Source organism: Nicotiana sylvestris, chromosome 9, assembly GCF_000393655.2.
Source record: "Nicotiana sylvestris chromosome 9, ASM39365v2, whole genome shotgun sequence".
Lineage (NCBI taxonomy): Eukaryota > Viridiplantae > Streptophyta > Magnoliopsida > Solanales > Solanaceae > Nicotiana > Nicotiana sylvestris.
The window spans coordinates 76,398,567-76,470,655 of record NC_091065.1 but is presented as its reverse complement, the minus strand read 5'-3'; the positions used below and the strand labels follow the sequence as shown (position 1 = coordinate 76,470,655).

General features: G+C 36.4%; 1 protein-coding gene and 1 non-coding gene across 3 annotated transcripts; both read left to right on the top strand.

Moving 5' to 3' along the window:
* Positions 1-32,977: 32,977 nt before the first annotated feature.
* On the top strand, positions 32,978-37,190 carry LOC104244864 (putative E3 ubiquitin-protein ligase RF298). Of its 2 annotated transcripts, none has more exons than XM_009800372.2 (4): positions 32,978-33,224; positions 33,506-33,543; positions 34,078-36,110; positions 36,441-37,190. In XM_009800372.2, exons 3-4 carry the CDS (start codon positions 34,155-34,157, stop codon positions 36,927-36,929), a joined length of 2,445 nt encoding a protein of 814 aa, XP_009798674.1. In that variant the 5' UTR covers positions 32,978-33,224; positions 33,506-33,543; positions 34,078-34,154; the 3' UTR covers positions 36,930-37,190. The 2 variants fall into 2 exon arrangements, with proteins under 2 accessions (XP_009798674.1, XP_009798672.1); XM_009800370.2 differs by having other exon boundaries at positions 33,503-33,543.
* Positions 37,191-42,166: 4,976 nt separating this feature from the next.
* Positions 42,167-42,248, top strand: TRNAS-UGA (transfer RNA serine (anticodon UGA)). The gene has a single exon. It is a non-coding gene; the product is annotated as a tRNA-Ser (tRNA).
* Positions 42,249-72,089: the final 29,841 nt, after the last annotated feature.

Below are 72,089 nucleotides of genomic sequence, written 5' to 3'. Positions count from 1 at the left end.
TATGGGACCCGTGTTTTAAAAGGTTTTCTTGAAACTCGCTCGAAGGCGGAGCACTATCAAAACGCCTTGAGGCTCACGTGGTGGGCCTAGCTCTATGGGGCTTAAGTCCCCGCCCGACTGTGTGCCTAAAACATGCCTAACGCTCAATGCTTGAGGTTCGCCTAAAAATTCCTTACGTAAAATCGTACGTCGAATTCTCTAATTAGCACTATTGACCCTCAAAATTCTATAGAAAATAAATTATTAAAGTTCTAATTTTCTCTATAGAAATATGAAGGTTGAGAATAACTCAAAATAATGAGCTATATTAGTCCATATTTACTAATTGAGAATATTACTTCTGAATAGATATCCAAAAATTTATATTTTCACTTACTATAGTCTTCATATCTTAGTTTTATATCTATTAAAGTTGTTAAGTTTTTATTATTTTGCTATCTAAAAGTAATTTTACAATAAGGAATAATATTTGAATTACAGTACTGATAAAATTTATTAATTATTAACTCTTAGAGAGATAAAATGTAATCCGAAAATATTTTTTAAGAAATTATAATTTTCTAATTGTTTGATAGATAAAAAGTTATAGTTAATTTTTATCTCATAGTAACTTTTCTATTATTGCATTATTTATATTTATAAAAGAGATGTTAGATATTTATTTTCTATAGTTTTTAAAATCTTTTTTAATTTTCTTAACCTTTTAATGTACCTCATATATTTTTATGTTATTATGCTATTTTATTAATTCATAAATTAAAAAAAAATAAAGATCTATGGGGCTTACGTCCCATGTCTCGGGCTTACGCCTCGCCCCACGTTAAGTAAAACACTTCGTCTTATGCCCCATCTTTTAAAACACAAGCTATATGGGACAAAGAAAACTCTTATCTTAATTGTACTATTTTCTTAATACTTTTAATTCATAAAATACTAGACCATCAATATCAAATTGATTATTATGTTTTGAGGAACATTCAAGATTAAAGCAATATATTTTTCAAATTTCCAACATCTAGTGATCTTAGTTTTTACTGTCAAATAGAAAACCAAAAATATTTTCATATATTTCAAATTGTCCAAATCTATTGTGAAATGAAAAAATAACTTTGTCTACTATGTATAAAAGTAATCAACTCTAAAGAACTTTTAGAAAGATTTTGAGATTTCATTATCAACATTCGCATCAAATTGTTGTTATATATCACACGTTTCTTACGAAATTCGGGTTCGATATTCATTTCAAGTGCAATTTTCTTGGTAAAAATCATAGCAATTGCAAATCCTTCTTCTCTGTATTTGTTTAAGAAAGAAATCAAAGTTTTTCACTTTACATAAAAAAATTTTAAACTTACACATAGTCTATTAGGTGTAACAAAAAAATGAGGCTCCCACAAATATAGGGCCTAAATGGGTTGCTTTACTTTCTTTATGGAAGGACCGCCCCTGCATTACTACTATATAGAGATAGATTTGTGATTTCTATTTGTTGTGTTTTTGTTAATGATAGTATATAGATATTCTTCGGTGAATTAAAGAAAAATATGGGTAGGTGTCCTCATAAATATTGACTAACATATAATTATTGCTTTAAAAGACATTTTTTGGACGAGCATCGAGGCGAGCCTCGGGCAGGACATAGAAAAAATACACGGGCGCGAAAGTATCACAATGCATAAGTCCCAAAATAGGCTTGGGCGTGGGCAAATTTTTATTTTTGGGGGTAAGCCCAAAAAAACTTTCAAATTATAATTAAAATTACTAACAATTCATTAATATAATACCAAAAACACAAAAATCAACTTGTTATTATATTCTAAAACGTTAAAAAACTTAAAAGTCAAAAGATTTTTTACTCTTCCCTTTATTTTTTTTCTCTTCATCTTCTACCATGTAACGGAAAAATAATCAATTTGTAAATCACAAAGTAAAAACGCGTTATTTTTTATGATTTGCTTTGCTTCGACACTTCTAATCGTATGTTCCTTCTTTACTTTTCTTTTTTTTCAAGTTAGTTTGCTCTTTAAGCTAGTTTATAAATTTCTAATAATTTATTTTTCAAAGTTGATTTTTATTATGAAGCAGTTTTAGGCTTTTAGTCAATTGTTGAAGTATTTTAGACGATTATTGATGTTGTATATATTTTCACGTACTTGTATGTTTTCTTGAAATTCTTATAATTTCTATATAATTTTACCTGATGCTAATAATTATTTTTATTATGAATCATCATGCTATACTCACGGGAAAGAAAAAACGAGCAGTTTACGCTTTAGTTATTGCATCGTTTCACTGGCTCTGATATTCACAGGCTTTCAAGGAATGGAATATTATCAAGCACAAAATCCAGAGCTACTTAAAAACAAAGTTTAGAAAGAGAAACTCTTCCCTCTCTCGAAGAATACCTATATGGACACAACCATTACACTGCCACTTATACCATCAGACAAAAATTGCTAAATGGACGTAGAAAAAACAACAACACACTCCTACAAAGAAATGTTACTCGACAAGCTGGCAGTAAGCCAAACAGAGTACTACGATGAGGATTCCCCCCAAATCATCAAAGATGATAAAGGAAAAAATATTGAAGGCTCGATTGCCCTCTCACAAGAAGACAAGAAATGCATATACCAACCATGGCGCTTCTCAGTAATCATAAAGGTTTTTGGTCGAAGAATGCCTCACTATTTTCAATCTAAACTGAGTGGCCTATGAAAATCATCCGAACATTTAATCTTGATTGATTTAGGATGGGACTTCTTCATTGTCAAATTTAGTCTAGAGGAAAATATGGCTAAGGCACTACACCTAGGGCCATGGAGCGTCACTGGGCATATCCTATCAGTGTGTAAATTGGAACCAAAATTCGTTCCACAAGAAGTTACACTATCTTCCATAGCCATATGGATTCGCCTACCCAAACTACTGACAGAATTCTAAGACAAAGAAATATTGAAAAAAGTTGGTAGAAAACTTGGCAAACTACTCAAAATCGACTTATGTACATCTTCCACACTGAGAGGAAGGTATGCACACATCTGTATCCAAGTACCACTCGAAACCCCAGTGGAAACATCAGTAATCATTGGTGACCATATGCAAGCAGTAATTTATGAAGGTGAAGGTACATTATATACAACATGTGAAAGAATTGACCACATAATAAAAATTACAAATTCAAAAAAATTCCAACCATCGCTGTCACAAGAAGCCCCTGAAAATTTTGGAATACATACCAAAGAGGGGAGGACGATGGATGGAAAACAGTCACTTTCCCTAGATGAAAGAAAACAAGCTAACAACCGATGAAGGGAAGGAACAACGAAAACGAAAATGATCAGCATCATACACAAAAATCATAAAAGATCTAGGTAAAAATGTTCGATACAAACTCTGGTAAGTTTCTAGAAACCAAAACTTTTCAATATAAATCTAAGTCTAATAATATGCAGTCCAAAAATTACAATAGACCTAGTGGCCCTGTGAATAAAAAAAACTATCCCCCACTCCCCAGCAGCCCAACACAAGAGGCCCCAACCCAAGTACATCACTAAACGTAAGGCAGGAACGGGGCCCGATAGAGCTAATATCGAGAAATCAATTGGACCCGTTAACGATGCCTATCAGGAGGCCCCTACCAATAGCCCAACCCCAGACCTATACCCAGTTAGAGATGTGGCCTTGGGCCACAATATCCAATCAACTATTGGGGTCCTTACCCAATTGGAGCTACTCAACCCAAATAATTATCCCTACCCAAACACTTATGTGGCCTGATAAGTGGAAATTTTGACTGCTTATAATATTAGCGCATTTTAGCTTTTGTTTTAGTCTAAAAGTATTGAATTGTGTTTCCAAAACTAATTAAATTATGCTAAATTGCAGGAACCCTGGAAGTTGGTCTCCCCAGATGAAATCCGACTAACAAAGGAGTAGTCCGAAGCACAAGGCAATAAAGGCCGCCAGAAGCACAAATGTGCGGTCCACAGAAAGAATTTTGCGGCCACACGAAAAAATTGCAGCAGAATTCCACCTGCGGCCGCAAACAAAAAGGAAAAATTTAGTAAACATCTGCGCAAAGTGCAGACCGCACATGAATTGTGCGGCCACAAAACTGGGCTAAGAGTCAAAGATCAGAGAGTATGCAAAAAGACCAAATCTAGGAGCTTCTATGAATTGCGGACCGCACAAGATTTGTGCAGCCGCAGAAGAGTGCCTTGCGGCCGCAGTCTCAATTGTGAGAACCACAGAAGTGTTGCCTTGCGGCTGTAGTTCAGAAATGCGCGGCCGTAGAACTCCAGTTCCTCCCGAATGAAGAAATCTGCGGACCACACATGGAATTGTGCGGCCTCAGAACCTCCCGAGGGATATTTTTGTCCGAAATTTTTAGCCTTGTATAAATAGACGAGTTTCACAAAATTAGGTCAAGTTTTGAACATCTGAAGTTGTTGTAGCCGTTTTTCTTTACTACTTTAGGAAGTTTTATATTATTTTGGTATTTTAACATCAGATTTCTTTATTTTAATCTTCCATTATGAGTTTAATTAGATTTTTGCCTCTATTTTCTGTAAATTCTATTATGAGTAGCTAAACTTCTTACTAGGCTTGTGACCCAAACCTAGTGTATAAATTGTATGGATGATTAATTTAGTGCTTGTTTATGATTGAGTGTTAATTATTTAGCTTAGTTTATGCTTGAATTGTAGAATTAACGGTAGCAAATATTGATTCATCCCTATTTGACGTAGTCTCTACTTGAAAAAGAGGGACCTAGTCTAGGATAACTTAGCGAACAAGGAATTGGGTCAATTGAGAGATTGATTAACCCAATTAAAGGATTCAACCTAGAGATAGTAATAACCCAACTTGAGCTCTTATCAACTATTTTGGGTGATATCCATTTGGTCTTGAGAAAGCCAAATTGGGCAAAGCCACTCTCTGACCGAGATGTATTGAGTGAGTAATTTAGAGTTGAGAGTTATAATACACCCCAATCAACAAAATAATAATTAAATTCTTTATCCCATTAGACAAACACCTAGGTCATGGTCACAAACCTAGGCTTTTTATCCATTTGGAAAAACCTTAAAATAATTATCTCTAGTCTTTGTTCTTTATTTTTCAATCATTAGAGTAACATTAGAAATAGAAAACATCCTTATTGTGGAAGTGCAATCTGGATAATCCAATTGCTCATTTGAAATATATACCCCTAACTCCCATCTTAGCTCCTTGCGGATTCAACCCCGGCTCTTAGTTGGGTTTCTATTATTGCATACGACAGTTTCATATCTCTTTTGAGGTGTGCTTTGGATGTGATCATGGCCCCTACTCCCCTCCCAACAGAGTACTCTAATGGATAAACCTCACCACACTCCATGAACACTCAAGTGTCTCACTTGAGAACCCACCCAATCTCAGGTGACATGACACCTCTCGTCCACTCTAACAGATATCACATTAGTTCCAAATTCAATTCTCCAGATGCAATAATCGATGACCATTCCACTGATATAGATTTAAAACCAAATGAAGCTATTATGAGCCGACTCGTTAACATAACCCCCACACTGACCCATATAGGTAAAACAAAAAAACACAAAAATAGGAAAAACCCATCCGCCATCCACCATTGTGACGTCGCTTCCACTACCATTGGACCACTCACTAGCATCGTGGCTGGAAGTGGCACTTCAAGGACAAGGCCTAGCCTACAATTTCACCCTTGAAAATTAACCACTAACCCTGATTGTCCAAAACCCTACGCATCTGGTGAGGGTAACGATGGAGGCCCTAAACAGGGCCTTGGCAGCCTTTTGCCCACGCCTATGGCAAGCGATGACAAGCAATGGCAACATGAAACCCAGTCTGTACCCACCAATGATCAACACCCTCATCTCCCAAGTGTTCCATTCAATCCCCTTCTTCTTAGACCCAACAATGGAGGACCCAGCAGCGTCTCCAGTGTTTGTGACTATCGAGCCCCAATCCTATCAAACTCTATCACCTTCTGCTCCAGTAGAGAAGAACCAGTCCCCCACCACTCGAAAATATTACAAGGGAGATCAACAAAGCCCTAGAGATTTTAAAAAGAAAAAGCCCACTGGAAATAGAAGGAACAACCTATGGCCCTATACGTACAATCTCTCTTCTACTAGACTCAGTCAGAGCAACCGAGTTCAGTGGGGAGAACAATAAGGTTCTTGTGCTGCTGTGTCCCAAAGCCCTGACCAAGTGTGTTCTGAGCTTAGTCTCTCACCACAGCCAGAGTATGATCAAAACATTCCTCAATCTGACCCCAGTTCTATACATGAAGAACATGAACCAAAAGAAACCATTGAAGTCTCCTAAGGGAATGGAGAAGTCTCACAGAGACCAGTCCCCCAACCGCCAATCGCCAACCACCCCTAATAAACTACATCATATGGAATGTTAGGGGTGGAAACAACATGGAGTTCATGAGACACTGCCTCGACATGGTTCAACTTCACAAGCCAGCACTGTTGGTTCTATTAGAAACTAAGATGGCTGACCATAAAAAGCTGACTGAGGAGTAATACTTTGATATGCTTATCTAGTCTCCGACAGTAGGTTATCTGGTGGGATTGTTATGATGTGGAGGGAGGATTGTATCACTGTTGATGAGGTATATACTACTCCTCAGGGCATCCATGCCATGATGAAGGTACTCCCATCCCATACTCCTTGGTTATTTTGATCCATTTATACTAGCAACATATTAGCTGATAGGAGATTGTTATGGTAAAGTCTTGTTACTATCTCTAAAAGAAATACTGGGAACTGCTTTGTAGGTGTAGACTTCAATGAAGTCTTAAAAGCTAGAGATAAGTTTGGGGGTAACCCCATTAACTCAAGTCGTAGCAACCTCTTTTGGAAATGCCTCAATGAATACAAACTAGTTGACTTGGGTTACAAATGCAATAAATACGCCTAGACTAACTAAAGATACAAAAATAGGAGTAGTCTAATCTTAGAACGGATAAATAGGTGCTTTGTTAACGACTGCTGGATTTCTCAGTACCATGAGGTTAGTGTTAACCATCTCTCTAGGACCCACTCAGGTTACTGCCCTGTTCAAATAATGCTAAAGGGGAATTCTTTCAATAATTCTAACAGGCCGTTCAGGTTTGTATCAATGTGGACTAGCCACACTTCCTTCTCTAGTATCATCAATGAGGACTTTACCAATAACTCCCCCTAATCTAATCAACTAACACCTTCAAAAGCCTTGTGACCCAGTGGAACAGACACACCTTTGGTGACATCTTCCACAAAAAGAGAAGGATCTTGGCCAGAATTGCTGGGATCCAAAAATTACCTAATTACTGGTTCAACAATTACCTGCTGAATATGGAAAGTAACCTGACCAGAGAGCTTGACTCCATCCTCAAGAATGAGGAAGACTTCTGGAAACTCAAGTCAATGGTCAATTGGCGCTAATTGAAGATGATGCCAACACTAGATTTTTTTCACACTTCCATCCTATATAGGAGAAGAAGGAACAAGATATAATGCACTTTTTTAGGGTCCTCTACACTTCTTCCCACACCCAAGCACCCATTTCCACTACCAATGATCTGGACATGACCCATATCCTCTCAGACTATCAAAGAGACAACTTGGACAGGCCCCTTGAGGATAAAGAAGTCAAAATGGCCATCTTTTCCTTTAAACTTTTCAAGGCACCAGGCACTGATGGGCTTCACCCATTTTTTTTACCAAAGGTACTGGAGCATTTTAGGAAATTTAGTAATTGACTTCTGCAAGTTATGTTTGACACACACTCTATGGATAAGATCATAAACCAAACTCTCTTTTGTCTCATCTCCATGTGTTCCCAACCCACTATGCTCAAAAACTTTAGATCAATAGGGATTTATAAAACCATCTACAAGACCATTACTAAGATCATTGTCAATAGGTCAATCCCCTTCTCCCTGTTATGATTGGCCCTAGCCAGGCCAGTTTCCTATTTAATAGAAGGGACTTAGATAATGTTGTTAATACCCAATTTTTCCCTCATATATTTTAAAATGTGCATACACACTTTAAAAATATTGTACATATATTTACAAACATACACACGTGTTTTACAATTTTTCTATAATTTTTAAAGACCTTAAATCAATTTATTTCTGTAATTTTTATTATATAAATATGCAATAATAATCCCATATATTAATTTACAATGATGTAGTCATCTAAATTCATCATTTATGCTCATATAAGTGTTCAACTATTTTAATTGTATTTTTACAATTACATTTGTATTTTTAAGACTATAATTGCGTATTTTGCAAAAATAGCCCCTACATATACATAACTACATTATCTATACAAAAATGACTTTTTATATTTTTATCATGTTAAGTAATTGTTTTAAAATATCTTCATGCATAAAAATCATTTTTATCATTAATTAGCTATTTTTACAAATTATTTTATTAACTAATTGGGTATTTAACAAATAACCATTTTATTAAGTTTAAATTTGGACCCCCCCCCAAATCCCAATTCAAATTTGGACCCTGGAAGTTGATCTCCCCAGAAGAAATCCGACTAACAAAGGATTAGTCCGAAGCACAAGGCAATAAAGGCCGCCAGAAGCACAAATGTGCGGTCCACAGAAGGAATTTTGCGGCCACACGAAAAAATTGCAGCAGAATTCCACCTGCGGCCGCAAACAAAGAGGAAAAATTTAGTAAACATCTGCGCAAAGTGTAGACCGCATATGAATTGTGCGGCCACAAAGCTGGGCTAAGAGTCAAAGATCAGAGAGTATGCAAAAAGACCAAATCTAGGAGCTTCTATGAATTGCGGACCGCACAAGATTTGTGCAGCCGCAGAAGAGTGCCTTGCGGCCGCAGTCTCAATTGTGCGAACCACAGAAGTGTTGCCTTGCGGCTGTAATTCAGAAATGCGCGGCCGTAGAATTCCAGTTCCTCCCAGATGAAGAAATCTGCGGACCACACATGGAATTGTGTGGCCTCAGAACCTCCCGAGGGATATTTTTGTCCGAAATTTTTAGCCTTGTATAAATAGACGAGTTTCACAAAATTAGGTCAAGTTTTGAACATCTGAAGTTGTTGTAGCCGTTTTTCTTTACTACTTTAGGAAGTTTTATATTATTTTGGTATTTTAACATCTGATTTCTTTATTTTAATCTTCCATTATGAGTTTAATTAGATTTTTGCCTCTATTTTCTGTAAATTCTATATGAGTAGCTAAACTTCTTACTAGGCTTGTGACCCAACCCTAGTGTACAAAATGGTATGGATGATTAATTTAGTGATTGTTTATGATTGGATGTTAATTATTTAGCTTAGTTTATGCTTGAATTGTAGAATTAACGGTAGCAAATATTGATTCATGCCTATTTGACGTAGTCTCTACTTGAAAAAGAGGGACCTAGTCTAGGATAACTTAGCGAACAAGGAATTGGGTCAATTGAGAGATTGATTAACCCAATTAAAGGATTCAACATAGTAATAACCCGACTTGAGCTCTTATCAACTATTTTGGGTGATATCCATTTGGTCTTGAGAAAGCCAAATTGGGCAAAGCCACTCTCTGACCCAGATGTATTGAGTGAGTAATTTAGAGTTGAGAGTTATAATACACCCCAATCAACAAAATAATAATTAAATTCTTTATCCCATTAGGCAAACACCTAGGTCATGGTCACAACCCTAGGCTTTTTATCCATTTGGAAAAACCTTAAAATAATTATCTCTAGCCTTTGTTCTTTATTTTTCAATCATTAGAGTAACATTAGAAATAGAAAACATCCTTATTGTGGAAGTGCAATCTGGATAATCCAATTGCTCATTTGAAATATATACCCCTAACTCCCATCTTAGCTCCCTGTGGATTCAACCCCGGCTCTTAGTTGGGTTTCTATTATTGCATACGACAGTTTCATATCTCTTTTGAGGTGTGCTTTGGATGTGATCATGGCCCCTACTCCCCTCCCAACAGAGTACTCTAATGGATAAACCTCACCACACTCCATGAACACTCAAGTGTCTCACTTGAGAACCCACCCAATCTCAGGTGACATGACACCTCCCGTCCACTCTAACATATATCACATTAGTTCCAAATTCAATTCTCCATATGCAATAATCGATGACCGTTCCACTGATATAGATTTAAAACCAAATGAAGCTATTATGAGCCGACTCGTTAACATAACCCCCACACTGACCCATAGAGGTAAAACAAAAAAACACAAAAATAGGAAAAACCCATCCGCCATCCACCATTGTGATGTCGCTTCCACTACCATTGGACCACTCACTAGCATCGTGAATGGAAGTGGCACTTCAAGGACAAGGCCTAGCCTACAATTTCACCCTTGAAAATTAACCACTAACCCTGATTGTCCAAAACCCTACGCATCTGGCGAGGGTAACGATGGAGGCCCTAAACAGGGCCTTGGCAGCCTTTTGCCCACGCCTGTGGCAAGCGATGACAAGCAATGGCAACATGCAACCCAGTATGTACCCACCAATGATCAACACCCTCATCTCCCAAGTGTTCCATTCAATCCCCTTCTTCTTAGACCCGACAATGGAGGACCCAGCAGCGTCTCCAGTGTTGTGACTATCTAGCCCCAATCCAATCAAACTCCATCACCTTCTGCTCCAGTAGAGAAGAACCAGTCCCCCACCACTCGAAAATATTACAAGGGAGATCAACAAAGCCCTAGAGATTTTGAAAATAAAAAGCCCACTGGAAATAGAAGGAACAACCTATGGCCCTATACGTATAATCTCTCTTCTACTAGACTCAGTCAGAGCAACCCAATTCAGTGTGGAGAACAATGAGGTTCTTGTGCTGCTGTGTCCCAAAGCCCTGACCAAGTGTGTTCTGAGCTTGGTCTCTCACCACAGCCAGAGTATGATCAAAATATTCCTTAATCTGACCCCAATTATATACATGAAGAACATGAACCAAAAGAAACCATTGAAGTCTCCTAAGGGAATGGAGAAGTCTCACATAGACCAGTCCCCCAACCACCAACCGCCAACCACCCCTAATAAACTACATCATATGGAATGTTAGGGGTGGAAACAACGCGGAGTTCATAAGACACTGCCTCGACATGGTTCAACTTCACAAGCCAGCACTGTTGGTTCTATTAGAAACTAAGATGGCTGACCATAAAAAGCTGACCGAGGAGCAATACTTTGATATGCTTATCTAGTCTCCGACAGTAGGGTTATCTGGTGGGATTGTTATGATGTGGAAGGAGGATTGTGTCACTGTTGATGAGGTATATACTACTCCTCAGGGCATACATTCCATGATGAAGGTACTCCCATCCCATACTCATTGGTTATTTTGATCCATTTATACTAGCAACATATTAGCTGATAGGAGATTGTTATGGTAAAGTCTTGTTACTATCTCTAAAAGAAATACTGGGAACTGCTTTGTAGGTGGAGACTTCAATGAAGTCTTAAAAGCTAGAGATAAGTATGGGGGTAACCCCATTAACTCAAGTCGTAGCAACCTCTTTTGGAAATGCCTCAATCAATACAAACTAGTTGACTTGGGTTACAAATGCAATAAATACGCCTGGACTAACTAAAGATACAAAAATAGGAGTAGTCTAATCTTAGAACGGATAAATAGGTGCTTTGTTAACGACTGTTGGATTTCTCAGTACCCTGAGGTTAGTGTTAACCATCTCTCTAGGACCCACTCAGGTTACTGCCCTATTCAAATAATGCTAAAGGGGAATTCTTTCAATAATTCTAACAGGTCGTTCAGGTTTGTATCAATGTGGACTAGCCACACTTCCTTCTCTAGTATCATCAATGAGGACTTTACCAATAACTCCCCCTAATCTAATCAACTAACACCTTCAAAAGCCTTGTGACCCAGTGGAACAGACACACCTTTGGTGACATCTTCCACAAAAAGAGAAGGATCTTGGCCAGAATTGCTGGGATCAAAAAATTACCTAATTACTGGTTCAACAATTACCTGCTGAATATGGAAAGTAACCTAATCAGAGATCTTGACTCCATCCTCAAGAATGAGGAAGACTTCTGGAAACTCAAGTCAATGGTCATATTTGGCGCTAATTGAAGGTGATGCCAACACTAGATTTTTTTCACACTTCCATCCTATATAGGAGAAGAAGGAACAAGATATAATGCACTTTTTTAGGGTCCTCTACACTTCTTCCCACACCCAAGCACCCATTTCCACTACCAATGATCTGGACATGACCCATATCCTCTCAGACTATCAAAGAGACAACTTGGACAGGCCCCTTGAGGATAGAGAAGTCAAAATGGCCATCTTTTCCTTTAAACTTTTCAAGGCACCAGGCACTGATGGGCTTCACCCATTTTTTTTACCAAAGGTACTGGAGCATTTTAAGAAATTTAGTAATTTACTTCTGCAAGTTATGTTTGACACACACTCTATGGATGAGATCATAAACCAAACTCTCTTTTGTCTCATCCCCATGTGTCCCCAACCCACTATGCTCAAAAACTTTAGATCAATAGGGCTTTATAAAACCATCTACAATACCATCACTAAGATCATTGTCAATAGGTCAATCCCCTTCTCCCTGTTATGATTGGCCCTAGCCAGGCCAGTTTCCTATTTAATAGAAGGGTCTTAGATAATGCTGTTGATACCCAATTTTTCCCTCATATATTTTAAATTGTGCATACACACTTTCAAAATATTGTACATATATTTACAAACATACACACGTGTTTTACAATTTTTCTATAATTTTTAAAGACCTTAAATCAATTTATTTCTGCATTATTTATTATATAAATATTCAATAATTATCCCATATATTAATTTACAATGATGTAGTCATCTAAATTCATCATTTATGCTCATATAAGTGTTCAACTATTTAATTGCATTTTTACAATTACATTTGTATTTTTAAGACTATAATTGCGTATTTTGCAAAAATAGCCCCTACATATACATAAATACATTATCTATACAAAAATGACTTTTTATATTTTTATCATGTTAAGTAATTGTTTTAAAAGATCATCATGCATAAAAATTATTTTTATCATTAATTAGCTATTTTTACAAATTATTTTATTAACTAATTGGGTATTTAACAAATAACCATTTTATTAAGTTTAAATTTGGACCCCCTTCCCAAATTAAAACCCCCAACCTAATTAACTGTCCCATACCCATTTCTTTAAAATCCACTGACCCGGATCAAATCCTGGCTGTTGATCTCAGAGACAACGGTCCAGGATGATATTTCCTTTTTTAATTATCCCTAACCCCCCCCCAAACCCTAATCATTTTTCTACACCTGTCGCCCTCGAATCCCTCTTCTTGTTCAGTTGTCTCTGAAACTATCCCTAACCCTAGTGCCGTCACCCCTTAAATCTCCTAAACCCCTTCAATTTCGACTAGATACGGAGTTATTTGGTGCTTTGCTACCCTATCTAACCTCTTACCTCTACTGGTCGTTCGAATCTTGCAGTTCTCTGAAGGAACCTCGAAGAGGTTCAACTCAGAGTCGACTTGGGTTTTCGTTTCTTATGAACTCGCCTGTTGTTCATCAATGTTTGTGAGTTTTGTTGTCTTTATGGATATGGTTGGATTTTCCCTTTACCCCACCCATTTTCTAAAAACCTTCATCTTTTCAACATGAATCTTTTTAGATCATTGTAGATCTGGAGTGATTTTGAGTTTATCCAGTAGTTTTCTTTTAGAAACTCTTGTTCTCTTTATTGTTAATCGATTTTAGTATCCCTCTATATTAGGGTTTCGCTTCCATGTTATTTGCTGTTCAAATCTCTTTGGATCATAAAAGATTTCGAGTTCCTATAGCATTTTTCTTTAAAGATCTTCTATTTTCCTTGTTGTTAATTGATCCTAATGTTTCTCTAAAACTAGGGTTTCACTTCTTCTTGTTTCTGCAAAACTTTTCTAAAGTTTCTATGTGTTTGAATCTGATTATCTTTACTAGTTCTACTGACTCTTTCATGCATGTGTTCTAGTCCTTTGTTTGTTCAATTGTCTCACTGTCCGCTTCAATTGTTTCCCGTTATTATTTATCTCTTTCAATCAAAATACATTGACTGATTTTACTTAGGATTCGAATTATATTTTCCTGTTAAAATTAGTACTTCCCTGTGATTTTACCTATTTTTCTTATTTATGACTTTTAATTGGTACTACTTCCTTATTTAGATTAATTAGTCTAATCTATGGTCTTTAGACTTATTGCTTATCTTATTTAACTTCAATCCTGCCTGCTAACTGATTTCGTATGAGATTCTCCCTAATTTAAGTGATATTTCCCGGATTTTATCTTATTAATTGATTAGGTTTATCCCTAATTGATTGGTTAATTGATTTGGATATTTTATTTATGTGTCATTAATTTTTCTTGCCTTATTTGTTTACTCTGCTGAATGCTATATAAACCTTCCACCATTCTGATTTTAAGAGACAGAAAAACATCTACACAAACTCACTTACACTACACGCACACAGACATAGAAAGACACACAAAGTTCTTGCTCTCTTCCTTACCACAATCTTCCACTCTTTGTTTGTTGCGCTGTTTAGCCGGCTGGAAGCCAAGGCTAGACCTTTGGACCCTGTTTGCTTCACTCTTCTATTGTTATCTCTTAACTGGTATGCCTCCACTACTGCTATTCAATTAAACCTATTTGTTTCCTTATAATCAGCATGTCTTTTCTTCTGTGTTTCCCTAATCAACATGTTTATTGCTATTCAATTAAACTATGTGTTTCCTGTTATCAGCATGTCTACTTTTATTAGATCCATGTGCTTTATGTTTATTGCTCATAATCAGCATGTTTCCTACTATTCAATTAAACCTATGTGTTTCCTTGTAGTCAGCATGTCTACTCTTGTTTAACCTATGTGTTTCCTGCAATCAGCCTATCCACTTCTGTTTAACTAAACCTATGTGTGTCCTGGTTTCAGCCTTTTTACTTCTATTTTAACTAGATCTATGTGCTTCTGCTTTCAGCATGTCTGCATGCTTGCTCATATCTAAATTAGACCTATGTTTGTTTACTTCTCAACTAGCATGTTCTTCCTATCCTGTTTTAAGTGCTCACCTCTCACAGACTTCTGACTAACATTGCTCCCAATCCCTGCTACCTCTTTGTATATGACTTTCTGATTGATCCCAGCATGCCATGTCTTTGTTTAGTGTCTGTCCATATACTCACCTAGTAACAACTAGTGAACTAAGATGAAACTTTGCTTGAAGTGATCATGTTTCTGTCTACTGTTGGATTACTGGAATTTTCTAAGTGTTGAATGACTCTGTTTTCTCCTTACCTCCTGAAAATCCAAAAACTATTTTCTCAAAACTATCTCCTATTCTCAACTTCTACTCTTAGAACATCTAGGGTCCTACCCCTCCAATGTGAGCATTGCCTAGGAGTCCATGAGACTCCTCTAAACTTTGACACACTGGGGCTGGCTCTCCAAAACTTGCTCACAAAAGGTTTCTGTAAAAGTTTTCTAGTATGAGTATTGCCTGGGGTCCCTGAGGCCCTTGGGAACTTTGACACACCAAGATACCATTGGGTGTACTATGCGAATATTGGCATTTTCATACTTGGTTGAAGGCCTGGCTTTTCAGGTTTACTTTTTGGACCTATCCATGCTCCCTATAGTTTAACAATCTCATTTCTATAATTCATTCATTCATTTTGGTCTATAATAACAATTCTTGTAAAACAGATATTGGGATATTAGTAAAATAGGAGGGACTTTTTATATATATTTTGTGGGGGAAATCGAGTAGAAATCATGCTCTTAGGACTGTTATGATTATCTACTTGTATTAGAATCCATGCCTAGTTGTTGTGTGCATGAGAAAACATGCCTATAGGTTTATCATGTATTTGCTCTAAATTTCTATTTATGCATATTCACATCCGCGCTAGAAATCATGTCTCTAGGTTGTTGTTAACTCAGCCTTAACAGACATGTTCATAAATTCTCCTATGTTCATTAGAAACCATATTTTAGGACTTTGGTATCATACCTGCAGTCAAATCATATAAACTCAGTTTCTTCAGTAGCAATCATGCCTATAGGAAATAAGTATAAAAGCAATCCCAACACCTAGATATCAGATTTATATATAAAAAATTAGTTCTGTAACTTTTGTGATTATTTTCAGCACCTAGACAGCATGCCTATAGGACCTAATGAACTAAACTTCCTGCTTAAAATTGTTTACTAGTTTATTGTGGTTCTGATTAACGATTAGATATCATGTTCATAGGACATCTCTGATCCATGCCTAGGCAAGCTTGTAGGGCGATTAAAATATGGAAATTATAAAACTATGCTTTATTTAACTGTTCGTAAATTGCCCAGATTCAGCTAGTCCTAAAATCAGTAGGTAATTGATTAAGTACCTTCTGCCTCGCTTTAATAAAACACTACATATGTTCTGTTTTGTGCTCACCTAGATATCCTACTATAGGACTTCTAAAGAATCTGAAATACTGTTGTTTGAGACGCGCAATTTGCGTGCTTATTTGTCGAGGTAAAATGTGAGCCTTTAATTGTTCCTTTATCTGACAGTCCTATTTGTTTTGCTTGTTGCTTAGATTTTTTCCTTCTAAACATTATAGGAGAGTCTAGATCCACCTTAACTAGAAGTCCTAAACATCTCCAGGACCATAAGTAAGGGACGTGTAATGCACGCATAGAGTACGTTTAGTTAGAATCGCTTATATAACCACTAAGGGGAGGGTAATCGGGTAGTAAAGGATATGATGACATATGCGCTAATGCTATGTGTAGCACCCCAACTTGGGGACGATTACCAAGTATTGCACAAAAGTGATTCTATAGGCTAAAAAACCTAGGACCCCCTTTACCCCTTGTTTAATCTATTTGTCTAAATTGCTTTGTTTGCTTATAAGACTAATTCACCTAATTCAAGTTTGGCCGGGACCCACTGTTGTGGACCTCGAGGAGTGCCTAACACATTTTCCTCAAGGTTATTTCGAGCTCTTACCCAATCTTTAGTAATGCAAACTGGTTTTATGAGTTATTTGTTTTAGGTGCCCTAACGCACCTTAAATCAGTTAGGTGACGACTCTTCAAATTCCATACCTAATTCCCAAAAGAAAATGAGTTGTCCCAAAGAGATGTCGAAATCGGACTCCGCGAGGAAAAAGGAGGTGCGACAAGTGTCATCATTGTCCAAGAATACATCACCTATTTTGAAAAATGAAAGGGAACCAGGCTCATATGATTCTCAAAATTGACTTAGAGAAAGCCTTTGATAGGCTAGAGTGGTCCTTCATTAGGGACACACTATATGCCTTCAACTTCTCTCATGGGCTAACTAAGTTAATCCTACCCTGCATTATCTCATCAAATATCTCCATCCTAGTGAATTGGGGCAAAACAGATGCTTTCAAGCCTTTTAGGGGTATTAGACAAGGGGACCCAATCTCCCCCTACCTGTTCATTCTCTGTACGGAGAGGCTCTCCAGGTCGATTGTTAAAATTGTCCAAGATAAACAATAGCTCCCTATCAGTATCACGTCTAGCCCAAAAATTTCTCATCTCTTCTTTGCTGATGACCTTACTCTTTTTTGCAAAAGCAAACATTAGGAATTGCAACACAATGTACTCTATCCTGCAGTCCTTCAATGAGGATTCGGGGCAAAAAATCAATCTCACCAAGTCCAGTGTTCTCTTTTCCTCTAACACAAAGCCTGACACAATGGAATGCCTCACAAATACCCTGTCAATCCAAGCTACTACATCCTTTGGGAAATACCTAGAATTCCCTATGTTCCATAGGAGACCCAACAATAGTGACTTCCAATTCATACTAGATAATATGCAATCCAAACTAGCTGGCTAGAAAACAAATTGTCTAAATATAACTGAAAGAATCATCCTTGCCAAATCCTCCCTCAGCAACATCCCAAGCCATGTTAGCTAGGACACCAAAACTGCAAACCAAATTGATAGAATTGAGAGGAATTTTATCTGGGGCACAACTCCAAACAAGAAAATAAATACATATGTTTAGTTGGGACAAAGTCACTAGGCAGAAGTCTCATGGTAGGTTGGGTTTGCAGAAAGCTGAGTATAAAAATAAAGCCTCCCATGCTGGCCTGGCTTGGAGGATCTACTATAACACCTCCAGCTTATGGGCTGGAGTCTTGATCTCAAAATACTGTAACTGAAACCATAACCCCAAGAAGCCAAAATCTCCAATATGGCAATGTATACTAGAAGGCCAGTAGATGGGTTCTCCACAAGGGAAATAGGGTGAGCTCCATCAATGATACCTGGATCCCGAACCAACCAGCAATTAGGGACATGATTGAAGTCCCTTTAACCCCTAATGACATAGCTACCAAAGTGGTTACTGTCTACATTTCTGGAAAGTGGGATATCTTATCCATCTCTATAGATATCCCTAAGAACATTACTAACTTGATCAAATCAATGTTCATCCTTGCTAACTCTGCCAAGGAAGACAGGCTAATATGGGAGTTGACTCCAAACGAGTCTTTCACCACCAAATCAGCCTATACCTTCCTTAGCAATAATAAAGAGATTATGTTGAAATATGAGGAAGGTAACTTCAATCTGATATGGAAGTTAAAAGCTCCTAACAAAATCAAAAACTTTATCTGGCTACTTGTCCAAGATAGGCTACCCACTGGAGCCTTCCTGCACAAAATTGGGGTTAATTGCAACTCTCATTGCTGTTTTTGCTCAACAATGCCTCAAATTAATGACTACATATTCTTTGAATGTCCCAATGCTAACACATTTCTGGCATGAAATACTAGCCAAGGGAACTACTAAAAGTCAACAATTGAATCCCATATTCTCAACATAGATTTGGCCAATAACCTAGAACAAGCTAAAGAAACTATCATTTAACCATATTATCCCCTTGGAAAACATACTTCCTCTTTGCTTCTAGCACATCTGGCTAGCAAGAAACCACAACCTTTTTAATAATAAAATAGATTACATCTCAGCAAATAACATCATCTACAAATCAATAGAGTACTATATGTTGGCACAAAAAGGTGTTATCAGGAAGTCATTCCATATAAGAGTTAAATGGGAGCCCCCATGAGGGGGCACTATAAACTCAACACAGATTGGCAGCCCAGACACTGGGGGAAATGGTGGGGTATTTTGGAATCATAATGGGGATTGAATTATGAGGTATATGAAAAATATAACACATACCATCAACACCCGTGGCAGAACTAAAATCACTGCCAAAAGGCTTCCAAATAGCAGAACAAAATGAATGGGTTCCTTTAGACATAACTACATATTCGGCTGAAGTAATAAAAATATTACTCACATACAATACAACTTATGATCCTATGATTTGTGAATGTAGGTTATTGATGCAAATAATGGACAAGGTGGTGGTGAGACACACTTACAAGGAGCAGAATAGGGTGGCTGATGCACTGACAAAGGAGGCAGCAAATTCAAACTTTTTGGGTAGAACTACCATGCTAGCAGTTCCTCCGATGTTTGCAAATGATGTATTTTAGACAGACATTCTAGTAACTGAAGTAGTTAGAAATTTTTTTGGCATGTAACATTAATATAATTGAACAAAATATGGCCGTTTTAGGGGAACTGTAGTACCCTAATTTAGACAGTAATCTGTAATGTAATACCTAGTTTATATATATATATATATATATATATATATATATATATATCCCTTTTAAAAAAAAAAGAGGGAATATTATGAAGAACCCTTCACTATTTAAGGATAGTATTTATGATTCTATATTTTTCTAGCAACTGGCCAGTACTAAAGTGAGACAAGTAAACCTTGCCTTAGTTGAAGTCTCCTCATGTTCACGACCGGTTGAGGTCACGACAATGCCCTCTTGGTCACTTGCTTGCTAAATGAACCACAGATGACGAAGTTCCCCATACCCGTATTAAGGGGTAAGGTATGGAAGCATTCTGATTATTTTCACATGAGTTGACTTAAGTCTTTCTCCCTCGTACAGTCTTGGCTCCTCCTGTTATCTCCTTCTACGATATGTTGTTGTCGTCCCCATATTCCATATGTCACTTAGTCATCTCTGCCTCGCTACGGATCATCACCTTCGAAATGTTAATCTTAAAAAATAAAATTAAAGATTCATAGGATTTATGTCAGTGCCTCAAGGTTTACGCCTAGCCCCATATAAGGCAAAAAACACTCGCTTCAGGCCCCTGCTTTTTAAAATACTGCATATATTTATACGTCAAAAAATTAAAATGGATATTGTATAGATTTATCTCCTGCTATTCAGCATATTGTTATAATGATGATGTGTGTTAGTCGAGATCAAGTCAATATAAAAAATTTATGCAGTTAAAAAAGTTAATGATACTAGAGTCGAAATCTCTCTACTAATGTGAAGTATACATAAAGATTATTGTACATTGTGCAACAATACCAATAATAAGTTATATTTTATTTTGATACTATCTTCATAGTTTAGTTTTAAAAATGATCAATAATCAATTAAGACTAATAAGATTTTACAAATTGGATGTACATAATCTTCGTCTGATTTAATATGCCAAACATTATTCCACTGCCCTTTCATTCAAGTGATTAATAATATTCAAGTGAGTTAAATAAAATTAAAGTGTCTGTGAGATTCAATTTGATATCGTGAATATGCGGATTAGACAAATGCCATTTGAAGAGTCTAATAAGATTTTCTTTGACAATATTTTTTAAATATTTTTTTAAATTATTTTGAATATTTTAGCTATTGTAACATATAGCATTTTTTACGTTCCCTTTAAATATATATATGTTAATTTAGTTAGAAAAAAATTAAAAATTTTATGTTAGAATTCACACAGAAAAATTAGTCAGTAGCCTTCGCACTTTAAACTATGTCCCATAAAGTAGAACAAAGGAGATAGTATAAAATGTGAATAGCTTTCCCTATCGAGAAAGTATTGTCACTAAATTTATTAATTTAGCATGTTTAGACCAGGGCGCCTCAATGATGATTTAGTCATCGTAGTCCGAAGGAAAAATCTAGTAAGAAGGGGAAGGGGTCAAACAAGCAAAACCAAGTGCGACAAAGACAATGTCTTAGCCAATTTATCATCATTTTATATAACCTAGATTTCATCACCATTTTTTTATTTATTATGGCAAGTTCTTCCGAATTTAGTATGTTTAGGCCAGGATGCCTTAACGATGATGTAGTTGTTGATTGTCAAAAGTCCCACATCGGTGGGTGACAATTTGGGGTTGGGAATTTTTTCCTATAAAAGGAGGCCTAATGTTTAGGATTTAAACACACCTCTCATTTGCCTTCTTATCTTCTTAAGGCATTTGTATCTTCTCTCTTTAGTATTATTTCACTTGTATTTTTGGAGTGAAATAAAATATTGGTTGTGTCCGAGGAAGTAGGCAATATTGGCCGAACCTCGTAAATTCTGGTGTTCTTTTATTGTTGTCTTATTGTCTTATTTATTATTTGGTGGCTGTCATAAATTTTTGGTATAGTAGTTGTGACTCATTCACACTATATACATTTGGCTTCCGCAACAATTGGTATCAGAGCCAAGGTACTGTCTAAGTATGCTCTGTGGTTGCAGCATAGTCTGATCTTCCATATTAGAAAAAGATTTATCTTGGTACTATGTCAAGGTTCTGTCTTAGTATGCTCTGTGGTTGCAGCTTAGTCTGATCTTCCACACCAGAAAGGAAATAATCTTGATTTGTGTCGCCAACTATTAAATAATATTCGTGTCAAAGATGGGAGACAATAAACAAGAAGAATCTACATCAAGTGTCAACAATACGTCATCATTGGCATCTTCGCTTATGACAAGAATTGTGTCAAATGCGAAATTTGCGGTAGAAATTTTTGACGGGTCAGGACATTTTGGGATGTGGCAAGGCGAGGTTCTAGATGTCCTTTTTCAATAAGGGCTAGATCTTGCTATTGAAGAAAAGTGACCAGATGCTATTGGAGAAGAAGATCGGAGAATTATCAATCGTGTTGCTTGCGGTACCATTCGATCCTACCTTGCTAGAGAGCAGAAATATTCATACACGAAGGAAACTTCTGCAAGTAAATTATAGAAAGCACTGGAGGATAAATTTTTGAAGAAAAACAGTCAAAATAAATTGTACATGAAGAAGAGACTGTTTCACTTCACCTATGTTCCTGGTACCACGATGAATGAACATATCACCAGTTTCAATAAGTTGGTCACAGATTTGCAAAATATGGATACAACTTATGATGATGGTGACTTGGCCTTAATGTTGTTGGCGTCACTTCCTGATGAGTACGAGCACCTTGAAACTACTCTACTCCATGGAAATGACGAAATTTCTCTCAGAGAAGTTTGTTCAGCTTTGTACAGCTATGAACAAAGAAAGCGAGAAAAACAGAAGGGCGGAGAAGGAGAAGCACTGTTTGTGAGGGGTCGTCCTCAAAATCAAACGAGGACAAAGAAGGGAAGATCCAAGTCAAGATCCAGACCCAGCAAAGATGAATGTGCCTTTTGTCGAGAAAAAGGGCACTGGAAGAAAGACTGTCCGAAGTTGAAGAATAAGGCCAAACATAACAATGGAAAGGCCATTATGGATTCAAATGTAGCTGATTGTGATGATTCAGACTTCTCATTAGTTACAACAGAGTCATCAACATCATCAGACATATGGTTGATGGACTCGGCTTGTAGCTATCATATGTGTCCCAACAGGGACTGGTTCGTGGAATTTCAAGAAGGAGAATATGGAGTCATCCACACAGCGGATAACAGCCCTCTTACCTCATATGGCATTGGTTCAATACGATTAAGGAACCATGATGGAATGATCAGAACATTAACAGATGTTCGATATGTACCGGATTTGAAGAAGAATCTCATCTCTGTGGGAGCCCTAGAATCAAAAGGGTTCAAAATCATTGCAGAAAATGGAGTGATGAGAGTATGCTCTGGTGCACTAGTGGTAATGAAGGCTAATCGGAAGAATAATAATATGTACCGCTATCGTGGCAGTACAGTTATTGGGACAGCGACAGTGACATCCAGTGACGACAAAGAGGCAGAAGCAACCAAGCTATGGCACATGCGCTTGGGACATGCTGGAGGAAAATCCTTGAAAACTCTATCAGATCAAGGATTGTTAAAAGGAGTAAAGGCTTGCAACTTGGAGTTTTGTGAGCATTGTGTCAAAGGGAAACAGACAAGGGTTAAATTTGGTACAGCGATCCATAATACTAAAGGCATTTTGGATTATGTACACTCTGATGTTTGGGGTCCTTCCAAAACACCTTCATTGGGTGGGAAGCACTATTTTGTAACCTTTGTTGATGATTTTTCTCGAAGAGTGTGGGTGTATACAATGAAAAACAAAGATGAAGTGCTGGGAATTTTTCTCAAATGGAAGACGATGGTGGAGAATCAAACAGGCAGGAGGATCAAGTGTATTCGCACAGACAATGGAGGTGAATACAAAAATGATCATTTCAATAAGGTCTGTGAAAATGATGGCATCGTCCGACACTTCACTGTTAGACATACACCACAACAGAATGGAGTGGCAGAACGTATGAACCGGACCTTGCTGGAGAAGGTACGGTGTATGTTGTCCAATGCTGGCTTGGGCAAAGAATTTTGGGCTGAGGCAATTACATATGCATGCCACCTCATTAATCGTCTACCATCTGCTGCTATTGATGGCAAGACACCATTTGAAAAATGGTATGGAAAGCCTGCTGTAGATTATGACTCTTTGCACGTGTTTGGCTCAACTGCATATTATCATGTGACAGAGTCAAAATTGGATCCAAGGGCAAAGAAGGCTATTTTTATGGGAATTACTTCTGGAGTCAAAGGATATCGCTTATGGTGTCCTATGACAAAGAAAGTAATATTCAGCAGGGATGTTACCTTTGATGAATCTGCTATGGTAAATAAGGTAACAGAAGATACCAAACAAAATGAGGGTGCTTCTAAGCAGGTGGAGTTTGAGGGAAAATTTATTTTTCCTACACAAGAAGCAGAGGACGAAATAAATGAAGATTATCCTCTGGAAGAAGAGCCAGTAGAGAGGGAGATTCCAACTCAGGAACCTCAACAACAACTTGAATCAATAGCAACCAGCAGGCCAAAAAGGACAATAACAAAACCTGTTCGTCTCATAGAGACAGTTGCTTGTGTCACCTCAATTGTAGCTGATGACCTACCACTTATAAAGATGCAGTCCAAAGTTTAGAAGAAGATAAGTGGAGGATTGCCATGAATAATGAAATACAGTCCCTTCATCAGAATCATACATGGAGATTGGCCAATCTCCCGAAGGGAAAGAAAGCAATTGGGTGCAAATGGGTATTTACAAGGAAAGAAGGAATTCCTAACCAAGAAGATGTTCGCTACAAAGCAAGATTGGTGGCCAAAGGATATGCTCAAAAGGAGGGAATTGATTACAATAAAGTATTTTCTCCAGTTGTAAAACATTCGTCCATTAGAATTATGTTGGCTTTGGTAGCACAACTGGATTTGGAACTAGTTCAGATGGATGTAAAAACTGCATTTTTACATGGAAACTTGGACGAGGAAATCTACATGACTCAGCTAGAAGGATTCAAAGTTGCTGGAAAAGAAAATATGGTGTGCAAACTTGAAAAATCGTTGTACGGATTGAAACAATCTTCTAGACAATGGTACAAGCGATTTGACAAGTTTATGTTGCGGCAAGGGTACAAGAGAAGCAAATACGATCATTGTGTGTATTTGCGCAAGCTTAAAGATGGTTCCTTTGTATATCTTCTCCTATATGTTGATGATATGTTGATAGCTTCCAAGAATTCGGAAGAAATTGATAAGTTGAAGATTCAACTGAAGAAGGAGTTCGAGATGAAGGATCTGGGTGAGGCAAAGAAAATTCTTGGCATGGAGATAATAAGAGATAGACGTTCAAAGAAACTCTGTTTATCTCAGAAAGAATATTTGAAAAGAATACTACAACGTTTTGGCATAGATGAAAAGACTAAGCCAGTTAGTACTCCACTTGCTCCCCATTTTAAGCTTAGTACTACTATGTCGCCAAAAGATGAAGCTGAACGAGAGTATATGTCAAAGGTACCATACGCAAATGTTGTTGGTAGCTTGATGTATGCAATGGTCTGTACGCGACCTGACATTTCACAAGCTGTTGGAGTTATTAGCAGATATATGCATAATCCAGGAAAGGAGCATTGGCAAGCTGTGAAGTGGATTCTACGGTATATTCATAATACTGTAGATGTTGGGTTAGTTTTTGAGCAGGAAGACAATCAGTCTGTAGTTGGATATTGTGACTCAGATTTTGCGGGTGATCTGGACAAACGAAGATCAACTACTGGTTATGTGTTTACTTTTGCAAAGGCACCAGTTAGTTGGAAGTCTACTTTGCAGTCAACAGTTGCTTTGTCTACAACAGAGGCAGAGTACATGGCTATTACAGAGGCTGTGAAAGAGGCAATTTGGCTTCAAGGATTGCTAAAGGAGCTTGGTGTTGAACAAAAAGGTATCACAATTTTTTGTGATAGTCAAAGTGCTATTCAATTAGCGAAGAACCAAGTTTATCATGCAAGGACGAAGCACATTGATGTTCGGTATCATTTCGTACGAGAAATCATAGAAGAAGGTGGAGTCACGGTGAAGAAAATTCATACTACAGAGAATCCTGCTGATATGCTGACAAAGGTGGTGACTGCGGTCAAGTTTCAACATTGTTTGGATTTGATCAACATTGTTGAACACTGAAGATTGAAGATGAAGACACAACCAAAATTTGTTATTGAGAGAAAATTGAAGATGTGGAATTTTGCCAAGGTGGAGATTTGTTGAAATTGGCAAAATGTTTGTCCCACATCGGTGGGGACAATTTGGGGTTGGGAATTTTTCCCTATAAAAGGAGGCCTAATGTTTAGGATTTAAACACACCTCTCATTTGCCTTCTTATCTTCTTAAGACATTTGTATCTTCTCTCTTTAGTATTATTTCACTTGTATTTTTGGAGTGAAATAAAATATTGGTTGTGTCCGAGGAAGTAGGCAATATTGGCCGAACCTCGTAAATTTTGGTGTTCTTTTATTGTTGTCTTATTGTCTTATTTATTATTTGGTGGATGTCATAAATTTTTGATATAGTAGTTGTGACTCATTCACACTATATACATTTGGCTTCCGCAACAGTAGTCACAACAATCCTCAGATGGGAGATCTGGTAAGATCGGAAAACGATCCAACAAGAGATACCAAGCACGACAAAGATAAGTGTCTTCATTAATTCTAACATTTTATATAACCTAGACTAGATTTGATCGCCATCTATATTATTACTGAGAGTAAAGTTCTTCCCAATCAGGCATGTCTGGACCGAGACGCCTCAAGAATGATGCAGTTGCAGCAGTCTTCATAGGATATCTTGGTAAGATAGGGGCCAAAGCGTGACAAAGATAAGTATCTGCTTCATTTCCTCACAATTTCATATAACCTAGATTTGATCACCATTTATATTTATTATTGCTAATGTAATTCTTCCCAATCTGGAAAGTTATAGACTTAGGCGCTTCGATGATTATGCAGTCGCAATAGTCTTAGTGGAAAATCTGCTATGATCGAGAAGGGGCCAAACAAGCGATGCCAAAAACGAAAAAGAAAATTATTTTCTCCAAGTAATTCTGCGCCATTCTATATAACCTAGATTTGATCGCTATCTATACTCATTCCTAAAGTAAATTTTTTCCCATTTTGCTACAACTTTTCCTTTTCTTTAGTTTTACACGCACTTCAAAACTATACTGCAATATTTAGGCAAAGAAATTGACTATTTTATTTTAAAAAACGTTTAGTAACTTTAGCGCAATAATTTTTTTTATATAAAGAAGGGAACAAATAAAATAATGGTGAAGTTTTGGGTTGCTTAAGTTTCAACCTGTCTTAGAAATTGACTTCACGACTAATGAGTACATTAGGGAGGGACTATGCTTGAATACGACATATTATATGAACTTATAGTTGTAAATTTTAATTAAAGTTGAACATTTCGAATTCGTAACATATTTAAGGAGATCAACGACACGAGGACGATTGACTAAGCTGGACCATGGCAAACTCAACCAAAGTACAAGTATAACTTCCATAAAGTTACATGCTATTAATTCTTTTAGTTACATTTCTTTAATCACTTCCTTGAACAATGCTTACACTTATGTCAATCATAAATAGCTCAATTCCAATTGTGTACATTTGTTAGGAAGATTAGTGCAACTCTTCACTTATTCACGCCGAAACACAAATTAGTATCCCTAATCTCAAACTTAATGCTTGCAATTAATCTATTTCCCCTAGTCCATGTAAGTCTTACTATATTGCACTATTGATTGTTTTGTCTAGTTGCTATATGTATTTTTTGGTTAACGAGAATATGTACTAGTCCTATGATCTTATTGATACTTATAAAAATATGTAACAACTGGAATAATATATTTTATCAATTTGTCTTTGATTTTAAACATAGGCTCAAAGTAAAGTTATTTATTGGTCGAGATAAGTATATTTATAGAATCTATATTATATTAAAAAGAGAGTAGTGAAGCATGTGGTTAAGCCAAGTGACAAGCTAAAATAAAGCCACTCGGCAATTTTAAGACAACATTAAAAATCTATATCTATATTATATTAAAAAGAAAGTAGTGAAGCATGTGGTTAAGCCAAGTGGCAAGCTAAAATAAAGTCACTTGGCAATTTTAAGACAACATTAAAAATTTGAATTATAAATGGAAACATATTTGATGGAAGTAGTAGTTCAATAAAAATTATTATTTAATTATGATAGGAAATATATTTGACGTATGTTGACTCTTCAGAATCTCTATTATATTATTAAATTTAAATTTAAATTTGGAAAATAAATAATATAGAGTAGTATAATTTAGTTAACCTTTTTTGTATAATTATGGTAGGGACGTCTGTTATGGAAACAATTAAAGATTGATAAAGTATTCTTTAATTGATCAAGCTTTGTATCTGACCTTATTTTGGGTAAATATACACTAATGTAGGTATCTTTAATTAAATTTTTTGTGTATAATTCAGTTATGGTCGGTATCCTTTTTTTGAGAAAAATCAATTAAATTTTTGTTTTGTATCTTACATATTAATTTTAAGTTGAAATAATAATTCTTTGTTTAGTACAAGCTTTGGATCTGACATTATTTGTGTACAATATACATTAATATAAGTATCTTTAATTAAATTTTGTATATAATTCAGTTACGGTAGGTATCCTTTTTTGAGAAAGAATCGATTAAATTTTAATTTTGTATCTTGCACATCAATTTTAAGTTGAAATAATAATTCTTTAATTTGTTGGATTCTGTTTGTATAACATTAATAAAAGTTATTACTATTAATAATTGGATTTTTTGAATTGCATAAAGTTGTCACCGAATTGTATAACTAAATAGTACTAAATATCTTTTTCTTTTGAAAAAACATTCTCTAGAATTTTGTATCTAATTACTAATTGATTTTTTGTTAAAGAATTGCTAGAGTTGTCACCGAGCTATATAAGGAAATAATATTAAATACCTTTTCCTTTTGAACATTCTCTAGAATTGTGTAGCTAATCTAATTAATAATTAAAACAAAATTTATAAACTACATAAAGATATTTAGTTTCCTTTTGAAGAAACATTCTCTAAAAATTTTCCCTGATTAATAATTGAATACTTTTTTATGAATGGTATATTAGAACTATGACTGATTATATAAGGAAATAATATTAATACCTTTTTCTTTTGAACATTCTCCAGATTTGTGTATATACTTAATAATTGATTTTGTTTTTATGAATTGCATATTAGAGATGTCGCTTATTTACCTAAGAAATTAGTATTAAATATTTTTTTCCTTTTGAAAATCCTCCAAAATTGTGTATCTACTTAATAATTGATTTTGTTATAATATTGTATATTAGAGCTGACACTGATCTATATAAGGAAATACTATTAAGAATCTCTTTTAATTAGGGTTTTGCTGCTTATAATTTTTAATATATTAATCATATTATATATAGAAACATAATTAATGGAAGTAGTTTAATGAATCTTATACATAATCTAAATAGATCTAGACAAATCTAATCTATATATTTATATTTAAATTTATATGTATATTTGTATCAATATCTATATCTATATCTATATGTATATCTACAAATTGATCCACTCATAGATTTTCTTCTATGTTAGCTAGAAATATGGAGGTGAAAAATTAATTAAAAACTAATATATATATATATATATATATATATATATATATATATATATATATATATATATATATATATATATAAAGACGTAAATTGAGATAACCTATGGCTATTTATACTTTGGAGTAAGTTAAAATATAAAATAAAACTAAAAATTACTTAAGATATTAAAGATTTATTGAGTTTAAAAACTAAATAAATTCAAGCAGCAAAATAAGATCTTACATAAAGTATACAAATTAATTATAAGGTAAGAGAAAAATTAAATAATCAGCAAAAGATATTTTAATAACAAGAAAAATAAATTCATATTAATATTGATAAATCGTGCAAACGAATATTTTATACGTAAATATTACTACAACATTTAGATATAATGTGTTCAAACAATTAAGAAAATATTTTTCTATGATTAATATTTGAATTGAGTTTAGTTAGTTTAAGTTTGAAAGCATACCATAATTTTTTTTAAAATATGGTCCAATTAAGAAAATAGAATGATTAAAATTATTTGAATTTGAGATGAGAAAGTATTTTAATTTTTATCTATATTATATTAGAATGAGTGTGGTAAAAATAGATATTAAATTCAAACAGGCTAATAAAAATTCACATGACAATGTAATAATATTAGGTATTGAATAATATAAAATCAATAATAAAGAATAAATAGAAAAAAAACTAAGATTTTTTATCATAGGAAAAAGTGTAAAACTTATTTAAATTTGAGATGAGAATTGTTTTTATATTATGATAAGAAAAGTCATAATATAAGTCCACATAACTTAAGTCTAATAGTAAAATAAAAAACTAAAAATATTGAACAATACAAATAAATTAGAGATAATGTAAGAACATTTATAAATCATAAGTTTAGAAAATAAAATAAAGTAAATATACAATACTTAAAATATTATTAAATTTTAAATAATTTAAATTTTCGAGCAATATTTTTGAAACAAAATAAATATTTATTTTATAATTAAAAAATTATATATTTACTTATATTATTAAAAAAAATAGTTGAGAATGATATTAAATAAAGTTACGAGTTAATGAAAAGCCATATAAAATGTAATAAGACTATATATTAGATTAAAAAAATAGGAAAATTATGTTAACTTATTAGAAATTTACTATTAGAAATGAAAAGAAAAGACTATTTGAATTTAAGATTAGAAAGTTCTTAAAATTACGATGTGAATGCTCAAATTATGAATAATACCACGAAATTGAAGTCTTATTTATGAAAAATAAAATAATAATAAAAAATAAAATTTTAAATTGTAAAATAAATTTCTAATATAGGTAATTTTACAAAAATTAAATTTGTATGTTAAAACTAAAAGAGAAAAAAATTTATGTAAAGAAGTAAAATGACAGTGAAAATATTACTACAACATTTAGATATAATATGTTCAAACAATTAAGAAAATATTTTTCTGTGATTAATATCTAAATCGAGTGCAATTAGTTTGAGCTTGAATGCATAGCATAATTATTTGAAAATGCGGTCCAATTTAGAAAATAAAATGATAAGAATTATTTGAGTTTGAGATGAGATTTTTTTTGAAAATATTACGTAAAGAATTAAAATGACAGTAAAAATATTATTACAATATTTAGAAATAATGTGATCAAAAATTAAGAATTTTTTTTCTATGATTAAATAATTTTTTAAAAATACAAAATAAATTTCTAATATTGGTTATTAATAATGAAAATTAAAAATTAAATTTTATCTTATAGCTAAAAGAGAACAAAAATTTAATTGGATCTAATACAAAATTAATTATAAGAGAACTCAATACATTTGGAACATGATAATCAAATAACTTATGTATTAATATTTTAGACTTATGATTAATATCTGAATCGAGTGCAGTTAGTTTGAGTTTGAATGCATAGCATAAGTTTTCGAAAATGTGGTCCAGTTTAGAAAATAAAATGATAAGAATTATTTGAGTTTGAGATGAATTTTTTTTAAAAAAAAAAAAATTACGTAAAGAATTAAAATGATAGTAAAAATATTATTACAATATTTAGAAATAATGTGTTCATAAAATTAAGAATTTTTTTCTATGATTAAATAAATTTTTAAAAATACAAAATAAATTTCTAATATTGGTAATCTTAATAATGAAAATTAAAATTAAAATTAAATTTTATCTTACAGCTAAAAAAGAAAGAAAATTTAACTGCATCTAATACAAATTAATTATAAGAGAACTCAATACATTTGGAACATGATAATCAAATAACTTATGTATTAATATTTTAGACTAATTAAAAGTTACAATTTAAAACAAAATATGACATTATTTTGGTTATAGGTAAAATATTAATATAAAACTAATTAACATTTATAGTAGGAAAGAGAATGTATATTAAAAAGAAAATAGAGGTAGTGTGAGGATACTTATACTTTAAATTAATTTTAATATAGATAAAATAAAATAATTAATTATATTTAAAAATATTACTGACAAATTTAATTGATTAAAATATTATGAATAAGAGGATAAAAGTATAAAAATATATCAAATTTCGAGAATAAAATATTTATTTTTATCACATACTATTAAAAGGATAATAAGTAAGTCATTAATTTAATTATAAGCTAAAAAAAATTATATGATGGTATAATAATATGAAATATTAAATAATACAATAACTATAAGAAAAGAACAAAAAAAGGAATTTACGTAAAAATAATGTGATGAATAAGACATATTTGACTTTCTGATAAAAATAAAGTGATTGTAAGAATTTTGTTAAAATAATATGATCTAGTATGCTCGAACAAGACATATCACAATATGACATGTTTAATATTCTTTAATATCGACAACGGAACGAAATGCAAGTACTAAAATCAAGGGGTTAGGTTGCTACACATATACATATTTTAAGGTTATTTGTACAAATATATGTTAAAAAGATTGGTTGTCTACTACGAGATTTGATCAGTAATTTCATATCCTGCTTCATAATTAAATTCTCATGTTATATAATTTTTATCTGAGATATACATATTTTAAGGTTATTTGTACAAATATATGTTAAAAAGATTGGTTGTCTACTACGAGATTTGATCAGTAATTTCATATCCTGCTTCATAATTAAATTCTCATGTTATATAATTTTTATCTGAGATATATATATTTTAAGGTTATTTGTACATGATTCAAACAACATACTTCGCAATTTGAAATGATTTGTTCGCGCATCGCGCGGGTACTAATACTAGTTGATAATAATTGTGTTATTGAAAAATATGCATAAGACTATTGTAACATGTGGTACAACACCATTGACACATTATGTTTGTTTTGCCACTATCATCTTACTATATAATTAATCTAATTTGCAATATCCAAGTAAGACTAGTTAGATTCTATGAATTGGATGATGTATTATCATTCTTTGCTTAAAATCCCAAATATTTAAGAATTTCACATTGCCCACATGTATAGTTAGTGTTATTATTTCTCTTTATGTGGTTAATAATTGATGATTATAACATAATAATAATAATATCTTTAAAAATGGAGAAGTTACTTAAATTGTACAGTTGAAAATTTAATCTTTAGATGAGTTTGAAATTAAATACTACACAATCCACAACAGAAAAATACATTATACACTGCACCAACTAACCCTGGTTATCATCAAGTAAGTGTTAGAACAAGGTTAACCCACGTTAGTCAGTGACCCCTATATAAAGAGTCCAAACTTATTCAGTGTTGGCAGCAGAAGAAAAAAGAGTACTCAGAGCTCGTGCCAAATGTTGTGGCCATAGCGTGCAAAATGCAAGAAATGGAGTTCACGCCTTTGCAAATTTTGGCCTTTTATAACCTTTGGTGAGTGACCCTTTTGATTTTGGATTGAACTTTTGCTCTTTCTAGTTTCACTCTTGATATATGTATGTATCGAGAATCAGTTTTTTCCTTTTTTGGTAAGACTCCTTTTCCAGGTTTATTGATTATATTTTTGCCTTAGTTTATTTGGGTTTTTGAAGATTTTTCTCGATTGTTTTTTTTTTTGGCTAGAATTTTGATTGATAAATTGTTATCTTTTTTTTGTGCAATTCTGATGCTTGATTTTTCGCCTTTGATTCATTTGAGTGATTTTGTTGCAGAAGATTAATTTGTTTGGCAGCTCATTTACTCTGACTCAGAGGTAATCTTCTTTTCTTTCATTTATTTCCATTCCCTTGATAATGTTGCTGGTTTATTATGCTTATTAGAGCTGTACCTTTTTATTGCATTTCTGTTTGGATAATTTTATGTTGATGTTATGTAGCTTATCAAGGAATGATGCATACTTGTTTTTTTCTTTACTTTTGCAATTTCTCATTCTCTGCTGCTATGTTTTCTTTACATTTTTAATTCCCGCAAACACCACATTACCACTGAATGGCGTAGAGATTTGAGTAATTGAATTACAGCAGAATTTGCATTCCTCATTGAATATTAGTTCTTTGGCTGCTTCACCTGAATGATAATGTTGCTGCTTTTATCGTGCTCACTACACTTGTTCTTGTTCTTTTTCAGCCTGTCATTTTTGTTTTGGTTATTTAGCCTATCAAAGAAACATTGATATGTGGTTTTTCCTTTGTCTGACAACTCCTTTTTTCTCTGCTGCTATGTGTTATCTTAAATTTTAATCCCCACACACACCCCGACATTATTACCTAATGGCGTCTTGCTGCAGGATTGGGAACCACAGATAGACACTTGAATGAGCAAATTGCAGTAGTATTTGTAAATCTCGTAGACAACATAATCAAAATGGTTGATCATAACAGCACTGATGATTCCAATGAAAAGTCATTGGTGCATTCTGACCAGGAAAAAGGAAGTAGGAACAAGAGGAAGTTCTTATCTGAGTTTCCTCCTAGTGATTCACCTGTCCTGTCTCTTACTGAGTTTCCAAGATATGAATTATTAGAGAAAAAACTGCACAGCACTCTTAATCAGCTCAAGTCATTGGATGGTGGGTGTCAACAAGGAGTGGAAAGGTCAGCAGATGGAGATTGGGAAGAACCAATAACATGTCAACTCGAGGAACTTTTATCACAAAACCTGTCTGCTACTTTCCGGAGTGCAGTCAAGAGGATTGTTGAGTGTGGATACAGTGAGGAAATTGCTGAACGGGTTATATTGAGGAGTGGCCTCTATCATGGTACCAAAGATACCGTCTCAAATATCGTCGATGGTGCTTTGGCTTTACTAAGTAGGGAAAAGGATTTTGATACCTCTAGACATCTCGCGTTTTCTGATTTACATGGGCTGGTAGAGTACACCATGCTGGAGATGGTATGTGTGCTGAGGGAGGTTAAGCCAGCTTTCACAGTTGCTGAAGCAATGTGGTGCCTCTTAATATGGGACTTGAACCTGGTACATGCATGTACAGTGGAAGGTGATATTCTTGATGAGTTATGCAGTCAAGAAAGTCCAGGCAATAGCTCGAAGACTGAGGCTTCTGAGACTACTCAGTCAAACCCGGATAAACTACAGTTGTCAAAACCTTCCATCCCTATTGCTCAATCCAAAGTTGCTGTTGCTAGTGCAGCCCCTCAAGAACCGACTTCTAAAAATTCACATGTTCGTCAAGCGGCAATAGGGAAAGGAAGTTCGGTACCTCTTCCAGAAGCAGAGGCTAAATCCTTACCCACCAGCAGCAGGGGGCATAAGCAGAATCCCTCGAAAGCAGCAGTGTTAGAAGATAAGTTGGGAGCTGGTAGAAAGGGGTCATCCCTAAACTCCAAGAAGGATCTTCTTAGGCAAAAGACATTTCAGTTTGAGAAAAATTACAAAGGCCGTATGGGTAAGGGTTCCATTAAGGCAAAACTCTCTGCCTGGGGCAATATGGTTATGGACAAGACACTCAACCCTCTGTCAGGTTCTTCTGGTGCAGCAACGAAGAGTTCTTCCTCTAAAGTAAATACTTCAGTTAAAAACAATAGTCCTATAGCAGAAGGAAGTTCTGATAGTCTACGCCCTTGTTCATCCACTGCACCTGCAACTGACGACTCTGGCGTGCAACATACTGTTATTCCATCGCCAGCTGTAAACAAAAAGGATCCTTCATCATTAGCTTTGGATCCTAAGTCTAGTGTAAAGGCCCCAGGCGGCAGCACAACTAGCTCTTCTGAGGTTCCAGATTATTATGCTGGTATCGCATATGATGAGTCTCTGGGGAAATATGTCCCTCAAAATGAGAGAGATGCTGCTATTTTGTTGCTAACTCCCCATATGAAAACACTGCAGAAAGAGCTCCAACGGTGGACTGATTGGGCAAATGAGAAGGTAATGCAGGCTGCTCGGAGGCTTGGCAAGGACCAGGCGGAGCTTAAAATGTTGAGGCAAGAGAAAGAAGATGCTGAAAGATCTCAAAAGGAAACACAAATGCTGGAGGAAAGCACCACAAAGAGGCTTTCCGAGATGGAGCATGCATTGTCAAATGCTAGTGGCCAGATTGAGTTGGCTGGTTCTACTCTTCACAGGCTGGAGGGGGAGAATGCTGTGCTAAAGAAGGAGATGGACGCCGCCAAGCTCTTTTCCGCAGTGTCTGCTATAAACATGCATAAAGCTTTAGCAACAGAGCAGGAGACAGTGAAGAAGTATCAAGCAGGAGAGGTGGAGAAGCGCTCATTGCAGGAGGAACTCTCTATGCTCAAGCATGAAACATCTGATTTACAGCAGCGACAAGAGAAAGTCAACAAGCGCCTGGACCAGTTTGAGGTATTTCTATTCTGGGAAAGAAGTTCTTTTGCTTAGTCGATCAAAGTTTTATATTTTTTACAAATATAGTTAGTGTTTTTAAGGCCTACCTGTTGTACAACCGGTGGTAGATGTTTAGGCTGTCAGTAACTTGTTGTTATAGTTCAATTATAATGTCAGTTCTTTTTTACTTATAGCCTCCAGTAATAGTTGTTCCAGCATTCACTTATGTAGTCCTGCTGAAAATTCATAGTGCTATTTGATATTCCTTTTAGTATAAATGCTAGCACATTATAGAAACTTGTAAGACTTTATTCTGTGATTTGCTTCTGAGAAAACAAAGAATTGCAGGTTCTATGGAAGCAGGAGGAAAGGCAGAAACAAAGGTTTGTACAGCAAGCCGATTCCTTGAAAGCTGAAAGAGAACAACTCGGTGTTCAGGGAAAAGCAGCGGAGAATAATTTGAGAGAAAAGGCAGAGAGCAGCATGCAAAAGCTTAAAGAAAATATCCGAAAGCTTGAGAGTGAAATCTCTCAGTTGAAATTGCAGTCTGAAAGTTCAAAAATAGAGGCACTTAAAAGAGGCATTAATGTGGGGCTACCTCCTAATATCAGAAAGAGTTTAGCAGGCTATGAGGATAATTTTGGCTCTACAGTAAAGATGGAGAGGGAGTGTGTTATGTGTATGACTGAGGAGATGTCGGTGGTTTTTCTCCCTTGTGCACATCAAGTCCTTTGTGCAAAATGCAACATGCTTCATGAAAAGCAAGGAATGAATGACTGCCCTTCTTGTAGGACCCCAATTAAGATGCGGATTAATGTCCGCTTTGCTCATTCTTAACAGTTAGCAACGGGAAAACAGTGACAGGAAAAAGGAGCTGGTCGTTGGAGGAATGATGTTTCAAAGCCAAGACATTTTTCGTTTTTTAGTATGTCCTTTTTTGAGGCCTTTCTTTCATACCTTAACTGTAATATTGATAGGAAAATGCAAAAAAGGTATAGATATGTAGAAAGTAATGTGAAAAAGAGTTAGAAAGAGGGACTGGTTAATGAGCCTTGTAAATGCTTACTTTGAAGGTTTTATACAAAATGTTGTTCTCTCTGTTTTCTTCCCATTATTAGGTAATATACTACTTAGCAGGAGAACTTGTTTTTTAAGATCTTTCTCAAACATTTTTGACAGCGGGTTCCTATGTCGGTTACACCTTTTCAGTGATAAGATTTTGTTCAGCTTGGAAATCTTGATACAGATTATTGGAAACAAAATCAGACTCCCAAATTTCCTACCTCAACACGCTTGTTACATTTGAAGAAGGGGTGTTCGATACAGCTACCTACAAAAACAAAACTATTTACCCTTATCTACCCATTTGTTTTTTTACCCATAAACTAATTACATTTCCTACCCATAATAGTTTTTGTGGTGATTTTTTTCTGTATTCTCCAATTCTTTTTTATTTCTATGCTTCTTTTCTTTTTCTTTTTTCTTTTTTCTTTTTTCTCGTTTTCTTCTTAATTTTTTCGTTTTTCCTTTTCTAATTTCATTTAACTTCTTTTTTTTTATATTCTTTTTCTTTTCATAATCTAATTTCATTTACTGTTTTCACTATTTTTTATTATTCTTATTTTTATACAATAAGAAAAATAACTGATATAGTAAATATTTATTACCTATTTTTTTTTTAATATAACTAGTGTAATATATCTTTTGTCTTTTTTTCATTTTCTTAATTCAATTGTTAAACTGAAATATTATGAGTTGTCACTTCATCTAATTCACTGAATATCACACTGATTGCTGCTAAGCACCATAAATTACATAATCAGATTCTAAGAATCAACACGTGATTGCCATACAAACCTTGATCTTCTTCCCTACAAATATCAGTACACACTCTACCATTAGCAGTAACACAACCAGTTATGGAGCAAGAAAGCATAATCTACGACCACCAAATCTCTATATATACTAGTTAGAATATAAATGATAATAAAATATTGGAAAATACAATAAAAGTATAAGTAGCAAAAAAGACTTGTAGTAACATATGATACTAATATGGTATACATGTATACCAACAAAGTATATGATTGCTCTAGAATATTACAACAATTATCTGCGACTATACTATTGTACCAAAATATTAAAGGATGCAATATAAGTATGAGAAAATTACATGCTCGCATTGCAAGCTAAATATTCGCAAAGCAACTTGCTCATTCCGTATACTAACAGGGTATATAGTTGTACGGGATTATTCCAACAATTGGCTATAACTATAGAAACTATTACATAATACACATAATATATGTCTATCGGCACAAAAAAATTCCAGTACTGCAAATCATGTTCATATAAATAATTTTAGAATAGAATTCACTTAAGAATGCAGCTAAAACAACAAAAAAATGTTCAAACTACCATATGATACCAATATGGTATATAACTATACCAACATGGTATATAATTTTATTTGTTAATTCTCAGCAACTATATGACTATACTACTATTACATAACACACATGCATAAAGAGAAAGATAAAAAAATAGTGTACCATATATTAATATAATAAAGTATTTCAAGATATTGTACTATATTACTATTATTAAAAGAAAATCAAATAGTATACCAATTAAATGCAGCTAATACAACCAAAAAATGATTCAACTAGCATATGATACCAATATGACATATAATTATACCAATAGGGTATACAGTTATACTAATTAATTCCAGGCAACTATATATGACTATACTACTATTACATAATACACATGCATAAAGAGAAAAATCAAAAAATAGTGCACCACATATTAATATAATAATGTCTTTCAAGATATTGTACTGTAATACTATTACATAAAACAAATGCATAAAGAAAAAATTAAAATGATTACATAATAAACATGCATAAAGGAAAATTTTAAAAATTCAAGATACTGTACTATTCTACTATTACTAAAGAAAAGTCAAACAGTGTACCAATTAAATATAACTAATACAACCAAAAAAGGTTCCAATTAACATATGATACCAGTATAGTATATAGATATACCAACATGATATATAGTTGTACGCGAAGAGTTTAAAAAAGATTTAATTCTATTATTACACCGAAATAATATCAGTTGTCACATAATCTAATTAACTCAATTTTCTACATCATAATCTAATATCAGTCAACTTGGAAAATTCTCTAAACATAAATTGCCGACTTTCGGCAAAACAATACAAATCAACATCCGGACCTCCGAATTTGACTCCAAGCAAATACTGTTCCAGGGTTGTTTTCACAAAAATCAAACTTCGGTCAACATTTCCAACTTAGGCTTTTAAACCAAGAACCAAAGGGACCAAAATAACCCGAAGCCTTTTCGGAACGAAAATAAACCTCGCAAGTTATAAAGCCAAAATTACACGTGTGTAAAGCATCAAAAGGGGAAAGAAGGCGCAACTACATAAAACAATCAGTTGGATCGTTACAAATGATGACTACCTATAAAACCTTACAATTTTGTGGCAGACTAAAACCTTAGAAATTTTTATTATTTTTTGATAGATTTTTTTGTTAGCCTTCCCCCCCTCCGGATGGATGATAAAGACATAAAAGGAAAGGTGGATAGATCATACATCTACTTAGAAAATATAGGGATACTGGCAACGTCAGAAAGAGAAGAAAGAGAAAGAGAGGAAAAAGGATAGGGGATGAAAGAAAAGGGAGGAGAAAAGTTAGCTGCAGAGAAAACAAAAATAGGAAGATAGATGGTCGGGTTATTATTTTTGATTGTATAGGTATGTACTGTAATTATTTCTAGAATGGGTAAAGTCGGGTAATATTTTTGGGTAGAATAGGTATATAACATAATTTGCTCTTGAAGAAGGTGATGGATTTCTGTAGAAATGACATCAGGTCGCCATTTTAAAGGGCTGCTATTTAAAGATTAGCCAGTGCATCCTAAATTTTAATTTTTCAGTTCAATTTTTCGAACAAAAATATCATGAATATTATCACGAAGTTGAGATTTTTAGTTTAAAATTTTAGGACAAATTAAGTACTGATTAATTTCTAAATAGCATCCATGAGAATGACTATCTGTGCACTTGTACCTAGATTTCTCCTTAGTTGAATGACCCAAGTTTATATCAATTGCACCTCAATATCAAACTAGTTAAGGTTGATTATATCAATCTTCATATTATTATTATTACTATTATTAGGAAAAAGGGTCAAAAATATTCCTTTACTATTGTTTATTGTTTACTTGTGCCAACCGTTATACTTTTCGTCCATTTTTGTCCCTACCGTTAACAAAGTTTGCAAAATTACCCCTTAACCCTAACGTCCCTCCACTATGGCAGCTGATCCCATCAATTTTATCCATGTCAACTTCTATGTCAACTACCATATCATCGACCCCACCAAATTAAAACCCTAACATAAACGACCCCCAAATCCTTCTTAAACATTTTACTGCGCGACAAAACCAGACTATGTATTCGAAAAAATTGAGTCAATCCATAAAAAGATACAGCCAATAAACCGCCCTAAATGTAACTTGTAAGATCTGAAACAGTAAAGAAATAATTTTTACGGTACAGAGATGAATTTTAAGAGTTTTTCATCAGAAATAGGGAGAAAATTGGTGATAGTATCAAAAATTTGAACATTGAAAAAAAAAAATCAGCTCAAAATTTCCATTCTTTCGATCTTCTCTAAGAGAATATAGGAACGCGTGTTCATTTCAATATGTGCAATTAGTTCAAAATGAGCATATGAAATCGCTGGGAAAAGATAATGCAAAAAAAAAAGAAGGAAAAAGACCCTTCAATTTTATTTGAGGATTTCCAATGCTGACATGGCATTTTATTTGGTGCGACCTGCTGACTTGGCTGCTGATATGGACAAAATATTAAAGGGGTCGGCTGTCACAATGGAGGGACGTTAGGGTTAGGGGTAATTTTGCAAACTTTGTTAACGGTAGGGAGAAGAATGGACGAAAAGTAAAACGGGTGGCACAAGTAAACAATAAACAATAGTAGAGAGATATTTTTGACCCTTTCCCCTTATTATTATTATTATTATTATTATTATTATTATTATTATTATTATTGTTGTTGTTGTTGTTGTACAACTAGTTTGAGTTTTATTGACGTGACTATATGAATGGTTCTTTATTCTCAAGGTTCAAATTCGACAGCTGCGTTTTAGAGTGGAGGGAACCCAATTATCCTACCACGCCCCTCGGTAATACCTACAAAAACTTTCAAGTGCGGCAATTAATTAATAATAGAGCTACACCATTTTGAGGGAGATGCATACAACTCTCATTTGATAGCTGAAGAAAATAAATTATCCAATTCCTATTTTCCCATCCTTCGTAGCACTTCTGAATCAAAACTGCTGCATTTCTCTTAACTTAACATCATGATGAACCCAAACATTTTTATGAAGCATACAATGGCAACACTAGAGCATATGGCTAGTATAATTCGATTGATCCTGATCAATGCATCTATATTGAAGTGATGAAGTGGAAAAGAGTTTTCGAAACAGCGCAAATACTCACAAAATTCATTCTGGTAAACTGGTCCTTCTACATATAAAATTAACCTGAATAAGGTTTATAATTAGCTCCATTTGCAAGGAGCAGTTGGATGATCATCTACTTGCAAAAAGACTTGCAAGGAGTAGCACGTCTTTTGATGTTATAGCGACAAGATGAGATGTAATTTTTTTGACCAGGAGTGCAACCAAACCTTGGGTTCCAACTATGGGAATGAAATTCTTTTGTAAGCGCTTTTTCTTTTACTGTGAAAAGAATTTCTACCGGGAGCGATTTTCATTTTAATCCATCTTATGCCAACACGGAGATTGGACACCGATAATTCAATCTTATGGTTCTTCATTATTTGCATATGGCCATTTTGCCCTAGACTTTTAGTTTAATATTTCTACTCAATGGACGTGATTATTGGCAAGAAGTTACTGAATCCATTTAGAGATGACAAAAAGGGAGTGCAGGAAAAACGAATTATAAGATAACTTGTGCATTACCTTGCAGAAACCAGAACAGAAGTCGATATGTCCGAGTGGTTAAGGAGACAGACTTGAAATCTGTTGGGCTTCGCCCGCGCAGGTTCGAACCCTGCTGTCGACGAAATCTTTTTTTACCACTTGTCGTTTTTCTCTTGGTTCAGCGCCCTTTTTTGCCACCATTATAAACTTAACGCATTTACGTGATAGGTCTATTTCTTGTTGCAATTGGGTTTAAACTTTTGGATGTGGCTCTTTTGTCCTTTCTTGATCTCTACTGATGCTTATATTGAAGCGTCGTAATTGGTCCTCATTTTCTTCAAAGTTATCAAAGCTAAGCTAGCTGGTTAGATATTGTGCTTCTCTGTGTTGTCATAATCACACGTTTTCTAGCTTTTAAAGTGTGAAATTATGAATATAATTTTGTCGAAGACAAAACAGAAAAATGGAAGAAATCTACCGAAGTTATTTGATATTAGTTAATGATGTGTTACCAAAAGTTGGACTCTTATTACAGACGTAGTAATCATATAAAATTACTTATTGTCACAGACAATGCTACTGCTTTGTTTAATTTGGCTTAAAAGCGAACCGCGTCCTACGAAGCACATGATTTTCAATTAATGGCATCAAGTAACATATATTCTTCATTATTTTTGGACTAATCAATTGAATTTCTTTAAAACAACTTTTAAGTATATTAGCAGAAGAACAAGAACTTAATCAGGAGATGATGGCGCTCAAATTTATTATAGTTAATCTATAAGAGCTAGTTAGGACTGTTTGACCAAAAGATGTCAAAACCTTTTTGATTAAAACAATTAACAATAATGATGAGGTCAATCTTAGTCAAACATAATAAACCCTAGATCTGGAAATGAATTGGAAAGTAATGAATAAGATGAAACAAGAGCAAGCAATCTTCATTCATCGTTGTCTTTTCCTCTTTCATGATGCCAAAGAGGTCATCGATTTTACATCCTTTTTGGAAGAAAATAGAAGGAGAGAATGTAGAGAGAGAAAACCAAAAGAGCCCCCGCTATCTTTGGAGAATTCACCCATATATATAGTTCTGAGACCATGGCCACCTTCTCCGATCGGTATGCCCTTACGTTGTTGTCTTTTCGTCGTTACTTAAGTGTTGTCTTTTGACCCACTGTACACTATGGGTACTTAGACCGAAGTAGGTTGTGATGGTCCTCGCGGGGTTTTAACTGGGTCTGCTACTGTGGTCAGATTTTGACCCATACAGTTAGTCCCTCCGTCCGTCGGGGTCGTCTATTGGTGGGCCCGGCGGGCGGATTATGATTTTGAACACTTAGGAGAAATCTGATTGTTCGTGCCTTGGACGTAGTCTTTGGATCGAGGCACTGGGACGACGATACAACGGTGCCCTTGGAACCGTCGCGACCGTTCAAAATTGAAGCGTTTGTTCGATTTGAAACGCCGTTCGTGGCTGTTGTCATTATGACACACGTTTCCTGGTGATTGAACCGTTTTGTGCCTTTATCAGTTTCGATTAGCGACTCTTGGGTTTCCCGCTTGGGGAATTTATGTCCCTATAAATAAAGGAAATACATCATTCGATTAGTACACTTTCTAGCCTTTGTTGAGAGAACAGTGTAGATCTTCCTCTACTTAGATACTTTCAGATTTTCGATCTTCTTTGGTTAGTCGGAAATTTTCACCCCTGTCTCTTCTTTTTCTTAAGCCCTTTGTTCCATTAAATCAATACAAACGACTGGTAGTTCTTCCCGTGCTGATAATCTTGCCGCAATTCCGGCGTCAGAAAGTGATGTCTCTGCTTCCGAAGGAGTGGAAGTGATAGAAGAGGAGGGGATTCCGACGGTGGCCGAGATATTGCCTCACCCTGGAAAGCCTTGGAACGATTTCCACAGTCCTGCCGGAGAAGAGCCGGAACCCGCTTCCTCTGTTATGACTTAGGCAGATATCGCGGAGCTGAGGGCAAAATAGGGGATCCCTCGCCCTGTTGAAATGTTGCCGGTGGTGGGAGACGATATCATACATTTCGATCGCCCGGGATATTGTGCGTTCTACGCCTATCCCTTCATCGTCGGTATACTCTTCCTCTTCCCCTCTTGGTAGTAGATTTATGCCGTTTCTATGAGGTATGTCCAGCTCAACTTTCACTGTATTTGTATAAACTATTCCTTATGCTGCTCAAGTTCGCGGAGCTTGCTGGTCTGGATGTCATGTTGAGGCACATGCTCAATATCTTTTCCCCTCAACTCATCTGAGGCATGATGATCCACATGCGCCATCGAGGGACAAAGAGTCTGGTGGTGAGGATGGACGACAGGGCCAATCATCGCTTTTATGAAAACTATTTTTATATGCAGACTGAGCACCTCGTGGCAGATCCTGCAGGATTCCCTGAAAGATGGAACTTCACACGTAAGTTTGTGCCTTTAGTTGGAATGATAGTCGACCGCTTTCCTTTGGGCGGTTATTTAACTGTTTTTGTTTTTGCAGCCGCAAGATTACCTCCTGTGCCTGCTGACGATATTCATGAATGGGTGAACGCCATTCTTCCTCATACAACGGGAGTTCGCGCAGGGGTTGTTGTTGAGTGTGTTCATCTTCAGGCAAAGGTGTGGTCGATGCAATCCGAGATGGATTAAAATGCCATCAGGGTCGAGGCGATGAGTGCAGAATGGGTGGGAAAGTTAGCTGAACTGGAGAGAAAGGTTTTCGGGTTGGAGAATATTAAGAGTTCTTGGGCGTCGGCTTCAGCTAGGGCGACGGCTTTAGAGGACACTATCCACGTTCTTTAATCCGAGCAGGAATCTGAGAGGGCGATGATGACGCTTAAGGAGGCGAGGCTTGAAGAGTGTATTGGTGACATTGATCGGGAAGCGTCGGCTTTGGGGTCCGGGTCACTGCTCTTGAAGCCGAGAAGGCGCAATTGTTGGCACAAGTTGAATCTGCCTCCGCCGCCGTTCCCCGTTATCTACATGAGCTTTGGGTACATGCCGAGGCCCAGCGAGACATATATAAGAGTTTGGGGGAAGCGGGCAATATTTCTGAGGCTTCATATGAAGGAGCACAAGCGAAGGCACGAGAGGCTCGTGTTAACTGCGGATATGATCCTGCGACACCGGGCGCCGATGAGGATGTTGATATTGAAGAGATACTTCCTGGAGACAGTGGTGAGGAGGACGACAGTGATGACGCCGAATGAAAGAATTGCTTATCTTTGTGTTGTTTTCGTTTTTTTGTTGTCTTTGTGTTCTCTTTTTTCTTTTTTTTTTCTTTAGACATTCCCGGCTTTCAGCCGTATGTAATTGGTCACTATTTGCACAACGGCTTTAAATAAAAAGGAGTTTTCATCAGTGTATGTCTTTTGCGCTTCCCTTCCTTTTCCTTTGCATAATTTTGGCGTGAAATTTCGGATTTCCGTATGGTCGATTCCTGATTTTCAAGGGATTTAATCTCAGCCGACTGAGTTGGACTTCGTCGTGTGGGTCTGAATGGAGTCGTTGAACTGCCTATTTGGGCGAGGTCAATAGGTGACTATTTTCTTTGAGCGTATTCGCTTTTGATTTGAAACGGGATTTTATAACATACTCGTTATTTCGGACGAAGCCAGTCATAACTTGGGTCGTCCGGGTAGGATCAAACTACCGTTGGCGATGGCCCTTGGCCTTAAGGGTGTTATTTCAAACTTTCGTCGAAATATTAATCCGCCGTTGTTCGATCGAGGTCGAATTCTTCTCTTTGGCGAAGGCCCTTGGCCTTAAAGGTGTTATTTCAAACTTTCGTCGAAATATTAACCCATCATTGTTCGATCGTGGTTGAACTCTTCTCTTTGGGGAAGGCCCTTGGCCTTAAGGGTGTTATTTCGAACTTTCATCGAAATATTAACCCGTTGTTGTTCGATCGAGGTCGAACTCTTCTCTTTGGAGAAGGCCTTTGGCCTTAAGGGTGTTATTTCGAACTTTCATCAAAATATTAACCCGTCGTTATTCAATCGAGGTCAAACTCTTCTCTTTGGCGAAGACCCTTGGCCTTAAGGGTGTTATTTCGAACTTTCATCGAAATATTAACACGTCGTTGTTCGATCGAGGTCGAACTCTTCTCTTTAGCGAAGGCCCTTAGCCTTAAGGGTGTTATTTCGAACTTTCATCAAAATATTAACCCGTCGTTGTTCAATCGAGGTCGAACTCTTTTCTTTGGCGAAGGCCCTTGGCCTTAAGGGTGTTATTTCGAACTTTCATCGAAATATTAACCCATCGTTGTTCGATCGAAGCCGAACTCTTCTCTTTGGAGAAGGCCCTTAGCCTTGAGGGTTTTATTTCGAACTTTCGTCGAAATATTAACCCGTCATTGTTCGATCGAGGTCGAACTCTTCTCTTTGGCAAAGGCCCTTGGCCTTAAGGGTGTTATTTCAAACTTTCGTCGAAATATTAATCCGTCGTTGTTCGATCGAGGTCGAACTCTTATCTTTGGCAAAGGCCCTTGGCCTTAAGGGTGTTATTTCAAACTTTCGTTGAAATATTAACCCGTCGTCAGTCCTAGTTTTTTGGAGAGTCGGGTATCCTTTGGGGGAGTCCTAGTTCTGCTCAACCTCTGTGCTTCCTGGGTGAGTCCCAGTTCACTTGATTTTGTTTGCATCAGAGAGTATAATGTCGGAAAGTATGAAACGTTGTTGTTTTGCTCACGTCCGTTTAGTGCACACATTAGAGTTTCCTTGTCTAATCTTTTCACTTTCCAGTCTGGAGATGTCATTGGTGGGTGGGACGATGAATTATACTTTGAACTTAGGGATGTCTCCCTCATCGACTTGGTCCCTAAGCTCCCGGGAAAACCCTATTGGGACAACTCCTAGGTGAGGGAGGGAGATTACAGCTTAAGGGGCATCATTTTCTAGAAGTTGGATTGTCAGGTGGCCGATATTTCGGTTGTTTTGTAGTAGTTTCCCATTCTCCAGTTGAGATGTTTCTTTGCTCGCTCGCCTGCACGGCGCTTGTGTTCCCATTTGAGCAAACAACAGAAGGTGAGCCAAAATAATATTTTCCTTACCCCGATCCGATGAGTCGGTGAATGAGGGTTGATTTATAGCGTTGCTCGTTTTGCTTGGCGTTTCAATGGCTGATGGGGTGGTGGTTTCTGAATTTGGTGGATGTATTCAGCTCCCTTTCCCCTTCTATTTTGTGCTTTTGCCTTGCGTGGATTGGGCTTGCCTTAGCGCTCTTTTTTGGTGGGTGATCATGATTCTGATTTTTGACCAAAAGATGTCAAAACTTTTTGATTAAAACAATTAGCAATAATGATGAGGTCAATCGTAGTCAAGCATAATAAACCCCAGATCTGGAAATGAATCGGAAAGTAATGAATAAGATGAAACAAGAGCGGGCAATCTTCATTCATCGTTGTTATTTCCTCTTTCATAATGCCAAAGAGGTCATCGATTTTACATCCTTTTTGGAAGAAAATAGAAGGAGGGAATGTAGAGAGAGAAAACCAAAAGAGCCCCCTATCTTTGGGGAATTCACCCCTTATATATAGTTCTGAGACCATGACCAGCTTCTCCGGTCGGTATGCCCTTACGTTGTGGCCTTTTCGTCGTTACTTAATTGTTGTCTTTTGACCCACTGTATACTATGGGTACTTAGACCGAAGTAGGTCATGATGGTCCTCGGTACCCTGCCCCTTAGGCGGGGTTCTAACTGGGTCAGCTACTGTGGTTAGATTTTGACCCATACAAGGACAATGCAGTATCTTTAAAGTATATTAGCAGAATTAATACTATTTTCTTAGTGCTTGGACAATATTTCAACTTCTGCTAGTTGCAATAAATTAGAACTGACTCTACTATTGCTATTTCTGTTTGATCAAAAAATATAAACTTTCGGTTAGACTATTAAATTTTATGTAATGGAGGATTAAACTTAGTTAATGATAATATCTCTAGATATGAAACTTGACAACATGGATAACATGAGATAAATTCAGTATGAGATTGAAAATGACGCACATTTAATATTTCAAAGGGTATGAGCAATAATGGAGGAATAACTAGCAATAAATAACAACAAATGCCATTTAAGTAAATAAGGAGAACGATTCACCCAATAATGAATGAGACGGATGATTATTCCTCCTGACAATAATGAGTGATAGACAAATCCTAAAATGTTTGAACTATTCTCAGATCTTATGGACAAGTGTCGAATAATGTGAGTATGAATATTGATGAAAAGGTAAAGTTTGTATCTTTGCTAGAGAGAGAGAATCTTCTTCTGAAAAGCGTTCTTATCAAGTGAATATTACATGCCTAATCGCCCTTTTTTCTATTTATACAAGACATATCCCGAACAAACCCTAATAGTACAAGTGAAGAGAATATCCGATAGAATATTCTCTTTAATATCCTATTTCAAATACTAGCTGTTACAGTCCTTTACACAATAATCGACCTCGGTCATGGTTGACACCTCAACCATGAACTTAACTGCTTCCTGGTCGACCTCGACCGATTCTCTCCATAGGGCCATATTACGCTAAGTATCCTTATAGCAGATTTTGTCCTATACAGTTAGTCCCTCCACTTATTGAGGCCGGCTCCAAACGAACCAGATAGACAGGCTCTGTTTATCGTGGTTGACAAAATTGGGCGAGCAAGTCGAGTGTTAGCACTTCAGACGAGGTGACAACATGACCTTTCGTGAGCCACAACCTTTGGGGTCGCATCATTTCAGAATGAAGCCATGACATCATGCATCATTATGGCATATTTTTCCTATACTTTGCGTCATTTCCCGTATATCTGCCGTTTTGATACCTGTGCTGGGTAATGATGGCCTGATTTCTTGGTCTTGACGCTTGAATTCTTATAAATAGGGGCATGAGACCATTTGTTTGTATTTTACATATTCTTAATATCGAATCCTTGTGTCTTCTTCTCTACTCTTCACATTGGATCTTTGCCTTCTTTTTACATCATTAATGCATACCTATTCCCCTAATTCTAGTGATTCCAGTTGCTTCCTACTCTACTATACTCAAAAACCCCTTCTCTTTAAAAACATGGTTAACGTATCCTCTGGTTCCGGCATAGCAACTGACCCTTTCCCTTTGGCGGTGCGTATGACTCCTCATCATGATAGTGTTTCTGTTACCGTTGAAGATGAGGATTTTCATACGGTGGAGGAAATAATCCCTCGTAGTGAAAAAATTAGGTTTGACTTTTCGAAGTCGCCTGAGATGACCCTGAGATATTGGAGGCGACGATGAAAGAGGTCGATCTTGCTGACCTTAGATAAAAGTTCAAAATTCCGTCCTGCATTGATCTGATTCCGGCAAGGCGCGATGTGGTACAAATACACGCCCCAGGTACTGCACGTTCTATGCGTACCCTTTCTACGTCGGCTATTTTTTTCCTCTTCTCCTGTTAGCGGAGGAATTTTGCCGTTATTACGATGTTTTCCCGGCCCAGCTTTCTCCATAATCTACAAGATTATCGGTATGTTTACAAAATATGCAGAGTTGGTCGAAGTCGAGGTCTCACTTTGCCACTTGATGCATCTCTTCGCCCCTAGTTTCTATAGGGGCGATGTTGCACCTTCACCACCGAGGAAGTAAATGTCTGGTGGTGAAGATGGACGATAAGGCAAATCTCTAGTTTTGTCTCAATTACTTCTTTGTCAGAACCGAGGACGTGGTGGCCAATGCGAGCAGATTCCCTAAGGCTTGTAATTATACCATATCTCCCCTTCTCTTTTTTGTCAAGCATTTGTTTTGCCTGTTTTAGTCGTGGTTTGACATTTTGTTCTTTATTTGTGTAGCCGAGACTGCTCCCCCTCCTTTGGTCGGGGACATTCATGACTAGGTTAGCCAGGTTCCGCCTCACACAACAGGGATTCGTGAATGGCCGTCATTTCTCAAGAATCTCGGGCCTGCATCTTTCGTGACCGGTGAGTTCACCTATTTATATCTATACTGTTTCAAACTCATGTTGCTTGCTTATTATTGTCTTGTGTGGGAAGTGATGATCTTTTAATCTTCCTTTTGCAGCCCGAGCATCTTCGAGAAGGCCGAGGGATCCCCCTACTGCATTTTGTAAGATGAAAGCTGCTTATTTGGAGTCCGTTCCTATTGTGACTATGGCCACACCTGCCCAGTTGTCTGCTTCTATTCTTCCTTCTACCGCTACTAGGTCTTCTCGGTCATCAGCTGCATCTGCAGCAAAACTCCTAACTTCCCCTTGCATAATTTAATAGACGAAGAAGAGGAGTCATTGCCAAGTGAGGAGGGTTTGATTTTCCGCAAAAGGATATCTGTGGACGTTAGTGATGGGACCGTCCGAGCCGTGGATTCAGTAAGGGGTGATCGTGAACTGGTGACCGTCGTGCTTGAAGATGACACTAAGTTTCCATTTGAGGTCCCGCCATCAATTGAGGCCGTAGAAGGCGTACCTATTCATGATGCCAAGACTGGAGTTGGAGGGCCATCTGTGGAAGTTCCGGGTCCTGTACGGTGAGATGAGCCATCTTCCTCGCGATCGACTAATGTTCCTTCTTCATTGGCCGATGGGAGAGGTAAGGGTGTCGCCGAGGATGGTTATGAAATGGGCTCCGACCTTGATGCCGACGAAGTGAGGATGATGGGGGAGTGGTTTACCCGACTTGAAGTGAGATTAGATGGGTCTATGTGGACCATTGCGATCCCCATGGATCGAGACTTACTAGTTAATACGGAGAATGTAGTCCCTTCCTAGGTCCCCTCTACTCCGACATGGAGGGTAAAACTCTCGAAAAACTGGAAGATGCTACCCTATCAAGGAGCATAGCCAGTCTCGCCCTCAGGGTAAGCTTTTCGACTTTTAATTCTCAAGTTCAATGCTTTGTACTTCGTTCTCACTTGTTGCTCTTTTATTCTAGACCGCTGTTTTGGAAATTGAGACGCTCGATGAGAAGAGAGGAGCAAGGCTATCTTCTAGAAGATGGAGTAGAAGTATCGTGAGTACCGTAATAAGCACCGTAAGATCTTCAGAGGGTTTGGTGAGAGTGGCAATTTTCAGGCTCTTCGAGATAAGCTGAAGGAGAAGGATGACGAGCTAATGAGAGTCATCGGAAAATGCAGCGTCCTTGAGGGGGCGTTGAGGGATAAGGAAGAAGAGCTTGAGGTGAGCAAGGGGGTTAAAGCCAAATGTGCCGATCTTCAAGCCCATGTGGTCTCATTGCGTGCCGAGCTTGAGGAGTGTCAAATCAAAGCGGACGCTCTGAGTGGCGAGGTCGTCGAGAAGAAGCAAACTTGGAGAAGGCAGAATTGGATCAGTTGGGGTTGTGAGGAAAGCGGAGGCTTTGGAGGTGGTGATCTGCGTTCTTCGTTCTGAACGGGGAGTGCTTTGGAGACGGTCAGGCTGAGAGAGGAGTGGCTTGATGAGCAGATAGGGGAGCTGGAGAAAGAGGCTTCAGGCCTTGGTGACCGAATTGCCGCTCTCGAGGCCGAGAAGGCGCAGTTATTGGCTCAGTCATCTTCTTCCCGTACTTCTACTTTTCCTGATGTTCCGCATGATTTGTACGAGGAATGGAATCACACCGAGGCCCGACTGGATGTATTTAGAGATCTGATGGGGGCAGGGACTGTTTTAGAGGCTGACTTCGAGGATGCTCGTGCTAAGGCATGTAGAGCTCGAGTTGCTTATTGCAATGATCCTGCTACACTAGAGGCCGACTATGATGAGAAGGATGCAACCATACATCAGATCGAACATGACGCCTGGTATGAGGACGAGTATCCCAATGGCGTTGGCGGTGGTGGAGAGGCAGATGGAGATGGCCGAGGCAATCAAGCTGATGACGCTACTGGGTCAGGCGGTGATTAGTTGTTTTTCCTTTTATTTTATCCGTAGACTTGTGTATATATGTTTGTGGGCATCTTTTCGAGCCTTTGTGAAAAAGAATATTCTAAGTATAAAATTTTGTTTTTGTTACTCGTACCTAATTCTTTTTCATATGTTCGAGATTGTATGCCTCCTCTTTTTTTTTCTTGGTTGACTTAGTAATAAAAACTTAGTTCAAGTAGGTTGAATGAGGTTGAGACAAAACCTAGTTTTGGTCATGGCCGAGGGCCAGTAGGTGTTGGTTCAACCTTGCCTCACACATCGTTTCCTCCACAGGGGCCACTCACACCTTGTCCCGAATAACTTCATTCCTAATTTTATCCAAACTAGTATGCCCACACATTCATTTCAACATCCTCATTTTCGCTACTTTCATCTGCTGGACATGGGATTTTTTGACTGGCCAACACTCTGCCCCATACAACATAGTCGGTCTAACCACTACCTTATAGAACTTACCCTTAAGTCTCAGCGGTACATTCTTATCACACAAGATACCGGAAGCGAGCCTCCACTTCATCCACCCTGCTCCGATACAGTGTGTGACATCCTCATCTATCTCTCCATTCTTCTGAATTGTAGATCCCATATACTTGAAACTCTCTCTCTTGGTAATGACTTGCGTATCGAGTCTCACATCCCCGTCCGCCTCTTGGGTAACACCACTGAACTTGCACTCCAAATATTCTGTCTTGGTCCTGCTCAACTTGAAACCCTTAGACTCTAGAGTATGTCTCCAAACCTCTAGCCTCTCGTTATGTCACGACCCAAAATACATTAAAGGTCGTGATGGCGTGGACACCATAGTCAGGCAAGCCAACACTAAATAATTAATTAAATTCTCATTTTAATATTTTTGAAATCATAAATTTCCTTCAATTTAACTAGTAAAAGAGGAACTTTACAGAATAAATAATAATGTCTTACAATTTCCATACTGAATATCCCATAATCATCCCAGAACCCTGTGTCACAAGTGCATGAGCATTTACTAGGAAATAAAATACAATACAGCAGCTGTCCGGAATACAAATTTGGACAGGAAAGAAAATGTAAATACTCTGAAGGAGACTCTGCTACCTGCAAGTTGTAATATGGAATGCAGTCCACCTAAGTCCCCTGTCAACCATGCCGTTGTGCCCACTAGGCCACTAGCCATACATGTGCCTGTACAATAAAATACAACAAGTGTAGTATGAGTACGGAAACAACGGGTACCCAGTAAGTATCCAGTCTAATATCGAAGAAGTAGTGACGAGAAGTAGACTTCGACACTTACTATAGCTAACAATAATATACTGATAATGTGATTAATCATGAATTTTATAAGATGATTGTAAACTCAATAATATGAAGCAGGTAAACAATTCTTTTGTTAATAGGAGATTTTCAAATTTATTTATATCTTTTAACAATTTATATATCCATCCAATGAGGCCACAACAATTATCAATAATTCCAAAAATAATCAATTAAGTCATGTGCAAATCATGCTGAGATCGTACGGCCTGATCCAACATAATATTTAAACTGTGCACTGCCGGAGGGTCAAACGACGTGAATCATAGATACATCTATTTAATCTGCCGAGGCGTTCGGCCCGTTCCACAAAAGAAAAACACAATCAACAGTCAATCAAGAATTCATCAAGGAGAAATTATACAAGGAAATGTCAATCCTCTTTTAACGATTAAGAAAATAAAGTTTAACCATTTAGAAATTTATTTACCAAGTTTGATATGATTGAAGCAATTTAAATTGATAATAAGGTTACAAATATCGCAAGTATAGCATGCTTTTGGGTCCTAGACTACGCAGACTTAAGCATAATAGTAGCTACGCACGAACTCTCGTCACCTCGTGCGTACGTAGCCCCCACAAATAGAAGCACATATTGAATTATTTCACCTATGGGGTTAATTCCATCTTACAAGGTTAGAAAGGAGACTCACCTTGCTCAGAAGTTCCATAACCGGCTCTGACGAGTGTCTGGCGTGTGTATAAATTGAACTCGTACTCCGTCAAATCATAGTACAGAAAGATGTCGAACTCACAAAGATTGGTTTATCTATTCTATAGACATTTCTTGTTTTAATTACTATTTGAGAAAATCAGAAAGAGTTGAGTTGTAAATTAACTAGCTAAAAATGCATGAATAGAGCAGTAGAAAATATTTTATTTTTCACAAATATAATAAAAGATATTGGGATCTTGACTTCACTTAATATATCTATTATATAGTAGAATTATTATTCTTCAATTTCTATTTCTCAAAAATGTATAAATGTCTCTCATGATTACAAATATATATTATTACTCAAGTTGAATAATTAATTGCACTCCTCTCGGTTATACAAATTAATCTTCAAAATAGTAATACTAAAGAACCAGAAATATATGATTGAACTAAAACATGCTCTTGGTAGTAAGTCCCTTTCGGTTACCCTACTTGTTATAACTGATTATTACACCATTCGACTCTCTCGATTACAAATAAGTGTAAAATTCATTATAACATAAAAGAGATAGATGTTACTAAATAAATATTAACATTTATCAATACTATATTTAACTATATTATTTCTTCCGCCTCTCTCGATTACAGAATTAATAAACAGTTAATATGTAGTACAAGATAGATAGATGTTAATAAATTAAATAACATCTAACTGTAAAAGCAGATAAAAGTTAAATAAATTCTAGCTCAAGCATGTGAATTTTAGGAATAATATCTACTATTATATAGAAATATTAAGATCCTTTTTTCTCCCAAAACAAGAAAGTTACTCCATACTGGAACTAGTACTAATAATAGAAATATTCTTGTCCATTAAATAAAAAATAGAAAGAAATAGTCAAGAAGAATAATTCCCCCTATTTAATAAAAAATAGGAACTAGAGTAATTTCCTACACTGGAATTTATTTAAAAACAACAACTAAACCATTATTGTGATTTAAAATAAAAGATAACTCGATACTAGTGAAAGAAATAAAGTAGAGAAGCTTATTAAGAATTTGGATTTAGACTTCTAGCTCTAAGCTTTCTCTCTACTCTGATTCCTCTGATCGGGCAACATCTCTTTATATAAGAAAGTTTCATGATGACTTCTCGATTTGGTGCTAGATTTCCATGGTAAATCTAGATTTTGCATTTGCAGATATGAGAATTCGTCATTCTAAGTTTAGATTTCGTCGATTATTTTGCATTTGCAGATATGAGAATTTGAATTCTCGATTTGGTGCTAGATTTCAATGGCAAATCTAGATTTTGAAATTGCAGAGATGAGAATTCTGCAATTCTAAGTTTAGATTTCATTGATTTCATCATAGCAAATCGAGACTTGGTGCATTGTCACGGCTGTAATGAATCATAACTCGATCTTACACTTCTTTGTTGTATTTTCTTGAATATTTTGTTTTTCATGTTGCGCACAATAATTCTGCTATAATTATTCCTGCAAAATAAAGTTAAGAATATGGAGGAAACATGATAATCTATATGTTTTCATGAGAGAATTTTATATAGTTAACATCTGGTAAAATGCACTTATCAAATTCTCCCATACTTAAACTTTTACTCGTCCTCGAGAAAAGAAAATAAATGAACATAGTAACTAAACAGTTACGTGAAATCATGAGAGGTTTTGACATATAAGAATTGACTAAGACCAATCCACGAGTTCAAATAACTTTTAACTGTACTCATGTTCACCTATTGAGAACTGAAATCATAATATTTTTTAATCCCAAGTGTGTCTCACTGAATGAAGAGAGATGCCCATATATCATACAATATATAGATATAAGATTAAAGAAGGGCATAGATAAAAAATGCGCCCACTCTCAATAAAGAAGTACCTCAAGCTACTGAAAATAACCATAAGCTTGACTATCATATGGTTCTCCACTAATATAGGAGTCTCTGAGTTAAGATCATGTAGGACTTTTGCAAGGTTGTAAAGAAGGCTTAGGGATGGGTAGAATACATATAGATAATAGTGACTCAAATTCCCTATGAGCACTATACATTTATTTTATTTCTTAAGTACAATTGTCTTTCATTTCATTTAAACAATAAACCTCTGTTTTGTTTTATCCCCTTCAAAATTTTTTTTATGGAGTCGCCAACTTTTCTTAGTTGCTATTTTTTTTGAAATTCGGAAGCAATTATTTTTTTATTTTTTATTTAAAAAAAAAATAATATCTCAAAAGATCAACAACCTCAAACAATTATTCTTTCACCAATTATTTTTGCAATTACACCTCACACCCAGATTTTTATATTCAGATCAACTCTTAAAGTGCCCAAAAGGGAATTGGGTGATCAAAGAACAAGTCATAACAACAAACAAGCTAAGGGTTAAAGCTTGGCGACCAACAAAATAAGAGATAATTTATTTAGGCTCAACTGGGCTAACTAGAGATAAAAATTATTAAGGTAGGTCAATATAGGCTATGGCTCAACAAAGAAGGCCTATGTCCATTTCTTTACTCAAAGATCTGCCTAGAATTTTGCCTCAATCCACATTTAAGGCAAGTTCTAGATTTCCAGATAAGCTGGAGAACTAGACAATATAGCTAATCGCACAATACACTTGGGCCAACGAAACTATGATTTCAATTACCAATAAGTAAGCATGAGCTTAGTAAAGTGATCATAAAACCCGTGAATGGTACTTAATCAAATTCGTCTTTTCTAAGTGTCATGCTTTTCAAGTCAAATCAAGTTTAGCCAGCTTATTTACCAAAACAAGTTAAAAAATCCTAAAAAAAATGTTCAGTTCAAAATATTACGACCATGGCAAAGAACTGAACAAGAAATCCATGGACGTACATGAAATAAGTTGCCTTAAGAATAAGGCAGCTCAATTTTTTTTTAAAATTTATAATTTTACTAAAAACACATTTTTCAGTTATAAAATATACTCTTTTTTTTATTTTTTATATTTAACCGAAAAAAACATAAAATAAATACATATATAACTAACATATTCCTCTGCCCCCTAGCTTAAATAATGTCATGTCCTCGTGACAAATAACTTAAAAGTAAAAGGAGATAAAGGAGCTTCCCTGATTTTTTTTTTCAATTCTGGCCTCATTTCTTTTTCTTGGCTTCTCAAGGTTTCTCTCATATAACAAAGACAAGATTATGACAAAGAAAATGTTCTTTTTCATGATAGGAGAACACTTTCATTGTTGAAATCATGAGAGTGCTTCTTTATTATGGCAAAATATATTAATACATACTACATACACACATATATATAATATAATATAAACGTGCAATTATTATTATTTTTTACTTTTTTTTAAGAAAAAAACTAATTTTATTATATATATATATATATATATATTTACTAAAAGGAAATATTATATGTTACTACTAATAATTACTTAAACGATTAAAGAGAGGGGACGAAAATAGTTGTGAGTTTAACATCGCCAGCTCGACTTATTTTAAAAATTAGGCAAATAGGATTGTTGATGCCTGTTTGTCGAAGAATCTGCTGATATAAGGCTTCAAACGATGACCGTTTACTTTGAATTTGTCTCCCCCATCTGCATGTTGTACTTCAATGGCACCATAGGGGGTCACTCCTGTTACTGTATATGGTCTTGTCCAGCGTGACTTAAACTTTCCTAGAAATAATCTCAATCGGCTATTGTACAACAGAACATGATCTCCAACTTTAAAATTTTTATGGCTGATGAGCTTGTCATGCCATTTTTTTGTCTGAGAAAAGCACAAACTATATGAGCATCATTTTTTTTAGTAGTAATTGCTTCTACCCATTTTGAAACGTAGTCAACAGCTACCAAAATATATTCATAGCCGTTTGAAGGAGGAAAAAGACCCATAAAATCAATGCCCCATACATCAAAGATTTCACACACAAAAATAGAGTTAAGAGGCATTTCGTCCCTTTTTGAAATGTTACCGATTCTCTGGCATGTATCACAAGTGGTGACATAATTCCTTGCATCTTTGAATAAAGTAGGCCAGAAAAATCCAACTTCAAGTACTTTAGCTGTTTTCTTTCTTCCTCCATAGTGTCCTCCTACAGTCCCATCATGGCAGTGACTTAAGATGTTGTTCATTTCTGTCTCCGGCGCGCATCTCCTGATTATGTCATCTGCACAAAATTTAAACAAGTAAGGATCTTCCCAGTAATAATGTCTTGCTTCTTTTTTAAATTTTTTCTTTTGTTCATAAGAAAGATCTTTTGGAATCCATCCTCCAGCCAAATAGTTGGCAATATTAGCGAACCAAGGTGGTCGATTTATAACGGTTGTGACTGAAAATATATGTTCATCGGGAAATCCCTCTTTGATATCTTCTATCTCAGTAGGAGGATTTTTCAAACGAGACAAATGATCAGCTACCTGATTCTTAGAACCTTTTCGATCTTTTATTTTAAGATCGAATTCTTGCAAAAGGAGTATCCATATTAGCAATCTGGGTCTAGCATCCTTCTTTTCTAAGAGGTACTTCAAAGCTGCACGATCAGTATAAAATGTAACCTTTGTTCCTATCAAATAGGAACGAAATTTGTCAAATGCAAAACTACTGCAAGTAGTTCCTTCTCAGTTGTTGCATAATTCTTTTGAGCTTCATTGAGGGTTTATCACGACCCCGGTTCGCCCTCCATGAACCATCGTGACGACACCTAGTCTCTACGAGTAGGTAAGCCTAGATTGCGGAAGAAAACCAAAATTTATGGAAGTAAAACAACTTTAAACAGTAATAAAGTAATAACAATGTTTAAATATGCCACTCGGCATACACCATATTCAACTCTCAATACCAAAACATAAATCCAAGACCCAAAAACCCACGAATCACAAGCTAAGATCAATACTACATAGCTCTATGTCATGAACCCAGAATTCCTATCCTCGGGAGCCGTGATGGCGCCTACTCGTAGAAGCTAGGCAAGCCACAAATCCTAAATCCCTAACTCCTTTATTTTTAATCCTTTTTATTAAGCATAACATCAAGCGTTAAATATTAATTTAACCGCGGAAATATGGAATTAAAGCGGAAGATTTAAATTAAATAAGCTGAACAATAATGCGGAAATCAACATATGCCTCTACCTAAGAACTGGTATCACATCACTCACGAACTACTAAGAGTACTAAATACAACCGTTTGAAAGAAATATAACACTGTTTGTCTCGAATACATGAGATAACAGAATGGAATATAAGATAGAGGAGACACCGAGCCTGCGAATGCCTGCAAGGTTACCTCGGTATCTCGATGGGTTGAAGGCTGGCTCCTGCGCTACTGCTGCTGTCCAATACCTGGATCTGTGCAAAAGAGCATAGAATGTAGTATCAGTACAACCGACCCCATGTGCTGGTAAGTGCCTAGCCTAACCTTGGCGAAGTAGTGATGAGGCTAGGACCAGACTACCAAATAACCTGTGCAGTTCAAATATATACATGTACAACGGAAAAGAAATATAGGAAATAACCAGTCAGTGTGGGAAGGGGAAACATCTTAGGGAAGGTAACAGTTCCAAATAGAAAACCTCAAAAAAAGGGAGAAAGCAACAAAGCCAGAATGTCAACAATAATCAGAAATCAACATTTTGCACGGCAATACCCTTCGTGCTTTTACTCTCATCCTCACACAAACAATATCAATAATAAAGATGTGCACGACATCACCCTTCGTGCTATTACTCTCGTTCTCACCAAATCAATCGTATCATAATAATGTGCACGACATCACCCTTCGTACTTTTACTCTCTTTCCTCACCATATAGTCAATGAATATCGGTACAGAATGGTACATCGTACGGCACGACATCACCCTTCGTGCTTTACACTCTTTCCTCACAATAGCAAACAATGCACGACATCACCCTTCGTGCTTTAACACTCTTCCTCACCCAAACAACAATCACAAACAAAGGGGCAATGGAGTAGACAAATAATGGTAGAAATCCCGGCAAGGGAATACAATTAAACAGCTAAATCCCGGCAAGGGAACAATATCAATAAATCTCAACATCCCAGCAAGGGAGATAATAAACAAAGCAACAAACATCCCGACAAGGGAGATAATCAACAAAGTAACAAACATCCCGGCAAGGGAACAATTCAATAACTCTTCCTCTTTCTACCACTTTTTACTTTATAACTCACTTTACCACTTGAGTCAATGCTCCAAAGGGTTCAATTATTTCATATACTTTCACAATTCATATTATAACTCGAGTCAATGCTCCTCGAAGTTCAAAGATCACAATTTCTTTCACATGCTTTTTACAACATATATATATCATCATTAAGGCATGAAAGATACAACAAAATCAGACTATCCGCAATATAAAGACTCACGGTCATGCTAGACACTAACGTATAGATACTCATCACCATGCCTATACGTCATACTCGACAATTAGCACGTAGCAAATAAGACTCAACTCCTAATCCCTCAAGCTAAGGTTAGACCAAACACTTACCTCGAAGCTTTGAACACCACTCAAGCCTCAATTATAGCTTTACCCCCTTGATTCCACCATCAATCCGCTCGAATATAGTCACAAGTTACTTGATTACATCAATAAGTGCTAAATGAATCAACCTCAATGCATGAAAATGAGTTTTCCCAAAGTTTTACACAAAAGGTCAAAATCACCCCCGGGCCCACGTGGTCGAAACCCGAGGTTCAAACCAAAACCCAATTACCCATTCCCCCACGAATGAAAATACAAAAATAGGCTTCATTTGCATTTAGGATTTAACTTTGAATTTTAATAATTAATTAGTAATTAAGTTGCTTTACAAAAATGGAAAATTACAAAAATAGTTTATTTTGCTCTTTAGTTTTGATTTTTGAATTTTGGTAGTTTTTCTTTAATTTGGTATTTAATTAGTCGTGGTAATTATCATCTAGAGTTAGTTAATTCAATAGGATAATTTATTTAGGAATTAATTTAGGTCTATGTTTAATTTTAATTTTAATTTAAAAGGAATTAGAAAAAACTAATTTGAAAAAGAAAGAAAAAAAATTGAATAAGAGGTCTGGGTTTGGGCCATTCTTGTTTAAAAATCCATTGGCCCAAATATTTTTCCCTGAAACCCGTTCAGGCAGCCCACGACCCGCCCCTGATACCCGGTCCATCCCCCCCCAAAAAACGATGCCGTTTTGGATTGTGTAATTTGAACCGTTGATCTCTCCTTGATCAAACGGCTCAGAACTGAAGCTTCATGTGTATTTAAGTGTCCGAATAACCCTACCCCCCCTCAGAACCCCCTTCTGTTCATCACCCATGCCTCTCATCTCCTTGCCAAACCCTAACGCTGCCCTTCATCCCTTCGCCATTTCCGGCCGGCGTTGGAGCTCGAACACCACTCAAATTTCATTCATGCAACCATCGCCCTTCCCTCAACCCCAATCCACCACCATTTCTTCCCAAGCCCTCACCGAATCAGTCCAGTTTTGAATCGGAAAACAAAGAAGAAAAGAATCCGTCAAGCCTTCAAATTCCCTTGAACGATAGAGTTTGAAACGGGTATTGACCGTTTGTTTTCTTTGAGAACATACGGTTAGTGTTTGTTTCGAATCAAATCGAAGTCGTAGAGTTCATCAAGCTTTGTCCGGACGACCTTAAAGGTATTCTTTCCGTCTCTTCTCCGTCGTCTTCCTCGTCAGTTTCATTATTTAACTCTGTTTCTGGTGTTTCTCCTCCATCTTCATTTCGCCTTTTTCTTTTCATTTTTCCTTTTGTTTCTGTTTGAATTCATAGCCATGAGTTAACTTTAATTAATTTTGTTAAAGGGATAGAACTAATTCGGTTTGTTAGTATTGATTGGACTCTTTTGGGGCCATCGTTTAAATGATAATGTTTGGGGTAAGAGTTTTGGGTCTCAGAAGATTCAGGGGCTGGGTGAATTTCTTGGGCCCTCGATTTATTGTGACCCATCCCAACAACAGCCTTAGAGTTCTGGTTTATCGGCTGGGCCTGACCCATAGTTGGATTAGGCTGGGAGGGTAATAAACAAGGGTTTTAAAAGGGTAATTTTGGCAATTGGGGAAGGGAATCTTGAGTAACAGAATTCAGAAACTTCTAGGAAAGTGGGGTGGGGACTTATAGGAAATCTGGTGTTTTAAACTAAGGGCTTTTGAGCAAAAACGAAAATATGAAAAGGGTCAAAATAAAAAATCTGATTTCTTTAGGCTGCCCTAGTGCCTTGCCTGTAAAGGCAACTTTTCTTGCCTTTCAAGGCAGAGTTTGAGAGCTGGAAATCCAGAAAATAAAGAAGCTGCATAATTTTACTATTTTCGTAGACTTCAAGAGTTAAAGTTTTGAGGGAAACAAAATTCTAAAAAACTGAAAAGGCTAAACACTTTGGAAACACACTGATTTCTCTGCATTTCTTTGTGGAAAATTGTTCAAAATTCTAATTAGTTTGAAATTTCTGATTCTCTTCATTAGTGAGAATCTCTTGAAAGGCTCCAATTCTATACCTGGGTTGAAGATGGTTTGACTTTGGGATATTAAAAGTTGAGTTTGAGCTGCAGTGGGGTTACTATTCCATTGTTGTTGCTGGGTTCTATTCTGCTACTGCTTGTTCTACTGATTCCTTACTTCCTCTGCTTTCCCTTATTCTCAGGTACATTTTCTGAATTCTACATAATGTGAGGTTCACCTTGAAGGTGGAAATAAAAAACAAAGTTGAAAGCACGGCATTAGCTTTACTTGTGTTTCAGTTGCCTTTTTCATGATGTTTATGTCTTTAGTTACCTAATCCATTGTGTATTCTAGTTGGTTTCTGTTTTGAATAGTCAAACTCTTATAATTGTATTTGATTTTGGGGACTGATAGAATGATTGTGTTAGAAGACTCAGTCAAATCAAATCTATCTTAAATTTGTTTTAGTCTTAGATGAAATAAATGTTCATGCTGGGTGATAACCTCATGTTGAACTGGGTAAAGAGGCTAAGGGCAAAAATGGTGATGCGTAGGGTGCTATTTGAAAGATACTGAAAATGTTATTGTTGCTATGAATGACTTGTGGTGTATGATTATGAGTTCATGTTGAAAATAGCTTAATTTACCTATGAGTATTGTCTAAGATTTGGCATAAATCAGCCATGTGTTTAACATCTGTGGAATGAGTTTTTTTACTTCACAGTTTCAAAGTCTGTTTTGGAAAAGGAATTCAGAGGCATGGCGTGAAGGGTTCAAATTTATTATGTAAACACTGTCCAATTTAAGTAATTCCTAAAAGTGAGTATGGATATGTGTAGAATATAAATCAATTATCTGTTTAAGGCTATTCGAGGTAGGATTTAGTAAATGGAATCAAATTGAAGTGTCTGTTCTATTAGAGTTTAAGTGACTGTGTATGGGTTCTCATGACAGCAAAAGACTGCTTTTAATTTGAAAAGGGTTGAACATTAGGAACAAGCTTGGTATTTGTCTCCAGGGCAGTAATGGCTTTTAATTCTAAAAATCTTGTGCATAATCAATACTTAGTGCCGGATTTCGCAGTTGGGCCTTTTAACGGTGGCCCAGTGTCCCCTTGACGTCCCAGATGTGACGGGCTTCATTTAAGCCTAGCCCTTTTGGCTTCGATGTGCAAGCTTCAAAAATGCTGATTTGGGCCTGTTGTAACTGAGCTTCGCACATAACCAAACGTTGGGTCATTTTATTCTACTGATTATTAAGGGTTAAATTATGTGTTGGCCTAGATTGAATTCAAATCATGCTAAGCCTTTAATTAATCTATTAGACCTCTTCGGTAGTGGAGGTGAGCTTTGTTAAATAACGGAAGTAGTTCGGGTCTTCGAGAGTTTAGCTTGAACTCCCTTTAAAATTGGATTTGAGGTGCGCCGTGCCAAATAAATCCTAAAATGCATGGCCCTCGCTTAATTAATATTTTAAATCTTTAGAAATCGAGGCATGTCATTTAATTGAACTTCCATGGCCCTCGTAAACTTGAAAGTGCGTAGTTTCTTTAGGCATGCCATTTTAATAATTTACCTTCCTAAACTCTGGTGCGCATTTATGTGACCCAAATCCAAATCCCCAACAATGTTAGATAAAATATGTCGAGAGCCGCGGGTGCATTTATGTGACGTGGTTCGTGATGTATTTTAAAAGACATTGCAAGTTTCCTTTAAAATAATTAAATAAGGGCTGTGAGCACGTGATTTTTGTCCTACATGAATTACTCCCATAAATTCAAACAAAATAATTTCTTTTCATTATTTGGAATTTTTGAGGATTTTGTGGCATTTTCTGATAATTGTTTGCATTTGTCTATGCATATTTATTTTATTTAATTAACGAAAAATACAAAAATATGTCGCATTTGCATTTAGGATTTAACTTTGCATTTTTGAATTAAGTAGTAAATTAGTTATTTTATAAGAATTAAAAAAATCACAAAAATAGTTTAATTTGCACTCTTTAATTTGAACTTTGATTTTGAGTAATTTTCTTTTAATTTACTTTTAATTAATCGTGATAATCTTTAATTAATTTTAATTAGTGTTTTTTCAGGTTAATTAGGTCCTAGGATTTAATTTAGATTTTAATTTATTTTTGGAAAAAAAGAAGAAAAAAAATTAATTGAAAAAATGGGAATTGAAGAAGTTGTTTGGGCTACATTGTCCTAATTTACCCATGGGGAGTAGTTTAAAGATTCTCTTAGATAGCAAGATTTAGCAGAAGTCACACGTGTAGAAGATATAACTTAGATTTAAAATTGTCGTTTAGTTAAGAGTTGTCAGGACCCCCCCTGAATAATGGGACCTAGATTTCAAATTCTTAATGATACTTGGTAATATGATTTAGTTTTACACTCACATCTATGCCCAGCCACCAAACCGGGGTAGAAACTTTTCTTTGTTTTGTCTATTTTGTTGAAGTCAGGAGCCCGCCTAGAGAGCAGGGAATACATTTCAAGTCAGCAGTCAGGAGCCCGCCTGGAGAGCAGGGAATACATTCAAGTTTAGCAGTCAGGAGCCCGCCTGGAGAGCAGGGAATACATTTCAAGTTGAAGTCAGGAGCCCGCCTGGAGAACAAGGGAGTACAATTTAAGTTTTTAGCGTTCAAATTCTTTGTTTTATCTATTTTGAAGTCAGGAGCCCGCCTGGAGAGCAGGGAATACTTTCAAATGAAGCAGTCAGGAGCCTGCCTGGAGAGCAGGGAATACTTTCAAATGAAGCAGTCAGGAGCCCGCCTGAAGAGCAGGGAATACTTTCAAATAAAGCAGTCAGGAGCCTGGCTGGAGAGCAGGGAATACATTCAAGCACAGCAGTCAGGAGCCCGCCTGGAGAACAAGGGAGTACCATTTAAATTTTAGCTTTCAAATTCTTTGCTTTGTTTATTTTGAAGTCAGGAGCCCGCCTGAAGAGCAGGTAATGCATTTCAAGTCAGCAGTTAGGAGCCCGCCTGGATAGCATGGGAATACATTCACATTTTGAAGTCAGGAGCCCGCCTGGATAACATGAGAATACATATCAAGTTCAGCAGTCAGGCCCCACTTGAAGAAGGGGAAAACATCTCAGTTTACAATTCAAGGTGGCAACAAACGGATGTCTCCGGGAGAATGGAGGACAACAAGGCAACAAGAAACACAAAAGCAAGTTTGAAGATATAGAAAGGGCTTTTGTAATCCATAGACCATAGTCTAGTCTAGCTTCTTGTTTTATTTTGACATGGTGTAATAAGGGGGTTCAGTAAGCAGTAGCAACAACAGCAGCAACAGCGAAATCACAGCTTCCTGGTAGTCCCAGGTACCAAACATTCCTGAACTACACTGACCTGATTTCTTTTTAGCCAAGGATATGTAGGCAACCTCGAAAGCAGGGTGCGGTCAAATCTTTCAAAAATGCTTCCCACAGAATATTCAGACGGGCAAAAATCGCTCGTATCCGCTCACTTTATCTTTGCACGAAAACTCTTCGTGTTTCCAGGCAAAGAGGGGCAGGTGTGAGCACGTGATTTTTGCCCTACATGAATTACTCCCATAAATTCAAATAAAATAATTTCTTTTCATTACTTGGAATTTTTGAGGATTTTGTGGCATTTTCTGATAATTGTTTGCATTTTTCTATGCATATTTATTTTATTTAATTAGCGGAAAATACAAAAATATGTCGCATTTGCATTTTGGATTTAACTTTGCATTTTTGAATTAAGTAGTAAATTATTTATTTTATAAGAATTGAAAAAATCACAAAAATAGTTTAATTTTCACTCTTTAATTTGAACTTTGATTTTGAGTAATTTTCTTTTAATTTACTTTTAATTAATTGTGATAATCTTTAATTAGTTTTAATTAGTGTTTTTTCAGGTTAATTAGGTCCTAGGATTTAATTTAGATTTTAATTTATTTTTGGAAAAAAAGAAGAAAAAGAATTAATTGAAAAAAGGGAATTGAAGAAGTTGTTTGGGCTACATTGTCCTAATTTACCCATGGCCCAATATTTCTTCCCCAAAATCCAGGCCAAACCCGGCCCAGAAATCCCTATACCCGTCCAATACCCGGCCAACCCGCCTGCCAACTCGACCCGTTCCCCAAATAAATCGATGAAACCTAGAGGAGATGAGTGGATGAGCCCTAAGCCTAAACCAACGTGTACTGTTCGTCTTCTCCAAAATCACTCGAACCAAGCCCCAAATTCAGTCCAAATTCGGGCGAGTGAATCCCAAATCTCACCTCACGCGTTCCCCCTCTCTCCCCATCACCATTTTTAACGGTTTCTGACACCAAAGATTCCCCTCTCCTCTCACTCGCTCGAATTTGAGCTATATCTCATGATTGGAAGGTTCTGAGAACGAGGAGCTGGATGAGTGTGAGGCATTGGATCGATTTCACTTAATCCAAGCCCCACATTCATCAAGGGATTCGTTTCAAATAGGTCCAGTTCCGATTTTGATTTTTTTTTCCGGAGTTTGATATTTGGAGAGAAAAGATTGAAAAAAAATCATTTTAGTTTTCCTTGCTGGCTTTTGTGTTTTCAGGTGCGATTCTGGGGAGGAAGGTGAAAATTTCAGTCTCTTTTGCTCTGTTCTTAGTTCTGTTTCAAAGTCCGGAAAAATCGAAGAAGAGTTTTCCATTATCCTTCTTCGATTCCCTTCAAAAATGGAGACGAACTGAGTTGAGATCGAGTTGACCGTTCGTGTTTGAGTTCGTAGTTTTTGCATCCTAACGCATTTGTAGTCGCTGTTCTTCGAGTTTTATTGTCAAATTCACTTGTATCGGGTTCAAGGCAGAGTTAATCTAAGTTTTGCAACTCAGGTTCATCCCTTATCCTCTTCTTTATCGCTCGTGATTCCATGTTTGTTTGTGTTCGAATTCCACCATAGTTTAGTTTGAATTTGGAAACTCAATGTCTGTTTTGTTCTTAGTCGAGGTTGGTTCAGGTCCATTTTATGTTACTTTTTTTGAATTGAAAATAGTCCCAAGTCATAATAGAGTATGCTGGAATTTCTGAGTTTGTATCTCGTTGTTGCTGTCATTTAGGCTTCTGTTGGTTGAATCTTCCAGTAAGCAGGTTTAAGTTAGTGTGGTTCTATTCTCTGTTCTTCGAATCCCAGCCGTGAACTTATGGGATGATCGTCGGTTATCTTATCGTGTAAAAGGATTGGGAATGAATATGAATATTAGCAATTTGGAGGATTATTTCACGAATTTTCTGCTGAAACCTTATTCATGTGTGTTTGCAAGTTCAAGCTAGGACTGTTCTCAACTGTGTGTGTTCGTGTGTGTGTTTAAATTGGTGTTGAAACTCAGCTGTGTCGCTGCTTGTATATGTGTAGATTTGCTCTATTTTCTTTCCCCTGCTCGAAAGTTATCTGCATTGTTACATCTATAAGAACTCTGTTCTGTCGTGCTACTAAAAACAACTGATTCAAGCAATGAATTGTGTTGAAATATGCAGCATTTTGGGAATATTTGTTTGGACTGTTAGCGTGCTGAAAAGCTACCTTGTTTTGCACTATCTAGGCAGCTCTATTTCCTGCTCTTGTTCGAAATTTTATATGCCTTGTTTTTGCTACAAGACTTCTGCTCTTTTGAGTTGTTGAAGAAGTCAATTTGAGCAGTTGTTGGCCTGCCCTGTTTCGCACTATCTAGGCAGCTCTGTTTCCTGCTCTTGTTCGAAAATTTTGCGCTGTTAGCCATGGTGTTCTGTTTGAGGATTCAGCAGTGTTAAAGTTTCTGTGACCAGTTTTTTTTGCTGATTTCACAATATTCTGTGGTGTTCTGCCAGTTTCGTTGTATTGAAATGAAGGCTTGCTAGTGTAAATTGAAGTGTTTTGAGCTGGGATCAGGTTCCCTACAAACTGATTGGTCTTTGTTCATATGATGTTCTTTTAAACTATTTCATAGCTACTATTGTTTAATGGCAGGCCCCTCCTTAGTATGTGATTAGATCTATCTTCAACAACCAGTTTGGTTCAGTCTCTAAGTTGATTCATAGGAACTTTCTTGTCTCCACGGTTTAGTTTTGGGACATCTTTCCCTTTGTTAAAACTTCAAATTGGGTGAGAATTTTGATAGCCAGTCAGAGCTGTAGCGACGAAGTTTGAGTATGGCAATATTTTAGTTTATGCTTTATTATGAATTCAGTGATCATGAAGTTGTTGGTTCTTATTTACTATGAAGTTTCATGAGTTGCATGATTTAAGTGAAATCTAGTTGATGTATGCTGCCAACATTTTGATGCAAAGAAATTGCTTAGTTGTGAAGACGATCGTTCTCAATGTTTAACCTTTTCTTGATTCGAGTTACACTTCTGTGTTTGATTCGGTTATCCTGTTGAACTCTCCAGCTGAGATCTAGCATACTATGAGATTTAAATGCTATTGTTTCCTTCAAATCTTCCTTATTAAAATGGTGATTAGTTAGTGAGCTTTGAATTCATGGCATAGGCAGTTTTTTTTTCCGGTCATTGTGCCAACACAAGACACCAGGAAAGCAAGAAGTTTCCTGGGAGCAAATTCAGGGATTGAGCTTTATATTGGCTATGGGTTTATTTAAAAAGGGAAGAAATCTTGGAGCCTATGCACTGAAATTGCACCTGGCCCGTTTTCACAATCATATACTGTTAATATATATGTAGAACAGATCCGACATCTTGGGCCCTCTTAATTAAGTATGACTATTCTAATTATATCGAGGCGTGCCATTTAGTTTCCATGGCCCTCGCAAAGTTGCAAATTCATAATTGCTTTAGGCGCGTCAGTTTAATAATATTACCTTCTTAAACTCGGGTGCGCATTTATGTGACCCAAATCCAAATCTCAACGATGTTAAAATATGTCAAAAGCCACGGGTGCATTTATGTGACGTGGTTCGAGATGTGTTTTAATAGCGTTGTAATTTTCCTTTAAAAAATGAATAAAAGTGGTTAAAAAGTCAGAATTTGCATATAGTTTTAAAACTTGTATTAAAATCAGATAATTAAGCCGAATATAACAGTTGAGCGACCGTGCTAGAACCACGGAACTCGGGAATGCCTAACACCTTCTCCCGGATTAATAGAATTCCTTACTCGGATTTCTGGTTCGCAAACTGTTAAACAAAGTCAAACTTTTCCTCGATTCGGGATTAAACCGGTGACTTGGGACACCATAAATCTCCAAAGTGGCGACTCTGAATCTTTAAATAAATAAATCCCGTTTCGATTGTCCTTTAATTGGAAAAACTCCTTTATACCCTTCCTAGGGGGTGTAGGTAAAAAGGAGGTGTGACAAGGGCGGTTTTAAAAAGGGGTTAAAATGCACATAGGTTTAAACATGTGCTAAAATAAGATAATTAAGCCGAATATAGCAGTTGAGCGACCGTGCTAGAACCACGGAACTCGGGAATGCCTAACACCTTCTCCCGGGTTAACAGAATTCCTTACTTGGATTTCTGGTTCGCGGACTGTAATATAGAGTCAAGCTTTTCCTCGATTCGGGATTCAACCGGTGACTTAGGACACCATAAATCTCCCAAGTGGCGACTCTGAATCTTTTAACAATAAATCCCGTTTTGATTGTCCTTTAGTTGGAAAAAATCCCTTTTATGCCCCTTTATAGGGGTGTAGTGAAAATGGAGGTGTGACAGCTCTGGCGACTCTGCTGGGGATCGAACCCAGAATCTCTGGTTCAGGGTTTAAGAATTCGAGCTTAGAATAATTGTTATTGTTGAGGCTTTATTTATTATCTGATTTTATCATATGTTTGGGCCTAATGTGCTAATTGTTGCTTTTACCGCTGTGATATTATCTGAACTATATATATAAATTGCTACGAAATCCCTCTCTTCTCTGTCTTGAGGAGTGCACGCTGGTCGTGATTTCTTTCTGTTAGTGTCATATCCCAAATAGAACGAGGTTCGGACAAGTTGCAAAGCCGGATAATCTTTTGGTTACCGGTACGCAGCCCCCCTCCCCGGCTCGAGTTGTCCGCTCGGGTAAGCCAGGTCTAGAACAAATAAACCCAGGGTTTTAAAACCTAGTATAACAATACCTCATGCTGGATTCCTAGTAGGAACGTCTGTTTGGATCGTGTGCATTTTTGACTTTGGAGACTCAACACAGGGGTTGAGTCTGTCTAGGACAGGTGCACCCGAAATAAAAAGACTATCCTGATGCATCTTACTTGCTACTTGTGCATTTATTTGCTTCGGATTTGCATGCTGACCGACTTTTGAATTAAAGGAGAGAGTTCGGAAAAGAAATAATAGTGTAGAGGGTTAACAGAGTTAATCACCTGTTTTAAGAAAAACCAGTGTCCAAATAGCGCTGAAACTCTGCCGAATTTTTGAAAAAAAAGAGAGGAGAAAAATGAATTGAAAAATGGAAAAAAAAGAAGAAGAAAGTTTGGTTTTCAAAAATAGTTCATTTTATTTGCCCGAACTACACCAGTTTGATTTCCACCGGATGTGGGATACGTAGGCAACCCCCATCGGGTCCAACTTTCTTTTTGCAAAAATAGCCCAAAAGAACAAAAATTTTACTTTTATTTGAAAATAATTAGGGCGATGCCATTCTTGTCAAAAATAGCCGAATGTCCCTAAAAGGGTGCCGGAAGGCTGCCTTTGCAAGAACAACCGCGTGTGGTCATTTTTCAAGGTTTTCACCGGTTAGCCAACATAGCCTTAAAATCTTCGTCTTTGAGGTGCTGAAAGGCCGTATTTGCAAAACCGGATTTTTTTTTTAAAATGACAAGAGAGGAAAAAGTGTCAATTTTGTCTTTGAGTCAAATGAGTCTTGATTTTTGCTTAATCACCCTAATAAATGTGCAGAATGAGCACGAGTCCAAGTTTGCCGATAACAGTCATGAACAAGATCCCTTTGGAGTTGCATATGTGGTGGGAGGATCTGGAAAAATCGGAGCAAGATAAAGTCAATCTCCATTTGGGAGGTCTCACCAGGTTGTTAAAAATCAAACCCAGAGGAGATGTCATAAAGGCTTTGGTTACGTTTTGGGACCCGGCCCATAACGTATTTCACTTTTCGAATTTTGAACTCACCCCAACTTTGGAAGAGATAGCAGGTTATATGGGAAGTACTGAAGGACTGAGGCATAAGTACCTGATCGCTCCAAGAGCCGTTAACTCTCACAAATTCATGGATTTGTTAAAGATAAGCAAGGGAGTCCCGTACGCCGAGTTGGAGGGTAGTTTTTCTACTCTATGCTTTATATATCAGAGGTACGGACATGTCGGAGGGTTCAACGATCCGGAAAGTGGGGTTTGTAGCAAAGAAAACCGAACAAAATGGGATGAGCATAGGCGTTGCGCCTTCATGGTAGCTTTCCTCGGCCTTGTGGTGTTTCCCCGAAAAGACGGGAATATCGATTTGCTGGTGGCTGGAGTCGTCAAGGTCCTGATTACCAATGCCAAAAGCATTCTTGCCCCTATGATAGTGTCTGAGATGTACCGAGCTCTCACAGCTTGTAAAGCTGGGGCAGATTTCATCGAGGGATGCAATTTGCTATTACAGATAAGGATGATTGAGCACCTGTGTCACCGCCCTCAGTATATGAGCTATGGATCTACAAAGAAAAGTTGCATTGAAGAGTTTGACACAAGGATTTCAGGGTTCAAGCTGCCAGAGGGGTTTGGAGAT

Bases quoted from the DNA above. Each gene is read 5' to 3' on its own strand.
- LOC104244864 (XM_009800372.2), top strand. From the start codon at position 34,155: ATGGTTGATCATAACAGCACTGATGATTCCAATGAAAAGTCATTGGTG. The intron at 36,111-36,440 runs GTATTTCTATTC...AAAGAATTGCAG, and splicing joins AGCGCCTGGACCAGTTTGAG to GTTCTATGGAAGCAGGAGGA.